Source organism: Molossus molossus, unplaced genomic scaffold (genome assembly GCF_014108415.1).
Source record: "Molossus molossus isolate mMolMol1 unplaced genomic scaffold, mMolMol1.p scaffold_m16_p_3, whole genome shotgun sequence".
NCBI lineage: Eukaryota > Metazoa > Chordata > Mammalia > Chiroptera > Molossidae > Molossus > Molossus molossus.
Genome location: NW_023425366.1, coordinates 90,622,839 through 90,694,927, shown reverse-complemented (window position 1 = coordinate 90,694,927; position 72,089 = coordinate 90,622,839). Strand labels below are relative to the sequence as shown.

The 72,089-nt window shown below is 40.6% G+C and overlaps 1 pseudogene; it reads left to right on the top strand.

Annotated features, from left to right (window-relative positions):
* The first annotated feature begins 18,848 nt into the window (after positions 1 to 18,848).
* LOC118642075 lies at positions 18,849 to 69,203 on the top strand (annotated as a pseudogene).
* Positions 69,204 to 72,089: the final 2,886 nt, after the last annotated feature.

The following is a 72,089-nucleotide window of genomic DNA, read 5'->3' as shown; positions in this document are numbered from 1 at the left end:
ACACAGACTACAATCTAATTATAGAGAATTATAAAGACAAAAATCTCTGTGAGCAAATACTGAAATATTCTAAAGTGCACAAAATACGTAGTTGCTCAAATTTGAGAGTAGCAAGTGAGGAAGGGAATACATATACAATTATAAAATGATGTGACCTTAGGTGATTTCTGTGTTTAATTTTTTATGTTCTTAAAATTTGTTCATTGCAGTCTAACTGACATAAAATAAACTACACAAATTTAGAAGATATGATTTTATGTTTTGACATCTGCATACACCTCTGACAGTACTACCGCTATTAAGGTAATGCACGTATCCATCATTTCCATGTGCCTTTTTGTAATCTTTTCCCCTCTTCCTTATCTTCTACTTCTCCCTTCGTTCATCCTCAAGCAACCACTAATCTGCTTCCTGTCTGTACACAGAGTTTATATTTCCTAAAAATTTATATGCATAGAATCATACAATGTATGCTCTTTTTTTTTTGTCTTCTTTTACTCAGCAACTCTGGTTATATAGTTTGCTTTGACATGCTATAAACCACACTACTTTCTTTTTGTTTGAACAACTATCAGCTAGAAATTTAAATAACAAAATCTATAATTTACCCATTTCCAGATTTTTAAAATTTCTCTTGAGTCTTCCTCTTTGACTCATAGGTTTAGTACTGTGCTGTTCTATTATCTTTCTGTTATTGAGTTCTACTTTTATTCTATTGTGGTTAGAAAATGGAAGCTGCATGATTTCAATTCATTTACATTTATGGGCCAGAATATAGTTTATCTTGGTACATATTCCACGGACACTTGAAAAGCATGTGTAATCTGTTCTATAAATGTTGATTAGATTCTGTTGGTTGATGTTGAATTCTTTTACTTCCTTGCTGATTTTCTGTGTAGCTCCTCTATGAATTGTAGAGAGAGTGGTGTGGAAGTATTCATTGGGGATTTGTCCATTTTTCATTTTTGTTTTATCAGTTTGTTTTATATGTTTTATAGCTCTGTTTTATGGTGCATACACATATAAGATTACTAAAGTCTCTGGCAGAAAAATTTAAGAACTTTGGTAATCTCAGTGTTGGCATTTATTGATTATCTTTTAAAATTCAGATTTAAGTTTGAGTTTTCCCTGATTCTTGATATTATACACAATTTTCAATTGAAATCTAGATTTTTTTTAAAAATTATTTTTACTAATTTATTTTTGTTACAGATATTTCTCCTTTATCTTCATTGACACCCTCCTCCCCATCCCTCCCCGCCCCATCCCCAGCTTTGTTGTCTAGTCCATTGGTTATGCATAAATGCATAGAAGGTCTGTGGTTTATCTCTTCCCTCCCCCACAACCCCCTCTTCTAAGGTTTGTCAGTCTGTACCCTACTTCTATGTTTCTTGGTCTGTTTTGTTAATCAGTTTGTTTTGTTCATTATATTCCACAAATAAGTGAGATCATGTGATATTTGTCTTTCTCTGCTTGGCTTGTTTCACTTATGATAACACTCTGCAGGTCCCTCCATGTCATCTTAAAGGATAAAAGATCTTTCTTTCTTACAGCTGCATAGTATTCCACTGTGTATATGTATCATAGCTTTTTTATCCACTCATCTACTGATGGACACTTGGGCTGTTTCCAGATCTTAGCTATTGTAATGAGTGCTGCTATGCAGAGGGGTACATATGTTCTTTCCGATTGGTGTTTCAGGCTTCTTAGGGTATATTCCTAGAAGTGGGTCAAATGGCAGTTCAATTTTTAATTTTTTGAGGTAACAGTAACTGCACCAGTCTGCATTCCCACCTGTACTAGAGTCCCCTTTTCTCCACACCCTTGTCAGCACTTGTTGTTTGATGATTTGTTGATCGCGGTCATTCTGACAGGTGTGAGGTGATACCTAATTGTTGTTTTATTTGCATCTCTCTGATGATTAGTGACGTTGAGCATTTTTTCATGTCTCTTGGCCATTTGTATGTACTGTTTGGAGAGGTTTCTCATTAGGTCCTCTGCCCATTTTTTTAATTGGGTTCTTTGTCTTCCTTTTATTGAGTTGTATATGAGTACTCTATATATTTTGGAAATTAACCCCTTATCTGATGTATCATTGGCAGTCATGGTCTCCCATATAGTGGATTCCCTTTCCATTTTGATGATTGTTTCTTTTGCTATGCAGAAGCTTTTGAGTTTGATGTAGTCCCATGTGTTCATTTTTTCCTTTGTTTCTCTTGCCTTAGGTGTTGTATCAGTGAAAATTCTGCTGCGTATGATGTCCAAAATTTTGTTGCCTACATTTTCTTCTAGTATTTTTATGGATTCATGGGTCACATTTAAGTCTTTTATCCATTTTGAGTTTATTCTTGTGTTTGGTGTAAGTTGGTGGTCTATCTTCATTTTTTTGCATGTAGCTGTCCAATTTTCCCAGCACCATTTATTGAAGAGGCTGTCTTTACTCCACTGTATGCTCTTGCCACCTTTGTCAAATATTAATTGAGCATATAGTCTTGGGTCAATTTCTGGGTTCTCTGTTCTGTTCCACTGGTCTATCTGCCTGTTCTTGTTCCAGTACCAGACTGTTTTGATTATAGTGGCTTTGTAGTATAACCTGATATCTGGTATTGTGAACCCTCCTACTTCGTTCTTCTTTTTCAAGATTGGTGTGGCTATTCGGGGTCTTTTTTGGTTTCATATAAACTTCTGAAGTATTTGTTTTAGTTCTCTGAAGTATATCATTGGTATTTTGATGGGGGTTGCATTGAATCTATAGATTGCTTTGCGTAGTACGGACATTTTAATTATGTTAATTCTTCTAATCCATGAACGTGGTATATGCTTTCACTTTTTTATATCTTACTCTATTTCTTTTTCAATGACCTGTAGTTTTCTGTGAAGAGGTCCTTTACTTCTTTGGTTAAGTTTATTCCTAGGTATCTTCATTTTTTTGCTGCAATGATAAATGGAATTGTTTTTTAGTTTCTCTTTCTGTGAGTTCACTGTTGGTGTATAAGAATGCTGTCGATTTCTTGATGTTAATTGTGTATCCTGCTACTTTGCCAATTTCATTTATTAAGTCTAGTAGACTTTTGATTGAGTCTTTAGGATTTTCTATGTACAATATCATGTCATCTGCAAATAATGACAGTTTTACTTTCTCCTTTTTAATTTGGATCCCTTTTATTTTTCCTTCCTGTCTGATTGCTGTGGCTAAGACTTCCAATACTATGTTAAATAAGAGTGGTGAAAGTGGGCATTCCTGTCTTGTTCCTGTTTTTAAGGAAAATTAGTTTTTGCCCTTTGCGTATGATGTTGGCTGTAGGTTTTTCATATATGGCCTTTATTATGTTGAGATATGATCCCTCTATTCTCACATTGCTGAGTGTTTTTATCAGAAGTGGTGCTGGATTTTGTCGAATGCTTTTTCAGCATCTATTGATAGATAATATGTTTTTTGTTTTTGTTTTTTTGTGGTACATGCACCTAGCAGGAACCTAACCTGGGACTCTCTGGTCCATAGGCCGATGCTCAACCACTGAGCCAAACTGGTTGGGGTGATAATATGGTTTTTATCTTTCATTTTGTTTATGTGGTGTATCACATTTATTGATTTTTGAATATTGTACCAGCCTTGCATCCCTGGGATGAATCCCACTTGGTCATGATAAATAATTTTTTTGATGTATTGCTGGATTTGATTTGCTAAATATTTTGTTAAGGATTTTGGTATCTGTGTTCATCTGGGATATTGGCCTGTAGTTTTTTTTCTTTGTTATGTCTTTATCTGCTTTTGGAATTAGAATTATGCTGGCCTCATAAAACAAGTTTGGAAGTCTTCCATCTTCTTGGATTTTTTTGGAATAGTTTGAGGAGAATGGGTATTAGATTTTCTTTGAATGTTTGGTAAAACTACTCTGTGAAGCCATCCCGGCCTGGGCTTTTGTTTGCTCGGAGTTTCTTAATTACATTCAATTTCCTTTGCTGTTATTGGTGTGTTCAAGTTTTCTATCTCTTCCTGGTTTTTTTGGGGGGGAGACTGTGTGTTTCTAGAAATTTGTCCATTTAGTCTAGATTGTCCATTTTGTTGGCGTATAATTTTTCATAGTATGTTTTGATGATCCTTTGTATTTCTGTGGTGTCAATTGTTATTCTCCTCTTTCATTTCTGATTTTATTTATTTGGGTTCTCTCTTTTTGATTATTGATGAGTCTGGCTAAAGGTCCATAAATCTTATTTATCTTTTCAACAAACCAGCTTTTTGTTTCATTGATCTTTTGAATTGTTTTTTTAGTCTCTATGTCATTTATTTCTGCTCTGATCTTTATTATTTCTATCCTTCTACTTGCTCTGGGTTTTTCAAATCTAGATATTTTTGTATTAGATTATTGGACTCTAGATCTTATTTAAGCTTTTGGTTTTAGGTATCTTTCTTTGACACCACTCAGATAGGAGAAAGGGCAGTGTTGCTTTATTAGAGTGGAAGTTTTTAGCTTCCCACCTGGTCTCTGGTGACACCATGGAGGAGGGGAGATGTGTTACTAGTTGGTGGCAATGAAAGACCTGGTTTCCTTATCTGATTTTCCACCCCGCAGCATTGGTGTTATGTTGTCCAATTGGATGGAAACCTAGGTTCTCACTGGCTCTTTACTGAATGGATGGAGTGGGACTGCACCTGTGACGTCTGGCTGGAATAGAGAGGTTGTGGTCTTCTGTCTTGCTGTGCTGCTCCTTTCATGGTCCTTCGGCTAGACAGAGAAGACTTTCGCTGAAAATTATTTTTGTCTGTAGGTATTGTTCTTTTTCGCTTGTGCAGTTGTTCAGCGCCAAATCTGGGATATGTGAGGCAAAAAGAAAACCAAGGGAACTCCTCACCTTATTGTTCCTTGGGTCTTGAGGTTTCTAGCTGGCCTGCCTTTTTTCCCCTACCTTCTAGAGCCTTCTTATGTTTGTTTTATACAAAGTATACAGGCTTTTTAGTTGTATTTAGTTGCAGAAATAAGGAAAATGTAGTTCAGTTTTGATTGTTCGCTTTCTTTTAATTATTATGGGGCATTTTTTCTGCTTTTTTGTATACCTGATAATTTTTTCTCGGATGTCAGGTTTTGTGATTTTCATTTTGTTGGCTGCAGATATTTTGTATTTCTATAGATACTCTTTAACTTTGTTCTGGGGCTCATTTAAGTTACTTGGAAACAACTTCAGTCTTTTAGATCTTGCTTTGATGACACTTTAGGCAGAGCCAGAGCAGTGTTCAGTCTATGACTAATCATTCCCTACTATTGAAGAAAGACCCTTTTGTGTCACTCTGCCCAGTGCCCCATAAATCTTATGTTGTTTTTTTCCATTCCGGCTCATGGGAACAGGCATCGTTCCCAGTCCTGTATAAGTACTGGGTACTGTTTCCTCTTATTCTTTGTGGTGTTCCTTTCCCCAGCCTTGGGCAGTTTCCTCACATCCATGTATAGAGAGTACTCAGTGTAATACTCCAGGGGCCCTTTGTTGATCTCCAAAGTTCCATCTCTATGTCCCTCTCTGCTGTCTGGTACTCTGACTTTCAAACTCTAGCTGTGTTGGATTCCCTGCCCTCTCAACCCATTTCCACAACTCAAGGATTCTACTGGGCTCTGCTTGGGATTCTCCTCCCTGCGTCCCAGCAAGGCAATAGCTGTGGCAATCTAGGGCTCATCTTACTTGTTTCCCTTTTCTGTGAGATCACTGTTTTTGCTTGACTAATGTTATAGTGAAAACTATTGTTTTATGTATATTTTTGTTATTTCAGGTGACAGGGTAAATCTGGTCCCTATTACTCCTTTATGGCCAAGAATCCAATATCTGTTTTTGACATCTGCAAAATCTGTGACTGTAATAAATCACCTCTGAGCCTGCTTTGACCTTTATTATTCTACAATGCTGTAGTTTGAAGTTCAAGTCTATGAAATGGCTAGGATCATTGCTTTCTCTTTCTATATGTGGAATACCTAGTCATAAGACAGAATTTTAAAAACAAACACTTAAATAGACTCACTAAGTGCTAGTTAGTGTTCTAAGTTCACAGTCCTTTATCTGCAACCCTTGGAGCTAATTTTGTGTTTTCCTGATTTAGAAAGGTCAGTATACCAAACGTAACTTTATACCCCAAGCCGAGTCTGAGGCCATACTCTGTAATCAAATACATTCATCTTTCTGAAGCAAAAGTATAATATCAACACTCAATGAGATAAATAAGGATTCTATATTAGCCTAATTTCAGTTCAGGTCAAGTTTTGCTGTTAATTAAGTTTGATAGTTCCTTAGGTTTTTAGCTATTCGGTTTGACAATTTTGGATGAAGGATTATATACATGTACTAACTTATTTAATCCTCATAATCAATCTTTGAACTAGGCAGTATACTTAGGACCATTTTACAAATGAAGCATAGGGAGTTAAGTAACCTGCTCAGAGTCACGCAGCCAGCAAGGGATAGATCCGAGATTCAAATCCAGATATCTTAGCCTCAGCATGTGGGGTCTTATCCATTGTTTATTACTGCCCCGTCCTCAGGGAACCTCCAACCAGGGCCATCCAGGAAGTCAGACCTGACCCCCAGTATTTGGCAAGGCAAAAGGCTTCTTGGGGACTAGATTTATCTTCTCTAGGAGGTACTCTCTGTGCTACCACGGTCTAAAGACGTGTGTACTTGGCTCAGATCCTAGGTAGACTCTTGACTACGTTACTGTAGCTCCTGCATTCCTTCAGATATTCATCAGGGTGCTTGTGGGCCTTTTCTGACCTTAACCTTAGTCTAGTGTCATCTGAGTTCTGTGTTTAGCATGTCAGATTGCCTAGTTGTTGTCTAGCATGAAAGTTAGATTTTTTTAGGATGGTTTTCCTTGTATCAGTATTTGAAAGTTGGCTTCTGATTGTCTTTGCTGAAGGCCTTTTTGTTATTCTTGATGTCCCAAGGTGCCCCAGGCTCTTCTAGATTCTTCAAATCCAATTTTTGGTTGTACAAGTTGTGCCCTGTAGAGAACTCATGACTGAGAGGGTAATAGGGGGCTGGAATTGAGTCTGGGTCCCACTCCACAAATTCTGCGTCTGCCCACCCTAATGCATGACATTCGGACCATATCTGCTCTGAGATGAAGGGGTGCCTCATTCTAGTGCATGTACAGGTGACCCATGGGCTACTGTGGTCCTGCCTCAATGGTCTCCTAACCCTGCTATGGACTCAGTTGTGTTCCCCACAAAATTCATCATGTTGAAGACCCAACTAAAATGTGAATGCAGTTAGAGCCTTTATGGAGGTAGTTAAGGTCAAATGGAGTGATGAGAATGGGGCCCTGTTATGACAGAACTGGTGTCCTCACAGCAGAGGAGGAGACATCGGAAATCTCTCTCTCTCTCTCTCTCTCTTCTCTCTCTCTCTCAGAGTGCACAGAGAAAGGGCCATGCGAGGACACAGTGAGAAGGTAGTTATCTGTAAGCCAGGAAGAGAGTTCTCACCAGAATCCTAATTTGTCAGCACCTTGATCATAAATTTCTAGCATCCAATACTCTGCAGAAATAAATGTTTGTTGTTTAAGTCACCTAGTCTGGGCTATTTTTTCATGGCAGCCAGTGGAGACTCATACGCTTTTGCTGCCATATGGAGGCAAGGTTGGATGACCCTGGGAGGGATTCCCCAAAATATCTGTAGCCTGAGCACCTAGCGCATATGAATGCGGCAAGCTGAGGTTGCTCTTAAAATTACCCTGACTTTCCCTTATTAATACATTGTTAATTATTTAAGCTCATTTTTATGTCTCCTTTTATTCTGATTTTCTCAAAAATCTAGATAGACATCAAGCATTCTCTTCTTCTGTGACACATTCCTAAAGATCTGTCTTCTGCACAAAGTTCTAGTATTATGGCTAATCCACATATAATATATACACTATTAGTTACTGAAGAAAGAAGTAGAGAAAATGTGGACACAGTTAAAATCAATTTACCTTTGGAGGACTAACTACACCAGAAGTAGTTAACTGGATTTGCATTTAATATTTTAGGAGAAAAGGGACCCGTATTCATCTTGCAGCATTTAAAATCAGAAAGTAGGACAGATTGTCCTTTTGTCTTCATCTCTGCTAAAAAGAAACAACTTTACTATGGACATTGGTTTTTTGTTGTTGTTGTTGTTTTATATATAGAGAGAAACATCTATATGAGAGAGACACACAGAGAGAGAAACATCAATGTGAGAGAGATACATCGAGTGGTTGCCACCCACATGACCCCAACTGGGGCTGGGGACAAACCGCAACCGAGGTACGTTGCCCTTAGCGGGAACTGAACCCGGGACTCTCTGGTCCGCAGGCGGACGCTCCAACCGCTGAGCCAAACCAGCCAGGGCTGGACATCGGTTTTTAATAGCAACTGTTTAGCCATAATTTTATCTTTATAACCTACTTTTTTTCATTTAATTCTGTTCTTTTTAAAATTTACTCAACAAACATTTATTTCCTTTAGGTTCCTCCTTAGGAGAAAAGCACCCTTTTAAATCCCTTACATTAGGAAAATGTTGCCCCTATATTCTGTCCCTAAGAATATTAGGGTTTCTCTCCACCTAAGGGTTTGCATACAAAGTCACACCTATCAGGAGAGTTGCATGATAATAGCATATGTGATATGTTGTTGGTGTGAAGCTTTCTTATCTCTTCAAGGTAGAACTGTTATTGTCTATGAACTGCTTATTTTAGAATCATCTGCAAGACTCTTGATAAGAAATAAAACAAACAAACAGATGTCTGGATAGGTCAGAGGGAGGCCCGAAGGGTCAGATCAGAGTCCAAGAAGCACTGATGTGAAACTCAAAAGCTGCAAAGGCAGGTGCCGTTTGTTCCCTGTTCCTTACATTCCCTGACTTTTCCTTGATGCAGGAAACGGTTCTGCACAGGACAGTGCTGAACAGTGCTTTTGTGTTTTTCCTTTTATTACATTAATGTTAGATAAGGTGTAGCTATTTTTGTTTTATGAATAAACAACTTTCTTTGCTTTTTGTCAGACTGAGTTTTGGAAGTCTGTTAACTTCCTCCTGCATAATTAGTGCTAAAAAAAATATCCTGTACCAGCTTGCCATTATTGACAATGACAAAGAAATTTGCTTTTCAATAATGCATTATCACAGTATGTGGAAGTGTCTGGAGGGCGGGAGCAAACCGTTTCCTACTCCAGACAACAATGCCTTGCCGTGACCTTGACATGATGCACATTAATTTTACATTATACCCAGGAGTCGGGGAGAAAATTAAAGCTTTTGTTATTACCTCCCCAAGAGGGCTGATAACCTTCTGGCAGGAGGCTCAGGCATGCCAAGACTGTGCCTATCTCATTCATTTCATTATGATCTATTAACCAGAATGCCAGCACTTGGACGGAAAATCCCCAATATAGCCACCACTCTGGCTTCCATTTTAATGAGCATTTATTTAGCCCGTGGTTAGAAAATGTTTCAATAAGATCAAAGCTATGAAATCTACCCTAAACTCTTTGATTTTTAAATACTATTTCTTATCCCTAGATTTAATGTTAACCCAAGGAAGTATACAGTATTGGGAGATGTAGAAGTAGCTATGATTGGATTTCTAAGACCAAATAAGTCAACTTCACAAAATAGAAAAATTGAGTATCCTATGCTTCATTGATTCACCAGCCAAAATGTCTGTAGTTAAAGAGGAAGTAGACAATTTAGACTCTCACATCTAAGCCTAGATGTTTGCTGAAAAATAGTCACACATATGTGGTAAAGGGAAAATGGTTAATATTTTATGAGAAATGAACCAAAATAATTAGCAGTTAAGAAGATTGTAGCATTATGCAGTTTTCCACTAATTATTCAGCTAACAAAGCTTTTTATGAATGTCTGTTAGTAAAAGTACCATGTGAGGTATCAAGGGTTTCTGAGTGGACACATGACACTTAGAGACAAATAATTTCTCAGAATAAAAAGGAATACAAAAATATAGATATAAAAAAACATTTTTATCCATTCCTTCCATTTTCCAGAGTTAACATATTATAATAGCATTCCTTTTGTCTAGTTTTTTTTTTTTTTTTTTTGGTTGGATGTTTCTGTTATAAACATGTCCTGAATTATTTTGTGATCCATCCAGAGACAACACATTACCAACAAGGCAAAAGTTTGGGCCAAGTTCGTACGTATTTAGCCTGGGAACAGACAGAATGACTCCACCAGGAAAAAACATAGATGGTCAACCCTCCAAGTGCATTTTAGCTTTTGTAAGTTCTAAGAGACTCTTCTTAAAATAGAATTCTTCTTCATGAAATAGAGTTCTTCTTCTTTACTTTTTTTTAAATTAATGAGGTTGTTTGTGTCTATATTGGATGTGCCAGATGGAAAGGTTTACTCATTAGAGGCAGCTGTTTTAGCAAATTACCTCACTACAGCATAATGACAGAGTTACCCCAGACTATTGAAGAAAATCCTTTCTCTTCCCAATGAGATCATGAAAGCGAGAAATGATTTCAGTCAGATTTTTGATTTACTTTGGAAATGGCTCAGTTGGACACATGGGTGATAAGATGAGGTATTTTTTTGTTCATATTTCATTCAATATTTATATATAAGAGTGTAAATATAGGATATAGATTTACAGTTTGATTTCTTTTTCAACTAATGGGTTCATTATCTTTGGCGGATGATCTCATTAGTTCCTTAAGTATGAATGATTCTACTGGGGAAGATTTCTCCCTTTACAATATCCCATTTAAAATAGATGTGTGCCTTGCACATGGTCGTAGATCTCCCTTTCACGTCGGAGCCTCACAATTACAGTGTTACCCTTGAGATTCTTACAAGGTAGAGAGCTCCCACTCAGGGTTTCCTTGCCCAACAAAATCCCTTTAGTTCTTCAGATAAAATTTTCTCAGTTGGATACAATTATACCGAATTCCCACTATTGCACACAGAATTTTAACAAGGATGTAGTAGTATGTATATGTCTCTATAGGATGTTATGATGTATAAGGTGTTCGTGTGTGTGTGCGTATCCTCTTTCTCATAATAACCTTGTAAAATAATTATTCCTATCTAACAGGTGGAAATTTCAAGGTCAGTTATTTCTGATGAGTCAGTAGGTCAAAGAAGCTCCTAGGTGGTAAAGCCACTCTATGTAATTTTCAACAATGATCAATATCTAACTTTATCAGGAGGCATTCAATTAGAACTATAGTATCAGGAAGCATCCACCTGAGACGTGAAGACACTCATTAAAAATAAATCAATAACAGACATGTGTATGCATATTACTACTACGGGCACCATGCCGTCATACACTTGGAGAATCAACTAGTACGTGTGTACATCTTTATGATGAAGGTCCGTTTTGTCTCCCAGGACACCTGGTGGGCGTCCATGACAAACATCACAGAGCACGGCGAAAGGGCCGAGACCCGGCTGCCACAGCTGAGCACAGCAGACTGTCGTGCTGCAGCTCGGCTGTGGGAACACAGGTTGTCATTCAAGGTTCATTCTTTTCCCCAAAAGCTCAGTTATTGTAAAAATTATGACTCTAACTCTAGTTACCTTCTATAATGGCATTTAGTAGAATTAAAGTTTGTAAATCTTATTTTATGAGGAATCAAATTTATGTGATCTCTCTGTGTATATAGACGCTTCCTTCTTACCTCTTATAGAAATATGTATATACATATCCATGTATATACATGTATCTATGTGTATGTACTTATGTATATGTATATGTTTATATGTGTATATATTGGTAATAGCCAGAAGATTATTGGCTGAGGGCATTAAAATTCTATTATCCTCTGACTCCCTCTTAATGGACTTTAATCTTTTGGGCTCCCATCCAAAGAAATGATGGGCACTCTCCAGAAAACTGCGGAAGCCCGGCCTGCGCAGGCTCTGTGGGCAGCAGCACCAGTAGGGAGCCCTGGCCACTAAACCTGAAGAGGCAATGGAGGTGGAACAGAATGAAACCATTCTCCACAGGCACAAAAGTTCCCTGCCATCAGGATGAGTTACAGGAGGAAATTCTCACTCACTTCTGCATGACCCTTAATGCTACATCTCTCTTCCTAGGCTTTTACATTCTCTTAGAACACGAGCGCTGTCAGAGCCCACAGTCGTGTGTCAGGAGCCATCCCCGGGGTCATGGTTACCAGAGACAGCAGTGGGACCCAGAGGGAAAGGTGGCTTCCCGACCCAGTGGTCACCAGGATAAAAAGAAGAAGGAATGACTCCACCCCTGCTAGCAAATTCTACTGCTGGGCCTGGGAGCAATTTCAGGAGGCTCTACATTCACTCACAACTTAACGTTTCTAAGTAGAATTTCAAAATGCAAGGCAGCTCCATTCAGCGTGCCAAACACTTGATGATTTTTACCTGTCTTGAGCATTCAGAGCGAAGGGGGCCCAATGTCCTGGTCCCAGATTTCTTCAGTGTCTTGCATGTAAAGGGCATAGCTGGGGGCACCCTTTGGGAGATTGTTAGCTGTGTTTGGTTGTGGGTATCACATGAAGACACAAATTAGCAAAGCCGGGGGGAATGAAACAATGCTCTCAGGGAAGTCTGACACGGTGGACAAGTTAAGGATGAGTTCTCAGAGACCAGAGGCAACGTGGCTGGAGTTGATTTACTTTTATCTTGTACAGAATGAATGTCTACCAGTTCCGTTTGTGCTTACTTATTAACAAAATTATTCATAGCAATTATCTGGGTCTTTAATCAAATTGTCTGCTCTTGAATATTTAGAAAAGATTCTTCCTGAATAATGCATAGTTTCTCTCATCCTTTTTTCCTGAGGAACTCCAGGGCAGCCAAACTTTTTTTTTTGGCTCATTCATTTTAGTTTTAGTACATGATTTCCTTAATTTTTTTTTCCTACAGTAGTTCACTATCTTCTTTCAATTTTGTCATCGACAAATTCAACTGCTTCTCACATCATCCATCTTCTAGGTTGTTCATAAATATACTGGAGAATAGTGGTCCAGTATTGATTGGTCCCAAGAGAGCTTTCCTATTAATCACTTCAATCTTAAGGTTAGCTGTTTTTTTCTTACTCTTTGTGTTCTCCCCATTAGTCTATGTGCAGATTGTAAATAGTCACACCATAGGGATTTAATTTTACTAGATGCTCAGCATTGCTCGGCAGCCGCTGTCCAGCACTTCCATAGTTTCATGGGTCTTGTGAACGTGTGCCTGTGTGTCGTGAGGGGGTTGGACGGGATGACTTCTCACTCTAATATTCTGTGATCTGTCTTTGTCCCAACTAGAGACCAAACAAGTGCCAGGGTCTGTCACAGAGAAGAATAATTAATTAACACATCCATTAACCAGGGTCCTGTGAACACATCTAGTGTTAACTCTAATTACCGATAGATTTCAACTGAGCCACACTGTCTATAAGTGACCATTAGTGAAGGATAATACATTTGACTTGGCATTCACCACACCTGCTGAATTGTAACCCTCTGTCAGTGTTCACACAGCTACTGCGAGAAAGCTGGAGGCTCTAAGTATAAATAATTGGCAGTGATACCGGCAAATGAAGGTAAAGCATTTGTTGTTGCTATTTTTGATGTCAGAATGTGGGACTTACATGTAATACTCCACTTTTTCAAAGTGTTCACTCAAGTGGTTCAGTTTTTTTTTAATCCTCATGGAGGATTTTTTTTTTTCTTGTATCTTCAGATAGAGTTTGAGGGGGAGAGAGAGAGAGAGAGAAACATCGATGGGAAAGGGACACATCGACAGGTTGCCGCCCACACGACCCTGATCAGGGCTGGGGACGAACCACAACCGAGGTACGTGCCCTTGACCAGAATCAAACCTGCGAGTCATCGGTCTGCGGGCCAACGCTCTAACCACTGAGAAAACTGGCCAGAGCTCAACTTGTCATTTTTAAAGAAGCCATACATCTTAGTATTAACAACATAACATTATAGACTGGCTAAATATATATATTAATGAAAAAAGTTGGCCCTGGCCTGTTTGGTTCAGCAGTTAGAGCATCAGCCTGCAGACCAAAGAGTCGCTGGTTGGATTCCAGTCTAGGGCATCAACCTCAGTTGCAGTTTGGTCCCTGGATCTGGTTGGGGTTCTGTGGGCGTGTGGGAAGCAACCAATTGATGTGTCTCTCTCCCATCGATGTTTCTCTCGCACTCCCTCCCACTCTGTCTGAAAATAAATAGAAAAATATCCTTGGTGAGGATTTAAAAAATAAATAAATACATTTAAAACCACTTTTCCGCATCAATTCCAGAGATGATACATCCATTGCTGCTAGGACAAGAAGCTCTTCTGTCACCAGATAGCACAGGTGGTTCCTGCCACAGCCGTGCTGTTTCCCCTGCAGAAAGGCTCCTGCTGGCTGGGTCCTGAGGTGACACAGGTGCAAATCTACAAACCCTGCCTCCCAGCCAAGCAGCAGGGTCTCTTAGGCTCACTTCCTCAGGCAGATGGCAGTGACTGCCAAATTCAGTCGCACTTGCCCTTCTCTCTGCGACACAGCGGGTTTCGGAAGGGAGGCCCTCGCTCCACATGTGTTTGCCGCGGCGACTTGCCTGTGGTCTGCAGATTATTCTAGCTTCTGACAATAGCATCGTTGGCAGGTATTAGGAGTCATCACGCACCGTCTCTGTCCGGGTCTGCTCATGTCGTGGCACTGGCCGGCTGGGCCTTATAGTTACACCACTATCAGGTCCACGGTGTTTGTTGTTACGTTGATGATGATAATAAACATCAGGTATTGATGCCTATGGGCTAAGTGCTTCTGTAGATTATGCAACATTCCCAACAACAACCTTATAAGAAAAATATTGTTATTCTCATTACTTGAAGGTGGGGACAGTGAGGCACAGGAATGCTTAGTAACTTTCCAAAGTCTGAAAGTTAGCCCTCGGTGGGGCCGGGCCTGGACATCTAGACAGTTTGATCCTAAGGTACGTCCTTGGCACTCCACCAGACCCTGTGGGGCATTTAGACAAAAATCCTCTCGAAGCTGACTTTGCACACTTAGGCATCTGGCACGCACAGATATCGGAGGTCTCGCCATGGACCTGACTCTGGAGCCCTGCTCCGTAACCCTCCCCTGATCTCTCCCATCAGTAGCCATTCACCTGGGAATAATCGCTAGACCTGGACCTGTCTTCAACTGCTCCATCTCTTCCATTACCCTCGCTTCCCCATTGTACACACAGTGTGCAAAATTTCAGTTCACCTGCATTTGAGACGCCGCGTATCTCAATCCAGTGCCCTATGCACTTAACTCTCCTGGCCCCACCCCCACGCCCAACACACCCGGCACACCTGCACTCTCTGTTGTGTGTGTGTGTGTTCATTTCACTCAAAAACTTTATTTTCTAGGGCACTTGTAGGTTCACCGCAAAATCAGGCAGAAAGAGCTCTCCCCTCTACCCTTTGTCCCCCACACCGCCTTCTCTTTTTGAAGCTAAGATAATTCAGTTTCCCTCATGGGCTCCTGGTTCATGAAATGCTACTTCTCAGTTGAACTGCAATAGCACAATGCAATAAAGAATCCATAACAATAGCTGTTGAACTGTACATTACTATTCTAATCATATATTTCATTGGCAGCCGTATACCTCTTAAAGCCAGCATTTTATTAGCCTCCTTTGCCTTATAGAAACCCTGCTGCTGTGACAACGGGTAGTAGTCAAGCTAATGGTCTTTCCCCAATTCCTTCTCCGATTCAGAGCAAGAAAGGCAGACGGGGGAAAAATCACACAGTCATTTCCAGCCATTTGTGTTAAAATACAAAGAAAACAAGGCACATTCAAAAATGTTGTGCTGGCCAGCCTCCATTAATATTTATTTTGGCATTAATATTGATAAGAAAGTACTTTGTAGCTGGGCTTTGTTGCCTCCCCCGGTGTCTTCAAGCACCCTGTCTTGAAGCTGGTGGCCATTAGCTTGTGTCTTCCTCTGTACCCAGAGCCTCTGCGAGGCTTGGCGGGCCTCCAGCTCACTTACGCTTAAATGGACACTCAAGCTCCGACGGACACACAGCTAAATAGAGGCCGATAATTCAATACAGTATGACTGTACTGGGGCTGCTAGTAAATCCATCAAGCAGTAAATATCATCTGAAGCCAATGCAAGCTTTTATCTTTCCAATTTTTTTGTATGTCTGAGCGAAGCCCAGGCATTCAGCGAATCATGTAATTTATTCTGCAGTGCTGAGCCTGGGCTGTCTCAGACATCATATCGACTTTTTTTTTTTTTCCATCTGTCAGGGGCAGTCAGCAGCTCTGCTATTGTGAGAGCGCATCACATTACATCTATTTATTTATTTATTTCTGCTGCTGCTTTGTAGAATGATTGGGCAAGAACGCATTATCTCAGATCAGTGGATACTAGGAAAAGCATCTGAACATCATTACGACAGCATGTTAAACATTTGTCCTATCCAGTTTGTTAAATCAGCAAATGTATTTCCAGCAAATGCTTGTAATTGTTCATAAAGGGCTTCCTACTGCAGGGTTTTATTAAGCTGAAAATATGGCCTGTTATTTTCTTCAGCTCTTTAGGTCAGCATTGATGCCAATATATTGTAAATAATGCTGAACAGCTGTTGTATTGACTTGTGTGTATGTGTGTGTGCGCGCATGCGCGGGCGGGCGGGCGGGTGCATGTGTGTGCACATATGCACAGTCACATACCTAGCTGTATCTTTGAATGTTGCACACATGTTGTGTGCATATGTATAGGCAGAGTCAACGGAATGATTAGGCTAATGATCAGGTTATGACTTACAGTGGCTAGAAAATCTTCCTAATCAATCAAAATTTAGACTGAGAGCAATGCTCTTTTAGTTACTGTTACCATTTTACTGATAACACAAAAAATATAGACCCTAAATCTGAACGTTATCTAGGACTCTCTTGGACTTCCCTCTGTGTAACCCACAAACTGAAAAGAAGCAAGAGGAAAATGGATGACACCAAAGTCCTTCCCTCACAGAGAGATCTAAGATCGCTAAGGACAGACCTAGCCAGTTGTACACAGAATGATTGGATGATGACACCCCAAGTATCACCTGCTTCCCCCTGAAGCTATTTCCCAAGGCCACCAGCTCGCTCTCAAAAGCCAATTGTTTTGCTCCTAAGATTCAGCTCGACTCTCAGTCAATTCAGTTTGGATTTGATTAGTGTCCCATGCTGGAAGCACACATTACAGAAAAAAATGTTTTAAAAGTAAGTCTCTTGATCTCCTGTAAGTAAATACACATTATAATTAGACTCCTAGAAGCACCAGTGCGGAATGTACACATGGAGCTGTGCCTTAGAATCAGCTGCGTTGTTTGCCCAACTTCTCCTTCAAAATAGCATGTATAACAAAAAGAACAGACCCTTTTATATATGGCTATAAGTGTGGCCATTCATATTTTTAAAAGCAGCGGAACCAACATTGTTTTGAGAAGCTGGCTCCTCCATATGTATGATCAGATTTTTAAAAAGATAACATTTCATTCCTTTGGAAGGCTCTGCATTCTTTGAAAAGATACTCGTGGGCTGTACTTGAGAGAAAATATCTCCCCGTGGACTGATGGTGAAAAATGACTTTGTATTTCATGCTTCATTATTAGTGTCACTACCTCGGAAAATATCAGATTGGTTTCTACTGCCACATCCAAGCAGAAGAATCTGGGTAAACATGAGTCCCATTCTGAGGCTGGATCAAGTCATTGCTCACATCCTGGGCTGTACAGTTAGAAACATCCTTTTTCTCCACGTGGTGCACAGCAGCAGTGTGTGGGTTCAGTTCCCCTTTATTAACCTCCAGTTAGGAAGTCCTGCACGGTCCAAGCTGCTTTTAGTATTCCAAAGAGCAGCCACACTGTCTTTCCAAAGAAATACATTAAAAGGCAACTCACTGAGCCATTTTCTAACACCTGAGAGCAATTAATGTAGGCAGAGACAGGAAACATCATCAATTATTTAAAATAAAATGAATATGTAATGTTGACCTTTTCCAACTGCCATCAGTTTTATACTTACACCTGAGTAAACTCAGGGGAACACAAAACCCACACGGCACTTCCCACTGCAGCCAGGCGGGTGCGGGTCCCGGGGAGAGCTGCCTGGGGGGCTGGTTCAGGCAGAGAGGGCAGGGCAGGGGCTCCGACACCTGCTGAGGGTGTGTGGGGCCTCCAGCGCCCTGCGCATAGCCCCCTGGGACCAGCGCTTCAAGGACGCCTCTCCCTGCCCACCAGCCTTCCCAGCGAGTTTCACTTGTTTCCAGATTTTTTATATGCCTACCATCTTAAGGGAGAGGGCTAACATTTCTGTTATCAGATATTTCTGAATATATATATATACACATATATATGTATACATATATTCTATGACATCTATTTATTTCTAGAAAGTCATTAGCTTTTTTCTTTTCTTTTTTAGAGTTAGCCTTCTCTGTCCTGAAAAAAATAGGACGTGGTAAATGTGGGCCATGCTTCTTTGGGAAGCCCCAAGGGAGGTGTTTATGTAGCTGCAATAGCCAGTTGCTGGAGCTACATGAATCATCATGTCCTAACAGAGGGTCTCTCTGCAAACAGGAGAGCCTGGCGTTCTCTACAGGCAATGTCACCAGCGAGGGCTGGGGAGGGGTACATCACAGGAACACGGAGTTTATTACCTAACGTCATTGCTGGGCATGACATATGGCATGGGCTAGGATTTGGCAGAGGAATGGTGGAAGATTTTCAGAGCAAAGCCTATTAGAAGACAAAGTACAAAAAGTCCTTTGTGTCTGTTTGAGCTAAACAAGGCTTGAAGTGCTGGTGCCCGGTCGCCCCCTGTTTGAGTGACTTGTATTAATGAATCCAAGGAAACTCAGAGGGTCTCATGCCGAATGACACAAACTTCGACGGGTCCTCTTCTTATGATCCTCCTACAGATATTCTGAGACTTGGACTAATAGTGTCGGTGACAAGACTCAGTCATGACTGCAGATGCAAAGTTCTTTATTAGTTTCCGAGACTAGATTTATCACAGACCTACTCCTTGGGCTATTATTAAGACTCTTCCTTATTTTCTGTTACAAAGCTTTTATTTTTTTAAGAGGTCATCCCTTCACATTGGCTTAGAGCCTAATCACAAACAGGTTTCATTTGAGAGGCTTAGCAATGCAAATTACAGGTAAACAGGGATTCATTTTTAATGTTATCTTCATAATTCTATGGCCAAAAAAGGGTTGTGTTCCCTTTCATGTGACATTATACATCTTGAGCTTGAATGTGAATAAATGGCGTAGGAGGAGAGTTAGCAGGAAGAATGTTTTTTCCATTGCTTTCTTTATCGCCACTATATCAGATTTCCCTCTCATGTATCTAGGTTTTAGAAATCCACCTTAAGAGGAAGAGCTGGAATGGGGTAAACAAAATTCACAGACAACACAAAAATATCTTTCCACCCCGAAATTCCTGGCGGATGAGCCAGCTGCACAGCCTTGGAGACAGGGATATTTACCGCGGCAATGCTATGGCTCCTCTTGCTTTGGATGGAAGCTCAGCTTCAGGGTAAGTGATGGACTCTTCAATATTATAAACCCGGTTCATTCAGTGGCATATCCATGTCAGTGTTCATACCTGAGCACGGATGGTTTAAAACACCCAAAATCAAAACTCTAAGTTATTATCGTTGGGGAATAAAAATTAGAAAAAAAAATATGATTTACATATGTTAGAAACAAAGTATTATATAGTTTATGATTCTGGGACATTAGGGGGTTGTCAGGATAAACAACTGGGGAGTTATGCCCCAATCAAAAAGCCTGAGTTTAGCCCTGGCCAGTTTGGCTCAGCGGTTAGAGCGTCGGCCTGTGGTCCGGAGAGACCCGGGTTCGGTTCCCGCTAAGGGCACGTACTTCGGTTGCAGTTTGTCCCCGGCTCTGGTTGGTCGTGCGGGTGGCAGCCACTCGATGTGTCCCTTTCCTATCGATGTTTCTCTCTCTCTCTCTTCCTCTCTCTCCCTCCCACTCTATCTGTACAAAAGATGGAAAAATGTCCTCGGGTGAGGATTAAAAAATAAATAAATAAATAAATAAAAAGCCTGAGTTTAATATAGAATTTTCTGAAAGATCCTGTGCTCCTCACCTACTGAGCCCAGAAATCATGGAACTAGAGAGACATTTACCTGGTCACGGAATCTCAGCCGGAATTTTAAGGGGCATATTAAATAAAAACTCAGCGTTTTAACTGCAGTCATTGCAGAGATCTCTTCAGAAACCAGTACGTAAAAGCATAGTCCTGAAACTGTGACCTGGAGTCAGTTCCCAACAGCCCCATGTGGAGAGACAATTCTTTGCCATCAGTCTTTCCAGAGTCGAGCACGTAGCTGGGAGGCAGATGGTGTGCGTCCGAATGATGGCGGGTGGATGATGGACATCACTGGCATGAGAGACATTCTCCTTAGTCATCGCAGGGAGGAATCTTTTCCATAATGTGAAGGTGTTACCAAAAATCTCTTGCCAACCAGAGCAGAAGCTTAGCTTCGTCTTAACATCACGGGAAGTATGACCGGGCAGTGGGGGATGGGGTGACAGGCTCTCAGGGACAAGGGCCAGTATCATTCACTTGACATTACGGAGTCACCAGAGCATAAAAAAGCCACCATCCTTTGTACTGCCTTTAGGTTTGAATTTTCAATGGTGTATTTCATTGTGCCTCATGATAGTTTTTTTTTAAAAAAATCATAGTCTTAACATCACATCTATATATTTGTTTCATTTTTGTTTGTTTGATTTTGAAAAAAAAAAAAAATGCTATTACATTTGGAAAGGTGTTCCAGCCTCTCCAACTGCACTTCTGTTGAAGGAGTTCTATCCCTAAAAAGTATTCTGGTTGGCAAAATCATCTTGACAAAATCAAGGTCTCTTGGAGAATTAGTAGGTTGAGGGGAAAATAAAAACACATATTGAGGTCCCAGAAGGCATCCAATTCCCAAATCAAAGGGCTTTAGAGTGTGTGAATCTGCCATGGTCCTTCAGCTGTCCGGGAACTGTGGCGCTGTGGTGCCAGCCCTCTCGCCTTTGTGCTTGGTGCAAGCTGAACCACTTCGCAAAGTGTTTGCAAATAGGATAACAGATTGCACATTTAAAACTTTGATACAAAATGTAAAACTACATTATCTGAAAACCACAAGTAGCAACACTTTACTGGGTGAATGATGACTACATATTATTGGTAGGTGTGGCCTATAACGCTATGTCCCGTATTCATGCTTATATTAACTATTCGTTAAGCCGATATAGTTTACTCTTTTCAAAATGTAACGTCATCACTCTTAATGAATGATGCTGTCTTGATAAAATTCTGAGTTAGAGGCCCCTTCTAGGTATTGCTATAGATCGCAAGATCCATCTCCATGTAGAGGTGTTCAGGAGAGGAACACGTGTGGAAGACTGGAGGGAAGGACGTAGCGTGGACTATTGGAAGGGCTGAAAGGGGCACTATGGAAAGACGTTCTAGACAGAGTGACGAAAGATGAAACTAGAGCAGTAGACATGTCAAGACCCTGTAAAGTTCAAAGTACACTTTTAATAGTAATGAGAAAGTATTGAAAGAATTTCAATCCTGGATCAGGAAGAAGGCACATACTGATAGCACTTGGTGATGGATTGAATATGGGGATGACAGAGAGAGAGAGAGAGATTTCTGCTTCATTAGTTATATGTATGTTGTCTTCATGATACAACAGAAAACCTACAGTGAGCTTTCAAAGAAAGATCATGACTTTGGGTTTGGATGTGATGGATAGCTTTGGAGTATCCACATGGAGATACCAAGGGGGCAGTTGGAAAATAATGAAATCTATCAATCCCCATAACACAGAGAGCTACACATCATCACTCTGCTAGGTAGACAAAGGAAAATTCTTCAAAGGACACAAACCTTAATACTTGACCAGTAGTTTGGATGTTTTTAAATGCATATTAGCTCCCCTTTGAAGTAGCTCTTTAGAAGTTTGCTAATGTGTAGGTTCATCCTTTCTTTCCCTCCCTAATGTAGTATATCAGATTCCTCTCCTCAACTTGAGTTTCACAACCCTCTGTCTTCCTTTACTTACCTCAAGCATTTTTCAGAGAGAGAGAGAGAGTATGGATTTTACCTGATAAAAGAGAACTTGTCATGTTGAAAAAACTGAGGTGTGAGAGTCATAGGACTTTGGGATGGTGAAGAAGTCTCCTTTGATTTAAATTTGGATTTAAATTATAATTCCGGTCTTATTTTCCCATAGCAAGCAAATCCGGTCTGAAGCTCAGAAGAGACATACATTTTTATTTATTTTTATTTATTTATTTATTTTAATCCTCATCTGAGGACATTTTTCCATTTTTTGTACAGACAGAGTGGGAGGGAGAGAGAGGAAGAGAGAGAGAGAGAGAGAGAAACATTGATGTGAAAGGGACACATCGAGTGGCCGCCACCCGCACGACCAACCAGGGCTGGGGACAAACTGCAACCGAGGTACGTGCCCTTAGCGGGAACCAAACCCGGGTCTCTCCGGACCGCAGGCCGACGCTCTAACCGCTGAGCCAAACCGGCCAGGGCAAGAGACACACATTTCTAAATCACCTGTAAATAGGTGGTAATGGAAGCCGTGCCGTGGGTGGAATAGCCTAAGAGACTACTGACAGCTTTCCTCTACTCTTTAAATATACGGATCATTGCATGGGTTCGACCTAGGTTTCCATTTTGAATTTTACCATTTATTCAAGTTATTGGCACCACATGGTGATAGCTGAATAGCCTTCTTGGTATTTTATGAAAAGCATCGAATTTTTTATGTATTTTATCAAAATACTTTTTTTTTTTTTTTTTTTTATATACTTTGGTCTCTGGTTTCAGTGAAGAAGATGAAGCATATAGATGTGACAGCTGCCATAACACCTTTTAAATGAGGGGCTTAGACACTAATATATGCAAGGGTCCTGTTTCATACAATATGAGAACTGCTAACATTGAAGATTTGGCTGGAAAACAATGTATCTCCTTTCCTCTCTGCTGCAACCTTCTTTTTAAAAACAAGAACAGAGTTCTGGCCGGTTTGGATCAGCGGCTGGAGCATTGGCCTGAAGACCAGAGAGTCTTGGGTTTGATTCCGGTCAAGGGCGTGCACCTCCATTGTGGTTTGGTCCCCAGCCCTGGTTGGGGTCGCGCAGGAGGCAGCTAGTCGATGTGTCTCTCTCACTTCAATGCTTCTCTCTCTCTCCCGCCCCTCTCCCTGTCTCCCTCCCTCCCTCCCACTCTGTCTGAAGATAAATGGAAACATATCCTCAGGTGAGGATTTAAAAAAACAACAGAGAACAAGGATAATCTGAAAATTAGATAATCCATTACAGCATAATCAAGAGGTGACTGTATAAGCAAATAGTAAGGATTTTATACATCATTACCCATCAAAATTCTTATTCTTTGAGCTTTTCAATACATAAACTCTCTTCTGTACACACACTCACAGAAGGCGACGGCTCCCAGGAGGATCCTGTGAACTATTTGTTACAGAAGCAAATAGAGAAAAGCCCCACTGGTCACAGGGAGCTGATTCTCTGAGGGGCCAGCGGCGCCGTGGGAACCAACGCTGTGCCAGGACGCCTGTGGTACTTTCACTTAGAGCAAACCCAGTCTGTGACACGGGTATTACTGCACCTGGATTTGAAAGCTGGGTCTGCGGAAAACTGTGTGAATTGGGTGCTTACACCCTTTCTGCATTTGTGTTTTTATCTGTCCGATGATGGGTTTTGTTCAAAAGGCCTGTCCAGTCTGGATGTATCCAATACAGATGCTCAGATATGGGGGACAGTTGGGACATTCTAATGATCTCATGGATATTGTTGGCCAACCTACCTGCTCTTGTTTATGCTCCTGTCTAGTTATCTTTGTCCTCAAAGATTTGTGCAACTGGTAGCTGAATTGGCCCGTTATGTCCCTAACTAACCACGTTCATGGTCTTTTTGGTGGATATTAATTTCCATCCTAGGAGATCAGTTGTAATTTTAGGATTTTTGGATGATCGGCCAAGATAACCATAGTTGTCATTCTTTGCTTTGATGAGGTGATCTAGCCTGGAAACATTTTTATTCTTCTTTCTGGCTCCATTCTTTCCATATTGCCTCAATTTCCTGTCTAACCCAAATATTATTACTCAAAAACATTAACCAGCATTTCAACTTGGGGAAAGAAAGGGGGAAAAAAAAATAATCCTTGGCAGACCATTCTAGGTTCTTCACTCTCAAATTCCAAAGTCCTCTGTAAGTGTCTGACACTCTTGACCTCAGGAACGCTTATGGACCAACTCTGCTGGGCTCCTCAGTTTCCAAATAAAGCCCTCGGCTGTGCGTCCATTCTGTCGGCTCTGCCTGGGCTCTTCTGCTCATTTCCTACCAGCAAAACGCTGCGTATTCCTCCATGTTTGCCTTAAACATTGTCTCTCCTGTGAGCCTTTCCTTACTCACCCTGCAGACGTCTTTCCCCTTCTGCAGTTGGATATCGCTTAGTTCATATGTGCATCCCTGTGGCCCGTCACTTATCACCGTCTGCAGTGTCTTATGTCCATTGTGCCGTGACTGTCTCTTCCAGTGGAGTATGACCTCTTTGCAAACAGGATTGATGTCTTCATCTCTGAACCCTCACCCAACAGGGCTCACCCCAAGCAAATGTATTGAATTAGTTCGGGTTCCTGAAAGAGCCCTTGGAGATGGGGCTGGAGTTTTAGTCTCTTTTGTAGTGGCTGCCGTGGGAAGAAAGGAAGATTTCTGTTTCTCGGGGTACTTACTGATTCTGTTATTTTGAGGATGTTATTTATTGCTAAAGTTCGGTTTAATCATCTGTAAAATGATTTCAAGATAATGATTGTGGCTGCTCACTGATTTTCTAATTCTTCTCTAATTTTGCGGGTGTAATTGCATTTATTAGCCCCTGTGGAGGTCGGCGGAGTCATATGACTAATTCTGGACAATGACTTGTGAAAGGAAGGCCCAGGCTTTGTCTCCACCCACACAAAGCCCCGAGAGCTTTCCCTTCCGTCACAGGACTGGCAGCGGTCATGTCTGGGACTCGAGGACCGGGGGTCACCGCTTTCTATACCTACAATGCACATGCAGCAGGAGCGAGAAATAAACCTTTGGGGAACACAGTTGAGGTTGTTCCCTGTATCTGTGTCTCCTAGGCTGCAGCTCCTTTTGCCCAAATAAATGCTTATTATTCTTTATTTTAGTCTAAAATTAATTTTGGTTTATAGGACGCTGACGCAAAATAAAGATGACTCGGTTAAGGTCATCTAGCTACAAAGTGACACGGTCCGGATGTAAACCCAGGCTCCCCAGACCCAGAGTCTGGGCTCTGGAACATCACACTCTAGTTGAGCTGAAGCATCCTTTGCTTTTTTTCCCTCGAATGCCTCAAGGCCCAGTCCAAGAGCCATGGACTGAATTGTGTCCCTTCAACATTTATATGTTCCTAACATGTATATGTTGAAGGCTGTGATGTTGTGACTTACAATAAGAAACATGTATTTGGTCTTGGTCTCCATTTCCAGCACAGAGCTCTTAAAACCCTTGGAATTTCTGAGCAGAGCAGTGAACGGGTCTTTCGTTATGTTAATAGAGCGACTGTCAGAATGCCCCTAGGGGGACCTGAGGGACTAGGACTCTGCATCACTGGGTCAGGGAGTAATCCAGACTTCTCTGGGGGAGAGACTGGGGATGTTTGTTATTTTTAAACTACTTAAATCTAACCCTTGGAGATCAGCCCAAGGGAGATCTGTTAGTCAAGGAGCGGTCCCCTTCTCGCCTGTAGTTTGAGCTCCTACCAGGAGACTCATGCTGGTTGTAAGGACTCGTTCTTACACACAAGGATGCATGGCCTCGGCTGGCTTTTCTCCATGTTTTCTCCTGGACCATCTGTATATATATCATCTGGGAAGGTTATAAAAAATCTGATCCCAGGGCCCCAACCCAATACTAATGAATCACACTCTTAGGAGCCTGGCCAAAGAGTCTATATTTTCAGTAAGCCTTCTCCCTGATATATAGTTCACGCAGAACCGTGTGCCTCGCTGGTTGCATTGAATTAAATGAGAATGTCAGCTCCTGGAGGAAGGGGACCTTTATCTTGTTCACATTCTGTCCCAGCACCTAAGCACAGGGCTGAACGCAAGGTAGCTAGGTAACCAATACATATTCATTAGATACAGATAGAAAGAGGGGTATAATTCCTACCCCTCTTATCTCAAGGGCATTCTGTGAGGATCAAATGACATAATGTATGTGAAATCACTTTGCAAATGCAGAAAAGGGGTGTGTTATCACAACAAACCACACAAAGTAACTAATCATTTCCCAGCATGGTTACCTTAGATGAGTTTTAGCTCACCCAGAGCTAAGACTCATTGGCCACTGTGCTGTGCCCACACCCTTCTAAGGATGTTCATGAATTTGAATTGCTTTTTAAAAATCTTTTCAAAGACTCTTTGAGAGAGAGAGAGAGAGAGAGAGAGAGAGAGAGAGAGACTGTTATTTTCTCCTTCCCCCCATTTTACAGACGAGAAAATCAAGACTCAAAATTGTTACCATGGTCGAGATGATACACGTGGTAAATGCTATAACAGTAGTTCTTACACTTTCGCAAGCAGCGAGAACACCTGGAGGGTTTGTGGAAGCATAGACTGCTGAGCACCATCGTGAGTTTCTGATTCAGTAGGTTTGAGGTCAGGCTTCAGAACTTGCGTTTTAAGCAAGTTCTCAGATGTTGTTGTTCTTGATTTGGACCACGGTTGAGAACCATTATACTAGAGCTAAGTTTGAATCCAGAAATTTTGACTCCATGATCTCTGTTCTTAATTAATTTTTTTTCGTTCTTTTTCTTTTCTACGATTCTTGTCTTTGTGAACATACTCATTTTTTTCTATGATATACTTTTCTTAATTGATTTTTTTTTATCCTCACCTGAGGATATTTTTGCATTTATCTTCAGATAGAGCGGGAAGGAGAGAGGGAGGAAGAGAAAGAGAGAAACATTGATGTGAGAGAGAGACAGCTACTGGTCACCACCCACATGACCCCAACCGGGGCCGGGGACAAAGTGCAACTGAGGCACATGTCTTAACCGAACCTGAGCCTCTCAGGTCCTCATGCCGACGCTCCGACTGCTGAGCCAAACTGGCCAGAGCATTGATTTTTTAAATCGTAGATAATAAGTATATAGAGAATCCGGAAAGTCAATTCCAATGACAATTGGACATTTCGCATTACTGATTTATAGTTGGTAAATGGATTTTTTTTTTTCCTCATGGAATCCCTACAGGTGAACTATGTTGGAGAATTTTTAAAATTTTGTTTTTGGGAGTTGAAAGCTAGAATCACTGTTGGGAACAAATTTCTAAGCAGGCTTTCCAGCTATATTTGTTGTACCCAGTCTGGCAGGCGCCTGTCCTATTCATAAAATGCCTTAATCCTAGCTGTGTTTCTTTCCTTTTATTTCTTCTGTGTGTCCTAACAATGGAAGGTTTTACGATCTGTGAGATTAAAGAGACATTAATAATGTAGAACTGGTTTTATAGAACTTGGAAATCCTTGTTGGATCCTAAACCCTGAAATAGTTGAAGTAGGATTTATTTCATGTTTTCCTTTTCCTAAATGAAACAATTAAAGCTCTATTAAATGAATAATTTATATGTTGGCAAAAAGAATACACAGTTGGAGATAAAATCCAAGTTGACCCTTCTAAATGTCATACTTACCAGTTGGCCTTTGTTTCTTGCAAACGTCACGGGACATGCACCAATCCAACTTCCAGGCAGAGGCTCTGGGCTTCTTTGCAGCAAGTGTCAAAGAAACTTCAACTCATGAAAATTATACTTGTCTCCTAATGCAGCCATGTTGGATCTGGCTCTTCCTGTTTGTAAGTTATAATAGATGTATGCACACTCCAAACTGTGAATTTCTGTCACTCGACTTAATGAAATCAAATTGACTTAAGATGGCAAACACATCACTCAAATAAAGAAAGAAAAAACACCCAAGGACAGTTATTTCCTTTAACACTTTCCTGGGACATACTAATACTCAGTATGGGATAGCAATCTGCTGATGAAGCTATGCCACCCTTCTGTCCTGAGCCCTTGCTCGGGGACGGACAGCAGCTTCAGATATAGAAGCCATTGGCTCTGATGTCCTCAGACTGACACTCACAACAAGCCCTTTGTGGTACCAAGAGAAGAACACAGAATTTGCTTATTTAAAAGTAGCCACATGTCCGGCCGGTGTGGCTCAGTGGTTGAGCATCGACCCATGCATCAAGAGGTCTCCAGTTCGATTCCCGGTCAGGGCACATGCCCAGGTTGTGGGCCTTGATCTTCACGCAGGAGGCGGCCAATTGATGTTCTCTCTCATTGATGTTTCTCTCTCTCTCTCTCCCTCCCACTTCCTCTCTCTAAAATCAATAAAGGAAAAAAAATTAAAAAAAATAAAAGCAACCACAAACACATTTCATCATAGGTAATGGCATTAAAACTCTCCTTTACATGGTGTTTTAAGGGAAATCATTTTCATCAAATAAAACTAAAAATACAGAAATTGAAAAAGTTGAATGCTTTTTATATGCTCTTGTTTTTCCCTGAAGTGACATAGCTTAACTCACATTTCCTGAACCTGAGATGTTGCAAAAAGAATCCATTTTTAAAGTTAAGGTTTATTTCTACAGTGTTTTGACCATAGCTTCTACCAAGTTAAGGGAGAAAAAGTTTGAAGAGAGTGTAATGTAAAAGGATGATGAATTGCCTATCCTGCTGAGTTAGGCTGGATTACATATGCGCTAAGAGGACTTTTTGGCTTATCTCATTCAAGTTTTGTAGGGATATTTATCAACTTCTGGACTGCCCCACCTGTTCCTATTTGAGAGAATGTCAAAATGTGCGAGTTTTAATGGAATTCAGAACTCTGTCTCCAGCAAAAGGGAGTTCGAATGTGGGGGGACATTCAACGTGCTAACCAACTCCTACCGCACAGGCAGCACAATAAGCCCTGTCTGTGTGCTGCACCAGTGTTCACAGGCAGGAGGCCAGTCGGGGGCGGGGCTCCCCACTTCTCCGCCAGAACGTGAATGCATGACTTTGTTCAGCCAGCTGGGTCTTCCTGCTTAGCACTTTCTGTTTTGAGTGAATGATAAAAAGGCAGAGGGCTGGTTTGAATTTATCCAAGCATAGGTTCAGTGTCCGGTGGGGACAGGGTCCCGTGTTGGACAGTGATGCTGCAGCCACCTTATCATGCCCAGTGTCTGTCTGTCCTGAGCAAACTATTCTTACTGAAAAAAACACCTTTCAGTGCTTTCTGCCTCTTGGTTCTCCACAGCTGCCTTAGTTCCTGCCATTTTCTAATCTTGTTTCTCCCTTCCCATCCACTCGGTAAACTCCTGACACTTTCTTAACAAATCACTTTGCTTGTAAGATAACCAGATCTTGTAAGTTTGTGATCTTGCGACCCAGCATTCTGGCTGATAATTAACCGAAGACAGGCCTAAACTGCCTGCATTTTGCCTCTTTCTTCCCTGGGCCTAGCCCTGTTCTGTCAAGTCTTTGGGGAGTAGGAGGATGACCCCACAGAAGGAGACAGAAGGCTGTCTTTCTGTGCCATTCACAGAGATTCCGAGATAGTTATTTACAGTGCCTCCTTCCCCTTCTGTCTTTTTTTTGTTGTTGTTGTTAATCCTCACTCAAGAATATTTTTTTTATTGATTTTTAGAGAAGTGGAATGGCGGGAGGGATTCGGGGAGAGGGGGAGAGGGGGAGAGTGAGAGAGAGAAACCGGTATGAGAGAGATACATACATTGGTTGCCTCCTGCACGAGCCCCAACCAGGGCCAGAGATCGTACCTGCAACCCAGGTAGGTACCCTTGACTGGGAATCGAACCTGTGACGCTTTGATACACCACCCAACACTATCCACTGAGCTACACCAGCCAGGGGCCCTCCTGTCTATTAAGAGCCATAGCAAGGAACTTCTGTGTTTTTCCCTCTGAAAGCCACACATTGTTTTTGGGCGATATAATAGGGAGAGTTTATTTGATGTCTCCATAGACATTAGAGTATATCATTAATAGCTAATAATTTTGTTTTTGAGGATTGATTAGTTAGAAAATAGTTATCCAGAATTTGGCTATAGTATCTTATTTACTATGGCACCCAAGCAGATATTCTGCATAAAATTATTTTATGTCTATATACTCCCACTGTGACAGAAAAGATGCATATACTCCATAAAATAAAATTAACTTGAAATAAGGAAAATGAAGTTAAGGAAAAATGTGCACAGGCCTGAAATTGGGACACAAATTCTATGCCAAAAAATCTTATATTTACTAGAGGTGAGCCGTGAGTTCTGCACGTCACTCTTACAGAGCAAAGCTTGCGTGATATATATATATTAACTTATCAAAATCAATGTGAAGATTTAGGTAATAGATGTTTCCTTAAATAGTCTGGGCGATTTGTTTCCCTTTCCCCTACAATTAGATATCTAATAACTACCAGCCCTCAACATTGTCTGAGCATTTTTCAGCCCCATAATCTTTAGCTGTCTAAATAATTTTATGATTTAATGGTAGTACCTAGAAATACCTTTAAAAATCATGAATTCCAATGTGTTGTACCACTGTTTTTTTCTGGGGACTCAGACACACAGTTCTGCCTGGTTAGATCTTTCTGAAGTTTGGAGAGTCTCATAGATTCACGTAGCCTGTCCTCCCCCGTCACCCCCCGAATCCTGTACCTTAAAGGTGACAGTTGCCAAGTTCTCTTTGTTGCCTGTGTTTAAGCAGCTGTCAGCTAAAATTTATATTAAACCTATAGAAAAGTTACTCAAGTCTAAAGAAACAAAGTTGTTTTTTGAGAAGGTTGTCATTTAGTCTAATTCCGCCCGACGCGTCGCGGGAGTCAGACAACACTCCTTAGCAGAAGTGCCTGCCACTGGCCGGCCCAGTAGAACCCGGACCTGCAGCCCTGCAGGCAAGTGCCTGTGTGACAGGTCAGTCACTCCACCCCCTGAGCCTTGGCTTCTCTCCTCTAAGTGGGGACAATGATGCGTACCTCAGAGAGCTGTGAGGACTGAATTAAATAACATATTTTCAGAATTACACTCTATGTTTCTGGCGCATAGTAGGTGCTTGAACCAACTCTCAGTAACTCGACTTACACCTGACACCATGGTTCTGTGTGAAGAGGCTTTAATTAAGAATGAAATATGTCGCAAAACAAAAGCCAAAAACTCTCCTTTGAGAGTAAAATGTGTATACAAAGTGTTCAGGCGTGACAGTGTAATTAATCTCTTCCATTAGAAATGTGAACTGGTTAGCACAATAAAGTAAAAAAAAAAAATTCTATGAGCAGTGAAGAAAAGATACACTGTAGCAATAAAACAATGACATTTTATGCTACTTTTTGTGAACTTTGTATAGGTTGCTCAACATGAGGTACAGTCCTTGGATTGTGTGTTCTCTCTCTCTGCTGTTGTGTATTTTAAATGTCTGAAGAATTTAGAAATTTTAGAGAATTCTAGCAACTCTCTGAAGAGGAAAATCAACACCAAGCGGGACTGAGTGACAAGACTTCATTTAGAACTTCTAATTTGCCTCAATGCTGATCTGTGGATGCTGATCCCCTGTAGGTCTCAACCTCGACTGCACATTGGAACCACCGAGGGACCTTCTGAAGAAGGCTGAGGCCTTAGCACTGTCCCCGGGGACCCTGATGTGAATGGTGTGACGCTGGGGACGGGATGGGGAGGTAGGAGGAGCACCCACAGCGGCAGCCATGGGGGCAGAGGGTGGGGCAGTTCATGCTGAAGTGTCTAGCTTAGACGAACACGAATTATTTATTAATCTGTTGTGCTGGAAACCATGTTTTATACGCTGCAGAATGAAAAGACTTTCTGAGTTGGTAGGTCTGTGGTGAATCAAGACAGAATGAAGTTGGTGAATTTTTCATTATCTACCTGGGTGCCTCTCAATATGTTGATTTATAAGCTTAATTAAATCTGTTCCACTTTGCAAAGGAGTCACCAGGGACACCCTCAGTTTGGTTTATTGGGAACCTTGGTGATCTATTTGCAAGTCAACTATTGACTCTACCTCATCAAGGGATTGAATTTTCAATGTCTCGGTTTCCCCTTTTATAAAATAGTAATATCTGCAGTTACACTGTGCAAATCCAATTCACTGTTGGCAGAATACCCATAGAACTTCTGACAGATTCATCTCAAAAATGAATAACATTTTACTGATTTGATTGCAATTTAGCAGATACACATTTAACACTTCAATTATATTAATCAAAATGAAAGTTTTCACATGACAGTTTCAAGCCAACAGTCTCAGTATTTGAACCTATTTCACCCTCTTCATTAGAGTGTAGAGTTTGATAACTGCATAATTATAAAATAAAACTAGAGAACTCTATCTCAGAGATTTGTTTTTTCTTTTTTGGCTTTTATTTGGGCTGTCTGAGCAAATGAAAGAGAATTTTTGTTCTGTCCATGGAGGGAAATGATTGTCTCCTCACTTTCGTCACCCTTGCCCTGTGGTGCCCTGCGTTGTGTTCATTCTACGTACACTCATCTTACTGACGTGACTCAGAAGTGTCTTTAGGGCAGGAACTGTGGCAGTGTTTCATGTTCTACCAATTCGCTTGAGTCAAACCTGGAAGTACTTTTGGGCTCCTCTTTGCTCCTCAGTTCCTATATCCAGTCCCAAAGTCCTGCTCTTTTTTTTTTTAAACTTGTCCACCTTCTCTCTCCCTCTTCCTTCTTACAACACTCATTTGAGTGGAGTACTTCATTTTTCTCCAAGAACATTTCAACAGAATCCTAATTGGTTTCCCTGCTTCTGTTGAAGTTCATCTTCTAGAGACACCCCAGAAACGGATCTGTGATGCAAATGGTAAAATACACCTATGGATTGTAATCCTGGAAAGTCCCGTGTTTGTTTTACTTAATGGGGTTCTGCTTTAGGTCTTGAGTGAACAAAGGTTGTTGAGATCAAGGCACTTTTATAGTCCCAGCTTCTTGGGCTGGCACACCAAATGGTCCAACGGACTGTCCCTTCGGGTTCTTAGCCACACAAGTGAGCCTCCCAGTTATACAAACTGCCTATTATTCCACACATTGTCTCCCACACAGGGAGTTTGCACATGCCCATTCCACAGCCCGGAAGACCCTTACCCTTGTTTCTGTGCCTAATTTCTACTCGCCTTCATCACCCAGCGTGGGTATAATGTCTTCCAGAAAACTTTGGCTGTTTACCTCTCCCAGAACTCCAGGCCAGGTCAGATGAGGTCAGGCCAGGTCAGGTGAGGTCAGGTGAGGTCAGGTCAGGTGAGGTCAGGCCAGGTCAGGGGAGGTCAGGGGAGGTCAGGCCAGGTCAGGTCATACAGGGGCGGGCCATTGACTGCACTTGACACATCAAATCAAAGGTACCTGGTGATAGGTCTGTCTCCACCATTAGACGATAACATCCTTTAAGGACCCAGAACCCAGTTTTATTCCTTTCTGTATCCCCAGTGCCCAGTTCATATCGTTAGTAAATAAATGTTGAATTGAATCAGGTGTGTTATTCATCGTCTAGTGTAGTATGTGAGTTGGTGTTCAGTGACTACTGAAATGTTTAGGTTCGTAGACTTTTGCATAAAATAAGAAAGAGCTGTCTTGTAAGGAAGCAACCAACTTCTCATCAGTTATGTTAAATTAGAATCTGAATTTACTTCTTAGTGACCATATAGGGTGGATTGGAGAAGTTTAAGGCAGATTAATTTCTGATCTTTCCTACTCTAAGATTCTCTCATTTGGAGTATTCCAAATTGGGCGATATTATAGTCAACCAGTTGGTCTGTATCTTTCACTGGAAGAGCAATATTAAGAAAGCATATATCAGCCCTGGCTGGTTGGGCTCAGTGGTTAGAGCATTGTCCTGTGGACCGAAGAGTCTCGGGTTCAATTCTGGTCAAGGGCATGTACCTCAGCTGCGGTTCCTCCCTGGCCCTGGTCAGGTTGTGCCGGAGACAACCAATTGATATGTCCCTCTCACATTGATGTTTCTCTCTCTCTCTCTCTCTCTCTCTCTCTCTCTCTCTCTCACCCTCCCACTTATCTGAAGTTAAATGGAAGAAAATATCCACAGGTGAGGATAAAAAAGAAAAAAAAAAAAGCATATATCAAAGCAAGTAGTTACAGAGGAGGAGAAAAGTGGACCCTCCCTCCCTTTTCCTTCCCGGCTGATCTTCCATCACAGCCTCCGTTGCTTTCATCCCATGACCTTTCCATTCCAGCCTTCGGCGGGCTTCCTCCAGCCTCTGAAATGCTGGCATTCTCTCTGCTCGGTATACTACTGCTTCAACAGATTCTCAGCCATTCTTCTGGCTTCAACGGTCACTTACACAGTGACAACTTAACCTCACCCCAACCCCAGATACCCAACAAAGCACGGAGAGATATCGAACTATTTCAGGTCTTTCCTTGCACGTCCCACGAGCTCCCCAAACAACTTACCGTACAGGAAACTTTCCCATCTCCCTCCTTTCACACTTTTCTCTCATTGTTTTTGGTCCCTATTTTTGTGAACGGGAGCAGTATTCATTTAACTTACTTCTTTTCTCTCATATGCTGCACTGAATTTCAAAAACCATTGATTCTGGCTCCTTAATGTTTTAATTTCATTGCCGCTTTATTATCCAGGGGGTGGAAACTGGGGATCCTCTGGCGAGATGTGGCTCATGGACAAGTTCATTTCAAATCTGGATGTAACGCATTCAGGCGAGCCCATGCTCTCCAGACTGCCACTGGCCCCTTCGCTCCTTGGTGAATGACCCCCGTCCACTACCTGCAGTGATGTGGTCTAGCTGGTCCCTTGAGGTTCCCCCTGGCCTACACCCAGCATGTTGTCTCTCCTGTGTGAACGAACAGTCTCTCAGATTGCCTTCTGGATGCCAACAGAGTGATCAGATCACCCTCTTCTACTGAAAACCTGCCAAAGGCTCAACAGTGGTCTCAGCCCACTCTGCCCATCTGAATATCTGGGGAACTTAAAAAAGAAACTCGTCCCAGACCAATCAAATTAGAATCTCTGAGGATGCAGCCTTGGTATCTGTTTTTTTTTTTTTTTTTTTTAAGTTCTCAAAGTGATTCTAATTTGCAGCCAGGACTAAACCACTGCCCCATAGAAAAGACTCCCAATTTCTTAACTGAGCTACCGATGAGCCAGACTCATCCACATGTAAGTTCCAGTATTGCCTTGGGATTGCCCTCACCCACACTGACTTCCCTGTGGTTCCCAGGAGCAGAGTTATTTCAGGCCCCTAGCGAGGTCTCAGCTCATGCTCCCCTTCTCCCTGTATTACCTTTACTTCTTGTCTCCCTTGCTGACATCAGTACGTATCAGAAGACCCAGCTTCTCAGACATCACCTCCTATGAAGCACTTCCAAGCAACCTGCTCTCGCTCCCGAGCGGTGACCTCTGCTCCCCTTTGCCCCCATGACGATACTGGCTGGCTCCGCATCTGTGACAGTGCTGCACTGCAGGGCTTCGCAAGCTTGAAAGTGCACACAGATGCACATTTGATACATTCACATTGTGGCGCAGTAGGCCTGGGGTGGTGCCTGCCACCTGCATTTTTAACAAGCTCCCAGGTGAGCCACACACTGAGGACCAAGGCTTTAGAGTATTTACTTGTTCTTGTACCTGCCTCTCTGTGCTTTCCTGAATACTTCCTGCAAACAGTGACCACACTATAGTCCCCTTTTTATCCAAGCTCAATGCCTGGCACATAGTAGTCACCCACTAAGTACTGCATAAATGAAAATAAATGTGTGATGAATGATTAAGTGAGCTAGGGATGGATGGATGGATGGATGGATGGATGGATGGATGGATGATGAAAGGAAAGGAGGGAGAGAGGGAGAGAGAAAGCAGGTAGTTATTATATATAAATTTTTGCATATCCCTTTCCAGCGGTATTTTGACAATCGTGCCAGAAATGATAACCTCTCAGAAAGCAGCTTCTTTCTGCCCTTCAAAGGAAATAGTAGCAATATTTCTGAGAAACAACTCCCCTGGATTATGGGAATCAAGGACATTAGAGCACAAAATGTCTTCTGGTTCTGGAGGAAAAGTATACTTTGCAGAAAAACATGAAGGCTGATGAGGTGTACAATAGCAACTCGTGGCCGGACAGTTACATGGCTGGTGTTTTAAGGCAATGTCCACATTTTCCCCAGAGGCCTTCCTCACCCACTGTATGTGTATGTGGTCAGCTGGGAGGCAGGGAGGGGTGGTGCTCAAGGGCACCGGCTCCGATGCTCCCGCGTGGTTTTTCATTCAGTGAACTAATAGTTATGTGACTTTGACCTCTACAAGCTATAGTTTCTTTACGTGTATAACAGGATAGGATGAGAACAATATTAAAAAATTAGTATTAAATTTTTTAGTAAGGATCACAAAAGATTCTGCAGGCAAAGGGCTTGGCACAGTGTTGGGTATATTTAAAAGCTTTCAATAAATGTTAGCAGTGGTAACTGGAGACACAGAAGTAAAGACCACCCCGGTTTCCCATTCCGTGGGTCACACTGGGGCACACTGCAGCTGAAGAAGTCCACGCATTGGGACCAGGCAAATCTAAGTTAGAATACTAATTTTTGCTATTTATTCGCTGCGAGCAAGTCACTTGAATTCTCTTAACTTCAGTTCTTCACCTCTGACTTGGACAAAATAGTATATCTTTTACTGAGTTCTTGGAAAAAACAAAACAAAAAATAGCTAGCATTATACAGGTTTGATTTATTTGCTGGACTTGAAGTTATCATTAGAAAAATTTAGATGTAGTTTTGTTGCTACTTACAAAGAAACTAGCTAAAAATGAATGCCTTTTATAATATGATATGTTACAGGATGATGGTGGGAGGCATTTGTTTGACACATTATGATGATTTTTAAGAGCCTGGCCACTCTGCTAGTAGCTAGACTTGTAACATATTTGTGATCCACAGGTGGTGGAGATCTCTGGCGATTAAACCAGGAGTCAGCGAACTATGGCCCGTAGGCCAAATCTGGCCACCACCTATTTTTATAAATAAAGTGTTTTTGGAACATCCCCACACGCATTCATTTAGGCAAAAAGGAAGAGCTGAGTAGTTGTAACTGAGGCTGTCTCATCTGGCACACAAAGCCTAAAATAGTTATCATTTACGGAAAATTCCACTTGCCCTTGACCTAACTTAATAAAGCATATAGAAATACCTCTATAAAACAGAAAAATTGTGGGTTATAATTATATGAAGATTAAGATTTCTAGGCCACTGGGATTGCTTCAGGTCTAGCGGTATAGAGCCTTGGAACTCTATGTGGGGACATGAAACAGCTGTAGAGACCCTGATTTGTAACCTGTCTCAGAATTCTTTACCTACCTACATGTAAAACCAAGATGAAGAAGAAGAAGAAGAAGAAGAAGAAGAAGAAGAAGAAGAAGAAGAAGAAGAAGAAGAAGAAGAAGAAGAAGAAGAAGAAGGACGACGACGACGACTCAAAAATCACTAACCTTTATGCTGCATGTTAGAAAGAAGGGAAAAAGTTTTATCTAGCAGAGACATTTCTGTGATCAATCTGTAAATAAGGTAGGAATCCTCCTCCCTTCTCCCTGCTTCTCTTCAGGGTACCAGATGTCCTTTTATGGTTAATTCATAGTAAACTGAAATCTGTCTGTATGTAAAAAACAGAAACAAAACAGTGGCTTCTTCCTTTGTAAACAGATGTTCATCATCATTAATGATCAGAGGGAAAAGTTTAAAATCAAGACAATTTTTAATCCGTTCAATAGGCAAAATTAAAATATCTGACCATACCAAGTGTCGAGAGTGTAGATCAGCTGAATCTTTTATGTGTTATAAGTGGATATAAACATTGATGCAACTCCTTTGGAAATTATATTTCTCCTGAAGTTGAATGCTCATTCCTTAGGAGCTGGCAATTCTACATCTAGGAATGTATTCTAGAGTAACAGTTGATATGTAGAACAAGGTAGTACTTGTGCTGTTGATGTTCAAAATAGGGAATAAAAACAAGCTGGAAACAATCTGCCATCTATCAGGAGAAGAGCAGATGAACTCATTTGGATACAGAGCAGCTCAAAACAAATGCAATGCGGTGTTGTGCAAAAAATATAAACGTATCTTAGTAATTTATTAAGTAGAGAAAGTTCCAAAAGATTACACACACCATGTTACTTTTTATAATGCGAAAACTAATAATATAAAAATACTGTGTTTTTTTTTTTCACAACTAAAGATGGAATAAAAGCCATATAATGGGAAAGTGAGGGGCCGATGATCAAGGAATTCAGGGTGGTGTTTCCTTTAGTTTTTTAGGGTGATGTGCTGGAAGATCACATAGCTATTTTGTTGTTGTTATTGTCAAGACATTAGCTTTTGTTTTGAATAGTGGAGTTATTGGTGTTTATTTTGTTATCAAAAGTAAATAATCCATCAAGGAGGTACAGCCATCCATGGCCATGCTTGTACAGTAAGAATACATTGTGAATCAAAGAATGATGATTGTTTATTCTGTGCTCTTGAATGAGAAGAAACAACAACAATTAAAATGGTTAGAATGTAATCTAGTGAGAATTTTGACTTTGGACTCCACAAATAGCAGCTTGCCACTTTCTAAGCTAAACATTTATCCAAAATATAAAGTATTTTAGACCTGCATTTGAAATGGTATCCTGCCCCCCAAACCCACTATCCTTCCCATCTTCCGGCAAAGGACCTCCCTCCCTCCCCACCCAAAAAAAGGCAATATAATCTAAAGTTGAGGAAATTCATGCAAAACCATGGTAATTCTTTTGAACATGTCTGCAGGCATCTCTCTCTGAACCTAAGTTAATGATGACCTAAGGTAAAATTGTCTGGACTCCTGACCTTTTTCAGATGCATACCCCAGAGCAATCAGAATAATGTCATTTTAACATGTCATTTCAATCAAGTTCAAAGCTAAGGCTACACCGCATGGTTTTGTAATCATCACTGAATGATGTCACTCCTCTAGCCAATAAAGACTTGTATTGGCATTCTGTCAATCAGGGTACCATCAGTTTAGGTATGAGACATTGATAAATACTTCCCATAATAATCACTTAATTAAAGAATGCAGCCCACCTTTTTAAGTAATGAGATATTCCAGATGTTCTCAGGAGGAGTCCAGCAGAAAGCTGTATGCATTTGGTTGAAAATGCAGCTTGGAAAGTTTTGATCTTTAAGTTTCTGTCTTCCCTTCCTTTCACACAGCACTACAGTATCTTACATGTGATAATGCTATGGCTTTTAGTCAATAGCTAATACCATCATCGAGAGCGATTTGAAAACGGTGCAGAGTGGCTAAAAGTATGGACTTGACAGCCAACCTGCCTGAGTTTAGATCCAGAATCTACAGCTCACCAGCTCTTGATGTGGAGTCTGTTATTTAACTCTCTCTACCTGGGTTTCTCATCTGTAAAATCAGACAATAATATCTACTTCATCAAATTAGTGTGAGGACTGTATGACTGTGTCTATGTTACTATATATGTTTACATGTATGTATATATTACCTGTGTACATCTTACCTCATAAAATACGCACATTTAATTGGATATATGTTACATGTTTACATAGGTCTAAATTTATATATCTTTATCTTAGAATAGTGCCTCGTGTTCTGTAAATATTATATAAATATTCACCATTATTATTGTTAAAGATATGGTTTCTGTTAGCTTCTGAAGTATAACTAAAAACAGAAATATAAGGATAGGGAAGTGCCATTGTTTCTAGACATATCAATAGAGCAAGGATAACATGAAGCTGCAGGGATGAAAATAATGTTCATTGAGCAGCTACCATATACCAGGTATTGTGTTAGGTCATTTTCAATGTCTTGTTTAATTTTCATCACCATCCCACAAAATAAACAGGGAATATATCTATTTTACAGATTAATACTACAGTATTGTGACTTCTCTAGGGTCACAAAGTGATTTAATAGTGGCATTGAAATTTTATGACCCTGAATAACCAGAGTATTAAATCAGACATAAGTTTTTGGTTTTCAAAATGAAGTTTCAGTGACATTGCTATTATCATGAACAGATATTATAATTCAGTGGCATTTTAGCACGTGACCTCTGAAGTCAGGAAAACAGACCTGATTTTGAACCGCAGAACTTACAGGCGGTGTGAATTTGGGCAAGTGACCTATTTTCCTGAGTCTGCTTCTTCACGTTTAAATAAGGCTACTAAGCCTAACTTATAGGGCTGCTGTGAACATGAAATGAAATAATATAGCTAATAGTGTTTAAAATTTTTTTCCAGCTTTATTAAGATATAATTGACACATATCATTGTGTAAATTTACGAGATACAGAGTGATGACTTGATACATGTATATTTGGGGAAATGTTTACCACAATAAGGTTAGTTAACACGTTCTTCACTTCCCATTTTGTTGATGTTGTTATTTTGGTGACAACATTAAAGCTCTAGTCTGACAGTAACTCTCAAGTATACAATACAATGTAGCTAATAGTCTTATTTTTATTATGATCGGTGTTATTTATGCCACTTTCTCTCTTAACAGGTATCTGCTAAAACACCCACACATGCATATGTGAATGCACACACACACACACACACACACACTAATAACCTCTTTCATTAAGATGGAAAACTCAAATAGTAAGAGGAAGCCAATCTCATGTCAAATTTGCCATCCTGTATCTTACAATGTCTTCATTGTCTCTAATTTTCTATTTCCCTATCTGCAGTGCTTTTAATTTTTGTGGAGAATACAAATGAAATTTTTTACTAATACGTTACCATCCAGATTTCCACCAGTTAACATCCAAATCCTTGACTTTCCCACTAAACTGAGCATTCAGCATTCTTCTTCTCTAGTCCCTGGCAGATGATGGCCCCGGGCCTCCAGGTCACAGTGGAAGGCGATAGAAGGAATGGCTTGAACAGAAGAGTAGAGACTGCACTCCTACAAATTAATAACCGTGTGTGTCATCCTCCCACAAGTTGACACAATGATGATTTTCTTGTTGGGGTGAGGAAATATTTATGTTGACCAGGAAAGGTCTAGCTAATTCTTTTATTAATTAAGATGGAATTCTTTTCAACAGTATCAAAAGCAGAGAGATAGTGTTTAAAAGAATCCACATAAAATTAAGCACAGGGCGATGGTATCTTTTGTTGCTGGCCATATAAACGTGCATGCTGCCCAGGAATGTGAACTATGTGTGATGCTCAGTACTGTCCTTTTATAGATTGACCACGTAAAAATTGAACTGGTCCAAAGACATCAAATTGCTTAGGTCATTGTTCATCTATTCCTATAGATTCTGAAAGGATAACCTGAGTGAAAATTTATAGGTTAAGAGAAGCTGGTGAACGTATTTTCATTTTTGCTTTGTTTCCTAGTCCCTGATAAATAAGCAGTTTTGTTTTATGAATGGGTCTAGGTTTCAGATTTGATTAAAGACTAAAATGCGTATGCTTTAAACTGTTTGGGCTAAACTTTCCTCCAAGGCTAAAAAGGAGTCAATGGTCACAGGTTTCCATAAGGCCTACAGAAGATATCACAAGCAAAACCCTGTGCACCAAGGGCCAGCTGTCTTCGTATTAGAAAACTAAGCAATGGTATAGGATAGAATGTGAAACCAGCTAAGTGTCCCTCACCAAGAAACTATAAAGAAAATTACCGTAAAACCATTGCAGCCTTGGGAATGAAATTTTGGAAAAATTTTTAATAAAATTTGGAGATTTTATATTACTCAAAAAATTTTTTTATAAAGGATGGAAAATCATATCACAAGTACAAAACAAACAATACAACCTTGGGCTCTTGGTGGGGCGGGGAGGATGTGATAAGGGGATAGCAGAGGAGCTGACAAAGTATTAAGGACTGCTTTGCACTAGCAACTTTTTCAGTTCTGTTCATCTTGAATGTTGCTCTGACTGACGTGTGTGGCTAAAATTATTTTAAAAGTTTATTTCTAAACAATCTTAGATTTGTGGAAAAGCAACAAAGACAGTGCAAAGAGTTTCCTTATTCCCTTCAACAGGTTCCCCAAGTGTTAGCATCTATGTGACCATGCTACATTTGTTAACACTAAGAAGTTAACATCGGTGTTATGCTATTTAACTACAGACTTCATTTGGATTGCACCAGTGTTTTTCTGTTCTTGGATCCAATGCACATTCCACATTGCATTTAGCATGGTTGGTTTTGAACCAGTGTCTTCCTCTGTCCTCACTCTTCCTCCTCCAAACCACTTCCCGACTTTTAGAACAGAGAGCACCCAGCACGGACAGACAGAGCAAAGCCCTCCAGTTGAAGAGGCTCCTCCAAAGAAACAAAGAGCCAGAACAAGTTGTTTGGAGTGTCTTTATGCCGCAGCTTTGTACAGATGTTTTGCATTGGTATCTTAGGAAGAAGGCCAGCTTGGACTAAAGAAATGCGGTAGAAATATGAGAAGTGGGAGGAAAATAATGTGAGTACTGAGTTATGTCAACTGTTATTTTAAAAATTTGCTTAAATGCATGTTTAAGAATGAGGTCTGTAGTTTAGGTAGTAGTATCATACCAATGTTAATTTCTTAGTTTTAACAAACATACCATGGTTATCTAGATGTTAACACTAGGAAAGACATAAAACTCAAATGGTTATTATAAACAAGTTATATTTCACGATCAAGTCACTGAAGATTTATTACATAAAATCTTCCATGGCATGGAAACCAGAGGAAACTTCTCAACTTTCTCTGGGAAGCTAATGTTAAAACACACACATACTAATTAGGCCTATCTCACTTATGAACAAAGATGCAAATATCTAAATAATTTATTAGCAATTGAAACAAGAATCACACAGTAACCAAATAAGGTGTATCTCAGGAATGTAAGGATGGTTTAACATCAGGAAATTGTTAGATGCAATTCATAGATTAATAGATTAAATAGAGTGGAAAAATCCATGTAACAGCTAACTAGATGCCTAAAATACTCCACCTGGTAAAATTTAGTTCATGTTTCTTAGTTAAAAAATATCTACTAAGGAGAAAAAGTAACATATTTTCTAAAACTTACAACTATCTACTAGAAACCTATAGTAAACAAAATATTTGATGATAAATTATTAAAAGCTTTTCCATGAAATTAAAGATGTACACAAAACTAGTCTTCAACACTGTGCTCAAGGTTCTAGCTAATGTAGTAAGGAAAATGTACAGAGATACTGGTTTTGGAAAGGAGAAGAATAAATTTCAATATTTGCAGACATTAATTCTGGACCTAGAAAATCCAAAAGGTTGAAAAAGTACATTGGAACTAGGAAGAGAAATCAGTAGTTAGATATAAGATACATATACAAAAACAACAGTTTTCTACATATCAAAAATAATCAATTAAAAATATAATGAAAAAGAGCCCATTTTTAATAGCAACAAAAATAGCCCACAAAATATGTAAAAATAAATTTAAAAAGAAAGTTGTACTATATAGTGAAAAATATAATACTTTACCAAAGGACCTAAAAGAAAACCTGAACAAACTGAAACATCTATTCTTCCAAATATTCATTCTCATAAAATTCTACATATTTAATGCAATCCTAATCCAAGTTCCAATAATTTTTATAATGGGTATTGACAAATTGAAAAGTTTATGTGTTAGGGAAAATATACATAGTCAATTATATATATTTATTTATTCATTCATTCATTCATTCATTTTTATTCTCACCAGAGGACATTTTTGCATTTATCTTCAGATAAAGCCAGAGGGAGAGAGGGAGGAAGAGAGAGAGAGAGAGAGAGAGAGAAACATCAGTGTGAGAGAGATACATCAACTGGTTGCCTCCCACACGAACCCAACCGAGGGTGGAGACAAACTGCAACCGAGGTACGTGCCCTTAGCGGAAACCAAACCCGGGTCTCTCTGGTCCACAGGCCGACGCTCTAACCGCTGAGCCAAACCAGCCAGGGCTGATATATATTTTTAATTGAGGTATAATTGACATAACATATTTGTTTAAGATATACAATATAATGATTCAATATTTGTATATACTGCAAAATGACCACAATAAGTCTAGTTAAAAATCATTACCATATATAGTACAAAATTCTTTTTCTTTTGATGAGAATTTTCCAGATTTACTCTCTTGGCGACGTTCACTCGTACGCTATGGTATTGTTAAATAGCGTCACCAAGCTGGACATTGCATCCCCAGCACTTACTTATTTTATACCTGAAAGTTTGTACCTTTGGACCACCTTCGCTCATGTCACCCACCCCCATCAGTTATAATAGTTTGAAAAATAAATTTAAAAGAGCAAGAATTGCTCTTCCAATCATCAAAACATATTTTAAAGTTAGAGTAACTACAACATTGTGATCTTGGTATATGAACAAACACATAGATCATAAACAGAATAAGCAGCATGAAAGCAGATTGTATATGTGAGAACAGTTTTATGGTAAATGTGGCATTTCAAATCAGTGGAGATAATGATAAAGTACTTGGTAAGTAATTGGTCACAAATGGATAATAAAATTAAGACCTTTAGTTAACACCAAACATATATCTGATGAATGGAAGAGCAAAGCATGAGAAAACATAAAAATGTTAAGACTGTCTAGGATATTTTTAAAAGTCAAATGATAAAAGACTTTCTAAATAAGACAGAAACACAGAAAATGTGATACATTTACCTGATAAAAATTAAAAAAATTTTTACTACAAGAAATATCATAAACCTAAGAGGTAAATGAGAGCTTAAGAGAGAAATAATTTTAATATATTTAATACGCAATGTATTAACTTATGCAATATGTAAAGAACTCTAAAAATATCAATTAGGAAAAGTCAAGATTTTAAAAATAGTCAAAGGAGCCCTGGCCATTTTGGCTCAGCGGTTAGAGCATTGGCCTGTCGTCCTGAGAGACCCGGGTTCAGTTCCCGCTAAGGGCACGTACCTCCGTTGCAGTTCGTCCCTGGCCCTTGTTGGTCGTGTGTGTGGCATCCACTCGATGTGTCTCTTTACGTCGATGTTTCTCTCTCTCTCCCTCCCACTCTATCTGAACAACAACAACAAAAAAGGGAAAATGTCCTCGGGTGAGGATTAAAAAAATAAATACATAAAATAAAAATAGTAAAAGGATTCAAAGTGCAATTTGGAGAAGAAGAAATACAAAGGAATGGAAAACCTGTAAAACATGTTCTCAACTATGTAAGTGATCACTGAAATGCAAATTAAAACAATAATGAATTAATGACCACCATCATATTGATCAATGGAATCATGAGCTGGTGGTGTGTGCTACAACAGGCAGCTCCTCATCGCCATGGCTACAGTAAGAGAGCCACTGCAGGGAAAGTCAGTGTATCTATCAACAGTTGGAGATCCTCACTCAGAAATTGTTCTAACAACCTCTTCAACTATACATTATGAGCATATTCACAAAGCTGTTCAGGTGACGTTACTTCTATATTCAGAAACCACTCACACTGGCAGAGAATTGGAAAAATTATAAAAATATATCAGTGGGAGTTAAACACGTTCTAATATTTCTGAATTTGTAATAACATTTCACCATTAAAATAATGAGATTGATTTATATGTGTGATAGGAAAAGACAGCAAAGACATTAAAATGTAATTGACAAAATGTCTACGCCATGATTCCATTTACGTTTTGTTGTTAATGATGTTGTCTTTTTTTAATGCTGAAGCTTTTGTATAAAAGTGACTTCAGAAGAGAAGTGCCCATTGAAAGCATTAGGTTGATGGAGAGAGGTGTGAAGGGTGCTGTTATGTTCAAAACTCTTACGGTGAGAGGATATTTCTGTAATTGATGCCTAATAAAACTTACTAAATGTTCCTCACAAAGCCCTTTCCTCCAAAGCCCGCGTACGGGGAAAGTTCCCGTAGCCTGTGGGCAAGCTAAGAGTCTCCAGCAAGGAGGTACAGGGAGGGCCGGAGAGGATGGCCTGTCTCTCTCTGACTGCTCCCTTGCTGCAGAAATTATGGGTCTGTGTTAACATCCATTGATAACTTTCTTTTGACTTATTAATTGCAAAGTCATAATTTTCTGTCCAATCTAGTTGCAGAGACGTGGATACCAAACGTTCAAGCAAGAATGTCTAAACAAAGGGGCTTTATGGGGATTTTCAGGTGTTTCACAGGTTTTCCTCAGTGCAAAGATACAGGTTATTTCTTAGCAAGGGCAAGTTATTTAGGTATATTTTAGTTAAAATTAGTTATTACGTTGTACTGTTTCATTTTTACATGGGGGTGCTGACTGTTTCAGGAATTTTCCATAATAGTAGACTTTTAATAAATGTAAATCAGATGTCTTATTTATCATTATATCTCTGTTGCCTGGTAGGTACATAACACATATTTATTGAATGCATACTAAATTAATGAAAAACTGATGAATGGGGAGATAATAATAAAAACTTAAACAAATTGATTAGTGGAATATAGTTCAATAAACATATACATATTAGTTCATATGTAATTATGGACATATTAGTTCACTATGCTAGGTGAACAGTATGCAGTTTATTTCATATTTTTTTGTCTTTAAAAAAACACCTGTAGCCCTGGCCGGTTTGGCTCAGTGGTTAGAGTGTTGGTCTGCGGTCCAGAGAGACCCGGGTTTGGTTCCCTCTAAGGGCACGTACCTCAGTTGCAGTTGGTCCCCGGCCCTGGTTGGTTGTGTGAGTGGCAGCCACTTGATGTGTCTCTTTCATGTTGATGTTTCTCTCTTTCTCTCTCTCCCTCCCACTCTATCTGAACAAAAAAATGGAAAAACGTCCTCGGGTGAGGATAAAAAAATAAAGAAAGAACACCTGTTGCCCAGCTGGTGTGGCTCAGTGGTTGAACGTTGACCCATGCACCAAGAGGTCTCTGGTTTGATTCCCAGTCAGGGCACATGCCTGGGTTGTGGGCCTGATCCCCAAATGGGGGCATGCAGGAGGCGGCCAGTCGATGTTCTCTCTCATTGATGTTTCTATCTCTCTCTCTCTTCCCCTTCTTATCTTCCTAAAACAATAAAGATTTTTGTTTTAAAATACCACCTGTTAAAGAATTCTTTCAGGTACTGTTAAAGATAGCTCTCTCCAGTCCATCAAAGGAAGTATAAAGTGAAATCTGGTACCCAGAGTGAGCAGGACTCTTAATTGCCAGAAATGATTGTACTTTACGAATCATCTCAGATTGATTAATTTACACTTGATAGATTTCACATTTTAACAATACGAATGTCTCCCAGATTAATGTAAAATGCCACACATTTTTCTGTTTTCTCTTACTCATTTGAAAAATTTTAATGAGACAGTATTTTCCTTTTCTAAATCAGCACTAGCTAAAAGAAATATGGAAAAAGCAAACAAACACAATTTCTCACTGTTTTATTTTAAGATTACTGTGGGAACCACTTACAAGAAGGAGTTGGTTTCATTATATTCCCAATCCCATCTAGTTTTACCAATTACTGCTTATAAGATTAAAGTCTACCTAAAATGTTTCCTTTACATGATATATTTTGCCCCCAACAAACCATTCCAGAGTGTTCAAGCTAATAGAGGACCACTATAGGAACAGTCTCTAATTAGAATCCAACCTGAAAAGTCTGGATTATTTTCTCAATGATGATGCAACTCTCGGCTAGACCAAAGCCCTGTCATTTAGAGGGCTCTGGATTCTAATTCAAGGTTCACTGCTTATTCGATATGTAGTATCTGAGCTTCAATTTCTTGTCCTATAAAATGGAGAAGGTAACATATCTCATAGGGTTACTGTGAGCATTTACATAACCCCAAGAGGCTTGAAGATCCTTGGACAATGAGTGTGAATTTTAAGATTTGTGCTCTTGGTCTCAGCACTGCCCAGGCTGCAAGAACATACAATGGCCAAAGGACCCTACAGTAGACCCACACCAAGCCCGCCCCACCAACAGAATCTTGGAATGGTCAGCCTCAGCTACTTGTGCCTTGGTTTACCTTGATACTCACTAGTCCATAAATAAACCCATATGTCTCTGCAATATAAAGATTCACCTCAAAACATTAACCATATGAGCGTAGACCCATGCACCAAGAGGCCGCCAGTTCGATTCCCACTCAGGGCACTTGCCCAGTTTGTGGGCCCAATCCCCAGTGGGGGGCATGCAGGAGGCGGCTAATCAGTGTTCTCTTAACCATATATCAGCAATATTTTAGTTTTGAGAAACTCAATAAACACCTATTTCTGTAGCTCAATGAAAAATTCTAGGAGGCTTAGAGATATTTTATCAAGAACCAGAATCTAGGCATTTGCCTGGTATACCAGTTCTAGCATTTATTCTTTTTGAAATCATCCCTAAAAACTATTCATCAATTTGGTCCAAGAAACATCTATAACAAAAATAAATTAATGAAAAAAAGGATTAAAACAACAACAACAAAATTGTTATGGTCCATTTGGGTAGATTTTAAAAATATGTCCCCCAGGTAAAGTTTAATACAAAGATATATTTGAATTATGATTATTCTATAAATCATATAGATGAGTAGCACAGAAAACTGAATATTTAAACTAAATATTTGAGACTTAATAATTGAAATTGTCAATGGTTCTATTATTGCCTAATTAACATTGATTATTAAGAATATTTATTAAACATTAATACATATTGTATATAGGGCCACTCCTTAAGTAAAACTATTCAAGCAATAAATGTGTAATTACATCTATTAATTTATAACAATTATATGATTTTTAAGCATGTTTAATTTAGCAAGATAGAGGCAAATTAATGTCATGAGGTGATACTGCTGATATTGACAATACATAGATTTTCACTGATATAATATTATAATGTTAATAAGATTTAGATTACATATGTAATGACTGCATAACTTGGATATGCTACCAAGTAATGAGACTCGCCTTTTTAACAATAAATAACAACAGAGCGTTTGAACTTACTAGATGATGTCTTCAATGGGTATAGCTTTAACATAATGCTTTAGGAGTCTGTCTCAATTGAGCCCTTAAAAATACACAGCATGGTACCTTTCTTCTCTTGGCCAATAAGCTCATGTGATGCTAATAACTGATCATCTTTGCATAGCAACATAGAATATATAAAGTACTTTTAAAAATTCTTAATTAAAATCTTGTCATTTAAATGTTAATCAACACATAGCATTATGCATAATGGATATAGTACAACAAAAATAAATGCCTCCGATAAAACGTATCATGCTCTACTAATTCAAAAGTACTTTTATGCTGCTCTTATGAAATTTGGTTTTGTTTTATTTATATGTATGCATGCATATGTACATAGCAATGTATTTATCGTAATACTGTACTCTCAACCTTTTGAAAGGGTCATTTAGAGATTCAGACTAACTATACTTGGTAACTGCATGGTTTCGAGAGCAGTGTCTCCCAAATGATTCGAGTTCAAATATCTGTTAAGTTGAATAAATGATTGAAAACGAGATGAAGCTACACATGTGACTGTCAAAGCAGAGCTAAGCATGGGCTACCATTTAAGCAGTGCCTACATACATGTGTCTTTCATGGGTAGGTTTTATTTTTATTCCTTTTTCATCATAATGACTCCTGAGGCAGATCTGAAGGCATGCCTTCTAATGGCAGCCCCGATTCATTTCCAACAGTGTGTGTGCATGTGTGCATGTGTGTGTGTGTGTGGTGTGTGTGTTTGGCGTGTCTGTGCACATCTATAAAATCCAGCAGCTCTGTAGGTTCCTGCTAATGAAGACTGTGAACACAGAAAAAATGTTCCTGTAAATCAAACTGGAGAGTGATTTATTTGGAATTCATGCCTTGTTTTGATTCTTTTCCTCTGGTATCTAAGGCATTGCCTTTTGTAAGATGCTGCTTCTTCCCATTGGATGTCAGACAGTCTCCTGAGACTGAACTCTGTGATAACTGTTGAGAGAAAGTTTCTCAAAAGTAGAGGAATGTGTGCATTAAAGAGAGTGGGGAGAAGGTGGGGAGGAAGAGAGAACTTATCTAGCAGACTCTTTCAAATTAAATGGAAGACTCTCTTCGTTACTATAAAAATACACAATTAAGCCAAACCTCTGAGCTACATACACACATTGCTAATATTATGGGTGCATTTCTGACAAGGAGAAACACAGTCTAACACAAGGTTGACTTAGGTCAAGATGCTCAGTAATCACGTTGAAGAAGCCTTTCTGTTCTCTTATTGCGTAAAACTTACTAGCATTTCATAATTGACCATTCATTTCAGTCAGAGTCTGAACATGCTCATGTTTCCATGTTATGTGCCCAGCAGGAAGATGATTACTATAAAACTACAGAAAAAGCAAATAGAGTGATTATAAAATGTATCATATTCTTTACGAGATGAATAATAATGCACACATTGAAAGTTACCCCAATGGAGCGAGTAGTGTTGGCAGTAGTCTTGGTGGACAGATTACATTATCTGCAGCAGAGTGAAAACAGCAATTGGGGCTCTTAATGCAATGTATTCACACCCTCTTCACAAAGAACATATATGTGTTGTTATTAAATATCTGCTCACCTCTATTTTGTTAGCTTTTTTTTCTGGTTATATAAAATCCTAGTTGTTTTTACCACTGAAAACTACAAAGCATTTGGGGAAAAGTCCCTTTGAAAAAGAAGCTATAGCCTAACTGGTGTGGCTCAGTGGTTGAGCATTGGCCCATGCACCAAGAGGTCTCTGGTTCGATTCCCTGGTCAGGGCACATGCCCAGGTTGTGGGCCTGATCCCCAGTGGTGGGCATGCAGGAGGTGGCCAGTTGTTCTCTCTCATCGATGTTTCTATCTCTCTCTCCCTCTCCCTTCCTCTCTCTCTAAAATCAATAAAGAAAAAAATATTTTTTTAAAAAGGAAGCTATAAGCAATCCTAGATTAGGTCCAACATTGTTCCATGTTTCAATTCCTATGGAATAATATCAAGGCCCCATAAACAGGCCGCGCTCCTGTAATGCACAAAATAAACAGATGAGAACCTTTTCCTAATAAAATCCACGGTTCAACTACACTTGCTGAAACCAAATAAACAATCTCAAATTGACACTCAGACAGAAATGTGTATAAATTATTCAGAATGAAATGTTCAAGCAATATTAACCTAAAGGTATAGTCATCAATTCTGTCCTGACGGATGGCATTGGGTAGTTAGTATTCAAGTGTTACTACATAAATAAAATTGATTTATGCTAACTGAGAAGACTGAGAAAAAATTTTATCAGGGTGCCCAAATTCTGTTCCTTCTGGCTTGATCAATCACCTCTCTACTGAACTGTGTATCGTTTTCTTGCAAAATTCTTAGCCGAGAAATTGGGCTAAGGCAAAATGAATAATACATTTGCTGCAGTGTTAGACTAATGACCCTTAAGTGCCTTAAAAACCATGAGCAGCAACGACTGCTTCCCTTAGGAACGGATTCGGGCTCCTTTCCCTCGCTCTCGCTCTCTCACTCCTATTCTTAGAAAGAAAATAATTAAGTCTTGAGTTGGCTGCCTGTTTTGGAGGTAGAAGTGATGAGATGGTGAGGAATCGATAAAGCCAATGAAGCATATATGGAGTAACATTCACTTGGTTTCCTCCCCCTGCCCATCCTCTCGCGTCCCCCCACTTTTCAGCCCCATTTCGGGTTGTAGAGTCCTCGTTTGTGTTAATCATCTTCCTATTTCCTTTTACTGTTTCCATAACGCTGTTGTGTTATCATAAAGACATTGATCAAAGGGTGACAGGCAGGACAGAAAGCTATTTGCTTTGCAAAAGGAGGAGGGCTCTCTGTCAGGGCTGCCTGGGTAAAATCTGCTTCTGCTGGCATTTGTAATGCACGAACAGTTTTTATCTCTCCCCGAGTGGGTCCCTAAAGAGACACAATAGTGGCTCAAGTTTCTGTACCCAAATGTCTTTTAAAAATTTGCATAGAGCAGCAAAGGAAAGACAAATGCCTACATTAGACATGCTTTGATAGGAGCTTGCACAGGATAACTCGAGAGAAAGGCAAAACCTCTGGCTGAATAATGTAGGATTATTTTGAATTAACTTCTTCTAAACCCATTGAAACAGCACTTGAGAGGAAAGCAAGTCTTTCTGGATTTAGAAAGGAAGAGAGGTACAGCCTCCATCGTGTGTGTGTGCATGTGTTATATGTGTGTTTTCAAGAATGTAATTCAGAGACAAGTGCTGAAAATAGAATTGTTCTCTAAGAAAGTAGTCATTTACAAACTTGAGTGGGGTCAGGTAACCTCATTAATCCCTTTGCAGTTCCCATTAGGTCAAAATAGCAACCCTGCTAGCATCACTTTTGCCTTAAGAAGCATGGGCTGGTTTTGCCCTTTTAACTTGAGCTTTTTATTCTCAGGAAGGATTAGACTCTACATCACCACTGTTTCTTTTTTCATTTCATTGCCATTCTATCTCACGGGGAAATCAGCCTCACATTGTGTTAGTCTTATGTCCCTAAGTAATGTTTCTTGGAAAAAAAAAAAGTTGAATTTCTTTCAATAAAGCAGCCCCGGTTTGATGGAACTACCAAAGTAAAAGGGAAAGGAAAAGAGAAAAAACCCCACTTCATTATTCGAAAAAAGGCACATAGCATTATAGCAGTCACATCCCTACAGCCTAATGGTGAAGTCATTGATGCATTATTCTTCTTAGGTCCTCTTCTTTCAGATAAAAATGGAAAAGAAATGATTTCAGTCCTAAATGACATCACTGGACAGGAGCTGGGAGACATAGTCCCTAATGCTGAAACCAAGAACACCCCAATGTTTATTGAGTTAACAGGTCTCACTGTCTGGTTTGCCCAAACTAGAGACACATTCACAAGCAGAGACACACACACACACACACACACACACACAAATACATACATACAGCCTTTCAGAGGAGCCTACTCCGGATCTCCCCAGGTTCCATTGCCCCACTCTTTTGCTTTTTTTTTTTTTTTGCCTATGCATGACTGAGAGAAACTTATCACTAGCTATTAAATTGGAGGCATAATAAGACCCTCTAGCTAATTGTAACATAGCAACTGCCACCAGCCTTTCCACAAAGCTACATAAATGTCTTTCAAACACCTGTTTCCTTCTGCAATTTTCTCATTTTATCTGTCATTGTGGTTTAATGATTTTATTATAAGGATGTGTTTTTCTACAGAGGTTAAGTGAATCCAGTTTACATATAATGATATCATGGGAGAGGGATGGGATGGTGGGAAGTGGTTACCACTAGTAATCGATGTGCTAAAACCCCCTCCAAAATTTCAAACAATAAAAAGCTCCTTTGCTAAAGTTGTTACTGAAAAAGACTATTATTTATTTCCTTACATAAAGAAGTAAAGTATCCTCCCACTTGGATAATAATTTTCCATCATTATATAGTATATAAGGTTGGTATTTTGATTTCCAAGTACAGTTCTTTTTGGAAAAGATATATTTTAACCAGAGAGCCAAGTTTCCTGGTGCCAGTCCAGCTAGCTACGGGAAGCTGGCCTTCTGAAGTGGAGGCAAAAACCTAAAAATCTGATATACCTCAGCATTTCCAAGTTTTATTTGGGAATTGCAGTTACCCATGGAGGAGGAAAAACAGCATATCTTTTATGAGCATAAGAGAGATTAATTGTTTATGCCAAGATTTTACTGTTTAATTAAAAGAACATATGAAGAAATATAAATCAATAAAATCCTAATAGAAGAGTAAGTACTTTTTATTATTGTGATTGTTCTTGTTACATGATAATGGTAGTGTCTCTAAAGGGGGACTTTTGTGTAGTAGTGATAGGAATGGTGTTCTGTGTCTTTAGGGGATAAGATTTTTAGCTCCTAACTTGTAAGGTGTGCTTGCCTCTCCCACACGGGATTTTGCAGGTAGGAGGGCTGATGCTTAGAGTCTGACTGCTGGTAAAAGGATTTATGTTCATTTCAGAGAAAAGATGACTCAGTTACACACCTTTACGTCACCCTCTCCTCCCACCATGCCATGCCCTGCAGGGACTTCCTAGCTTGAACAATTCCCCTTGGTAGATATTACTTGGTTGTGGTTACATCTTGTCTTATTGTAGCTTAAGATTTCCCAGAAGGAAATTGTAAACTTAGGAGATACCTAGTGTTGACAAAATTTAGGGGATACCTTACTCATAGCAGGAAAACCTTTACAAATCATTTCCAGGAGCCCCTCCTGCTTCTGCACAGGGCTCATCTTGCTACTGGGTGTGGCCGCACATTGGCAGTTTTTGAGATGTTTTAATGTTTTGTCCCGGTTCCAAGGGCACCTACTAGTTTGCTTTATGTTTTCAAATTTACAGACATACACAAACCTGTTAGAATACATGAAATAATAAATGGAGTGCTTTGTGAAGTTAGAGACAAAAAGAATAACATCAAAAAACATGGTTGCTTGGCTGGTGTGGCTCAGTGGATTGAGCGCCGTCCCATGGACTGAGCGGTCCAAGTTCGATTCCCAGTCAGGCACATGCCCCGGTTGCGGGCTTGATCTCCAGTACGGGGTGTGCAGGAGGCAGCCGATCCCTGTTCCTCTTTCACGTTGATGTTTCTAAAGCATGGTTGGTATTCTTTGTGGATGAGGATTCAGTTCCAGTTTTAAAATTTCCATGTGGTTCCTCCAGGGGAGATACTCCAGCCCCTCACTGCTGTTTTCTGTGTACCCAGTTTTGCTCTTAATGGTCTCCAGCTGTAGTGGGCTTACTTTAACAGTTTAGTTTTATGTTCTCATCTCTCATCTCTGAAGTAATTGCAAAGACAGTGGAACTTGAGACCCTGCTTAGGTGAGTAATAATATGTCAGTCCTTTGGCTAAGTAGCAGGCTACCCTAAAGCTTCACCTGTTTTTATAAATTGTGCAAGAAAGCAGAGAAATCCAAGCAGCAATTCTGTAGCTCCATCCTTATTTTGTGAAATGCATATTAAAATAGAATGCCTGCCCTTTATCAATATTATTTAGATCAGACTTGATTGTGTGAGTTTCTTTGACAGCCATAAGTTGAACCTAGTCAATGAGTAAGTGTGGACATGCACCCCTGTTGATACGCAGATGGTCTTAGACGTGTCTTTCCATGTCTCAAGACCTTACACCATTGGACATCAAGTTTACTAAACTCCTTTTTCTCTTCTAACTCCCGGGAAGTCATTGGCTCTATGAGTACCGCTTTTGTTTACTTGACAGCCATTTATTGAGGCTCTGTCAGGAGCCAGGGACTGTTATCAGTACAGGTGACACAGAAGAGGACAAGTGGCTCTGGAAGCCCCCTCCGAGGTGGTTTACAAACTCATGAGGGCGTGCAATGAACTAATAAACTGATCAATAAATAACAGTGATTTTAGGTAGTGTTAAGTGCTAGGGAGACAATGAAACAAATCAAGATGAAAAAAAATGATCTCAGGGATTGGGGGTGGGGCTACTTTAGATCGGAGGGTCAGAGAAGGTTGTGCTGAGCAAGTGATACCTCTCTTTGAAAAAGTGACACCTAAATGACTAGCAGGAAGAAGCCATGTGAAGATAAGAAGAAAGCATCACGGGACAGGGAACCGCTATGTTCAAAGAGCCAAAAGCAAGAAAAATTGGTGTTAAAAAATATACATATATATGGCTTTTCAGGCAGGATTTTAAGTGGAGAGGGACAGAAAATGAGGTGGAAGAAATAGGAACCAGGTCACATAGTTCTTTGAAATCTTGTTAAGGAGATTGAGTTCTACTTTAGTGGAAATTGGAAGCCACTGGAGCATTTTAAGTAGAGATGGGCTATGATCCGAGTTAAGTTGGAAAATGTAATGATGGCTGTGGCGAGACTACAGGCTGGTGGAAGGTCACTGAAGCAGTCTGGACAAGCAAGGTGGTGGCCTGAGTAACACATGCTGGTAGCACAGAGGGAGAGAAAGTGGGTGGATCCGGTCATGATTTGGAGTCAGATTCCAGAGGATTTAGGTTAGGTGGATAGCTGTGCCATTTCCTGGGGAAGGCATGCGGTGGGGACGGGGGGTTGGCATCAATACTGTTATCTCGAACATATACATCTGAGAGTCCTCTTAGGCATTAAAGTGGAGATGCCCAGTAAAGAAGCATATACACAAATTGGGAGTTTGAGAGAGAGGTCGAGGTCGAGGTATACATTCATGTCATTGGCATAAATCTGGACAAGGTGTGATCCTTTTTAAGTTTTCTCATTATTAATTCCATATCTTTCGAGTTTTTTTTTTTTTTTTTTCACTCTATGCCTAGCTTCATTCATTTGTACTAGGATTCTCTTGAAAACCCCTTTTACCCATAAAGTTTTTCCAGGTTAAATGTGAAGAAAGTACAAGTGGTAACTCCCCATTAAAGTCTTGATGACAATGTGGTCACTATTCATCCCTCAAATACCAAGGCAGCAAAGTCTAAATTCAGGATGATCAGTGATTACCCACATATCATGTCTTAAGATACTTGAATTGGTTGCTTACATCCCCCTCTGGGCACATGTTTAGTGATGTCTGCTGTAGTTCGTATGTGGTCCTACTAGACCTGTTTAATTTGCTTTGGAGAGACTAGTAGAGTCTTGCGTGTGAGGACATGTAACACATAATATTCAATAGAAACAGTGATAAATGAATCTAAGTAAGTAGCTTACATTTGCAAAAGGACCTTCAAAATATTTCCTCTGTGAAATGTGAACTCCAATTTATTTTTATTATGCTTTTACTTTGAGTTGTTGATAGTTTCCATTAAAATGTTATAAAAGAAAGTCTTTTGAATTCCCATGTTTAGAGGAATAGAATTGTTTTTAGGTTTAGGTTACAGAGTTCCCCCTTATCCACGGCTTTGCTTTCCATTGCTTCAGTGACCCATGGTCCACTGCGGTCTGAAAATATTAAATGGAAAATTCCAGAAATGAACAAGTCCTAAGACTTAAATTGCTACCATTCTGAATAGCATGATGAAATCTTGCGCTTTTCCAATCAGTCCTGCCCGGGGACACGAGTCACCCCTTCGTGCAGTGTCTCCCCACTGTGTACACCTACCACCGTTAGTGACTGAGCAGCTGGCTAGGGATCAGATCGCCTGTCGTGGTGTCGCACTGCTTATGGTGAAGTAACCCATATTTTACTTAGTAAGGGCCCCAAAGAGCAAGAGTAGCAATGCTGAAAATTCAGAGAAGTCGTGAAAGTACTTCTTTGAAGTGAAAAGGTGAAAGTTCTTGATTTAATAAGGAAAGCAAAAATATCGGAAACTGAGGTTGCTCATAATTTGTTACAGTAAGGACAGATCTTCTATCCATGAAATTGTGAAGAAGGAAAGAGAAATTCATCCTAATTTTGCTGTTACACCTTATACTGCAAAAGTTAAGGCCACAGTGTGTGATAACTGCTTCGTCAAGACGGAAAGGCATTAAATTTGTGAGAGAGACAGGAGCGGAAACTGTTTTGATTGACAGCAACTAATGTGCCAGACAACACTGAACCTGTACAAAGACTTCAGCTGGAGACCCCCTGAAATGAAGGACCTTATTCACATAACTTTTTTATAGTCTATTGTAATACTTGTTCTATTTTATTATTAGTTATGTGCCTCATTTATAAATAAACTTTATCATAGGTGTGTATATATAGGAAAAGCATGGTATATATGTAGTGTGTAGTACTATCCACGGTTTCAGACATCCTGGCAGACTTGAAACATATCTCCTGAGGATAAAGGGCAACTACTTTAGCCTTGGCCAGTTTGGTTCAGTGATTAGAGCGTTGGCCCGCGAACTAGAGAGTCACAGGTTCGGTTCCCGCTAAGGGCACCTACCTCAGTTGCTGTTTGTGGCCCGGTTTGGGTCATGTGGGTGGCAACCACTCAATGTGTCTCTCTAGCCTCGATGTTTCTCTCTCTCTCTTTCTATCTCCCTCCCGCTCTATCTGAAGATAAATGCAAAAAGAAAGGGGGAGGGGGCTACTATACCTAAAATAGTCACCTACTTTATCAAGTGACAACTTATTCCAAATCAGCATGAAAAAAAAAAGTACTGTTACACCTGTGTATTTTTGTGCAGTTGAGCAAACTGATAGATTTTTCTCACATTTTAAATGTATTAGATATCATTCAGTTTTCCCTGTTTTATTGCCCTGGTCTGTCTTTGCCGCATATATATATTTTTTCCCTTACCCGAGGACATTTTTCCATTTTTGTTCAGACAGAGCAGGAGGGGGAGTAAGGGGGAGAGAGAGAGAGAGAAACACCGACGTGAAAGGGACACATCGAGTGGCTGCCACCCGCACCACCCAACCAGGGCCAGGGACAAACTGCAACCAAGGTACATGCCCTCAACAGGAACCGAACCCAGGTCTCTCTGGACCACAGGCCAACGCTCTAACTGCTGAGCCAAACCGGCCAGGGCTTTGCTGCATATTTTTAATAAACATCGCATGGACTGTAATTTTATAATTAAAAAATTAGCAAATGCATTTCAACATAAAACAAAGCACGCACCATTTTTAAGCTGTCTCCCTGCCCACCAATTTACTTGCAGGCTAATCTGATGTGGTATCCATGAAGAATGATCAGGCAGCAAAGGATCTGTATGCATTTCCGCTGAGGTGGTTGACGTAGTGGGAATCAGCTGAAGCAAAGACCAGCACAAGACTTCACCTTGAGGAGCACGCGGACACGGCCGCACAAGAGCTGGTGGGGGGGGGGGGGGGGGGGAGAAAAATCCACGAAGCCAAATCACGTGGAGAAATACACCATTTGACCTGCAAATAAACAGTCTGGCGTAGAGACTTCCAAAGAGTTCCTGGGTCTTAGGAACTTTGTGAGACATGCAATATGTAAAACCGTCGTGTTTATTAGGTCGCGTTTTACTCGCAGCCATCACCACGCTGGCGATGCGCGGTCTCGCAGCGGAAGGAACTACACGCCAGGGTGGACACGCGGCAGAGGTCTGCAGGGAGTGGCCGGAGGCAGCGAGCACTGTGGGAAGAGCCTGCGGTGGGAGATCTGCTTCTAAACCCCGTGTCCACGCACTTAGAAGGAGCCCCTCTGTGCTCTCAGGAACCTCATTGAGTCTGTCACATGCAAGCTGGCAGGAATATCAGTCCCTACTTCCCAGCACTCTGAAGGTTAAACTAGATTTCACAGTGAGTGCTTCTCACAGTGCTGCACACACAGTGAACACTTACAGAGGTTGTTTGTTATTATCGTCCTTAATTATATTGACTGGGCAGTATAAGAGGGAAGACTTTGAAAGTAACCCTTAAATCTGTTGAACTGTAAGAAAATATTAAAAACTCAAGGAAAGAGGCACTTTTTTCCTTATATGTTGTTGAAATGTTTGTTTATTGCAGACTGCCTACTTCAAGGTGGTTTTTTGTTTGTTTGTTTGTTTTTTGTTTTCTGTCACAACTTTACATACTTGTTCAATGAACATTTATCCACTCTCCTTATTGGGAAAGATCAAGTGTTTACTGCGTGCCTAACCTGTAATAGACAGGTTAATCCGAAAAAGGTAAAGAGCAGAAGTTCTATCATTTAGAAACTCTGAGACACGAAGATGAATTACTTGAATACTAGGATAAATGCTCTAATTCAGTACAGACAGAGCGTTCAGGGAACAGAGACATAAGTCTAAGTTCTGCAAAGGGAAATGATCGTTAAGCTGAATGTTGAGGTTTGCCAGGTAGACAAGAAGAAAAGGCCACTTCTGGTAGAGAAAATACCACATGCAAAGGTGAAAAAACCGGCCACCAGTTTGACGTAGCTCGAGCCGGTGGGAGAGGAGGAAGGCACGCCCGCAAAGTGAAGCAAGAACAGATCTGTGTTGTGCTCAGGAGTTTCAACTCTTGTAGGCAGCATCAAACCGCTGAAGGACCCGAGCAAAGGACAGGCAGTCAGCACTGAGCTTTTTAAAGAGCACCAGGCCACTGGATAAAGCTCTCATTGGAGAGAAGAGCTAATAGAAAACAAGGGGACTAGTAAGAGATTCCGGGTAAGAGTTCATGAGATTCTAACCTAAGGCTGTGGTGGGGATGGAGAAGAAGTGGTAATGGAGATAAATACAGAGATAAAATGGGGGGACATAGTCATTCTTTAGGTATGATATTTGAAGGAAAACAGTTGCCTTCATTATTGGGTACATGTGCAACAGGTTGTGGAAAGAAATAATTTCATTTAAAATTATTTAAATTGCGTTCCTTTTTAACTTTATAATGAATATAATATAGTAAAAGCAATACATATGAACAATCCATATAAATATGTTTATGGGGGCTGTTTGTTCAAAACTTTTTACTATCAATGATGTACATTTAACAGGGGTTAGAGATTTCTGCCTTGGTAAAACATCTGTGTGGATAATTGGTGCTATTTAGGGAGACACTTTCTCAATTAACATTTTAAATGTTATGCAGTGTATTTTAAAGAGTTACTTACTCTCCATCTCCTGAAAAGCTTGCAGTCTCAAATAGGCATCTCAAACTTCTTACTTATCTTACTGTCTAATGTAGAAGTAAGAAGGGCAGACAGACACGTTTCTGCTTTGCCTATAGCCTGGCTCGACCCTTTATTACAAACAGCAATTTAAACTAACTTATCTATGTGTGTTTTTTATTACTTTATGTCCCCTTTGCTCAGTGCTTTTAATAAACAGATGAGCTGTACATTTGGACACCAGCACAAGGAACTGAACCAGCAGACAAATTAAATGAAGAAACTATCAGTTTGTGTGCACATTAGTTGGTGTGGGAGAGAGAGACGTGCTCTGACATCATAGCGTGACTCAGGAAGGTGGGTTGGATAGTCCTGCTGGGATTCGAGTTGGTAAGTTTGAGGGAAAGGAGGCTATCACTGGGAAAGATTCCGAGGGAAATGGGTTTTTGATGGTCTGCTAAATGGAATTCTGAGGAAAGAGGAAAGGGATTGGCTGAGGTTTGCAGAAAATAAAACCTGTAATTTAGATCTAATACCCTCACCCCCAAACCCATATTTTTCTTTGCCTTCCCTGTTGACTTTTTGCCTCGAAACAACAATCAGCTTTTGATTTATCCCATTTCAAAAGGAGCTGTACTTGAGGTGGTCTGAATCACTGGGAATTCCTGGGCTCAGCTTGCTGATAAAAGTCATAATAAAAAATGAAAAGAGCCCTGGCCAGTGTGGCTCAATTGGTTGGAGCATTGTCCTATGCACAAAAGGTGGTGGGTTCGATTTCCGGTCAGGGCACATACCCAGGTTGCGGGTTCGATTCCTGGTCAGGTCACATACCCAGGTTGTGGGTTTGATTTGTGGTCAGGGCACATACCCAGGTTGCAATCAATTGATGTCTCTTTCACACTGGTCTTTCTCTCTCCCTTCCTCTCTCTAAAATTAATAATAATAATGAGAAGAAGAAGAAGAAGAAGAAGAAGAAGAAAACATATGCAATAGAGAAAAGTTCTAAATATACAAAAAAACTAGATGGCTTTTCCGAAAAATAAACAAATAAGTACTAGGAATTGAGAAGGAAAGCGTTAGGCCAAATTTGTCAAGAAATTTGAAATCTAGCTCAGGACCATAATGGAGGATCAGTGAAATAGTCAGTAGTTGACCAAGTATAATGGTGCAGGAAAAAAGCACATCACTACACTTGTGAAAACCTGAGTCAAAGAATTCTCCAAGGAAATAGACCAGAAACCTACTTGGTGAATACCCACTCTACAAACCTTTCAAAAAAAGTATGAGCCCAGGTATAAAGGTTAGTCATCCAGCCTTCTTTCACAAGCCCTGGGTAGGACTGTCTGAGTTACTATGACATAGAATGAGATTTGGTGAATGGATTCAATGTGTAGAAAGTTTAAGTACCTCTTGACCAAATCAACTAGCATGAGCATGTCAGAAGTAGATGACCCCATTTGTGAATGAATAGACATTTACGTTCTTACTGCACAAATGAGAGTATTATGAAAGAGTTAAGAGAGAAGATATGCTAAAATATTAGGAGCTCATTACTTTTTAGGGTACTATATTGCTTCTGGAAATAAAAGTTTGAAGAAGTCAGCAGCAGAATCTTAATACACTGCTTGGTGAATTTTATCTTTCACTCAGATCTGTACCTGGGGAGATGAGAGAAAAAGGAAAAATCTTGTTTTAAAAGATCATTAGGTATAAACAATATTGAGGAGGAGGCATTCAACATAGCTCTATATCCCCTGGCAAAGGAGGAAACAGAGGCTAATCTGAGGATTTGGAAATCACCCATAGGAGACAATATAAATGTTTCCATGGGCAGAGGGCAAGACAAATGCCCACGAAGTACTTCTTTGGTTTATCAAGCCTCACTGTAAACACTGAAGTTGTTGAAATTGTCAAAATCTGAGGAGCAATAGAAACCATGAGCTCAAAATACGGGAACTAATTCTTACATCAGTCACCAATACGGAATTATTTAAATCTAAAGAAATAAATAAACCCAACGTATCTTCTGATGCTAGTTAGGAAAGCCATTAAGATAGCATGTCTCAAGGTGAAGAGGTAGTTGGCTGCCCGTTTCAAAGGCTGCAAGAGGAATCATATGAACGAGAAAGATATATCCTACAAAGGGAGGGTAGGCATTTTGTGACAATGAAATAATTCACAATTAAATGAACAAACTACCTGATTTTGAAATAGAAGTTGATCTCACCCCTTCCATAATAGTGACATCAGCCAAGAATTAAATGTCCTATTTCCATGAACCCAGAGATTGATTTTTAAATTTCTGTCTGTATGAGATACAATTAGCACTATTTTGCAAGCCAAGAGGCACAAACTCAGGTGCAAATTCAAGTGGAAAATGCTGCGCTGTTATAATAAGTGTTGATTCATTTAAGATCAGTGATCACAGTGCCACCCACCCCATCTAATATTACAGACTATAAATGTGGGCTGGGTGAATTGTCACAGGCTCCTGGGCAAGACTTCCATGTGAAACACAGGTGGTTCCTGGCTTTTATTTCAACATAAGCAGGAGCTGCTAGGGTCGCTAGATGTCAGACTGGTAATAAATCAAACTCTCTCAGTGATTCGACGACTCCCTTCCTACCAGTGGGCAACATAGAAAGACTACTTAGTCTTCCAGTTTACCCTCTAGCATTTACACAGGTTTTCATTTGAGTACAGTGCCTTTATGGTGTACTAAAGGGTATCCAGGAGACTGGAAATAGTGAACACAGCTTCCCTAAGTGTCTAGTTGATAATCAGGCAGTAACCAAGACATTGAAAGAGGTTGATGCTGCCGAAGAGCAACAGAACCAGGTTGTCACAAAGATTCGGTCCAGTTGCCTTGTTTTCCCCACTGCCGGGGAACAAGAAAGGACCATCTCTTTGTTCATTTCTTCACTGATTCCAAGTGTTGTGTGTAAGCACATAGCTTTATAGTTGAACTAGCATTAGGAGATGGGGCAAGTTATCTATCCTATGTGTGTCTCAGTTTTCTCAACTGTAAAATAGAAATAAAAAGTACCTTACCGGAAGAGTTCTAGTCAAATTAGTTAACACATAAAAGGCTTCCAGAGCACAGTGTTAGGTAAGTTTTAGCTGTTACTATTCTCAAGAAAGTTTTATTGTATACCAATTACATTTATTCCCTGACAATTAAAATTTAGTCTCTGTGAATCTCCATGGCTCTTTCAGTCATGATATCCATACCTTCTTGCATTTAAGCTTCCTAATATTTTAAGTAAAATTTAAAAAATATGTATAAATGGATGAGTTAGCGTATCTTGTTAACACTGTATCTGATAACAATTTGGGAGGGAGAGAGAAGTATAGATGGAATTTTATAGCCAAATGCAAACTTGTCTTAATTTTTAATGTTCTTCACCAGTTTTCCATAAAAGTCATATGACGGCGACAAACAGGAACCTTGAAGATTTTCCTCCTTAAGTTCCCCTTCATTATCTCTATTCTTACATCTCTGGCCTTCTGTCTATCTCTGTCACTGCAGAACCAATCAGGATTCCTTCCATTGCAAGGGGCGAAAAATGCAGCCCAAGGAAAGGGAGTGTGCTGACCGAGGTACATGGGAAGGCTCAGGGCTGGGTAGTTTCAGTGCAGCTCAGATAACATCATCAGGACTCAGGCTCTCTGCTTCTGTCGACTCTGTTCTCCACGTGAACTTCATTCTCAGGCTCCACGTGGTGGCAGAAAGAACCGCCAGCGAATCTAGGCCTACAGCCTCCCAGATGTGGGTCTAACCGGGAAGACCCATTGTCTCTCATTGGCTATTTGGACCACATGAACCTGTCTTTGGGTGCCAAGTCTGAGTCAGAGGGCTTCCCTTGGAGCTGGGAGTGAAATGAATTCTGCCTGAAGCACAAAGCCTAGGAAAAGGGTAAGGAACATTTATATAGAGGAAAATTCGCGTTTTGATATAGCAGACATGTGAATGAGCAGCGAAAACTACAGTCTCACTATACCCGTCCTGAGTTCTGATCCTGCCCAGTTATCCTCAGAGCCCCCAAACGACCTTTTGGCCCCTTGCATAAACTCCAAAGTCTGCATGTAGCATTCAAGGCTTTCAACCACCCTAATTTATTTCTTACCATGTTGACGCTTGCATTCTTGCTCCATTTTATTTATAGAATGTCTACATCCTCTCATGATGTTGGATTTTCTGTCTCCCCCACTCATCTCATTGATATCTTTAGTATTATTGAGAGTCCAGCTCAAATGCTACCTCACAACAAACCAATGAGATTATGACATTCATTTTGTAGAGGAGGACATTGGAACGCAAAGAGTAAGGAACCTGGTCAAGATTAGACTGTCAGTAGTGCAGAGTTCAGGTTCCCCCCCGGCATGCGGGGTCCAGACACCTTCCTAACTGTACTCTCTCAACTGTGGGACGCAAGAGGGACACCTGGCTGATCCTGTGCCCTACATCACATCAGACACATGAGGACACGGATGGCACCGGGAACTGGGTTATACTGGGGACTTTGCTTACCCTGATTTTCCTTACAAGGACACGGGCATTTCCCATTGATACAGTGTTTGTTCCTGTTAATGTCTCCAATTTGTAAAACGTGACAATCAAGCAGACAAGGGAGTGCTCCACATAGGTTTTGAAAAAATTAAGACGTGGTTAATATTTTTACATTTCATCATCTCCATAATTTGAGTTGCAAGGTAAAAACCATCGTATAAACATGCATTGAATGCTTCTCCTCTGCCAGATGTTGGATATCTAAAGCAAAATAAAACAACAACAAAAGACACACACAGAAAAAAAAAAAACCAACAGAGTCTGCAGTCTCAAGTTGCTTATTGTCTAGTTAAGGAGAAATAACTGTCAACAAATTCAGTACCATCTAGTGCCATTCTTACAGTCTGAAGAAGGTAGTTGATTTTGTTTGTTTGTTTGTTTATTTATTTATATGTTTTTTGCATTGGGGGAGGGGTTCCAGCAACAATAATCAAGATTTAAGATGCTTTTACTATTGTAGATAAATTGATAATTATACTTTTTATTTGATAACTATTTTTAACTCTTTTTTTTTTTATCCTTTTCAAGGACATTTTTCCATTTTTTGTTCAGATGGAGCGGGAGGGAGAGAGAGGAAGAGAGAGAGAGCGAGAAACATCGACATGAAAGGGACACATTGAGTGGCTGCCACCCACACTACCCATCCAGGGCCGGGGGCAAACTGCAACCAAGGTACCTGCCCTTAGCGGGACCGAACCTGGGTCTCTCTGGACCGCAGGCTGACATTCCAACTGCTGAGCCAAACTGGCCTGGGCCATTTTTTTCATTTGATAACTATTTCAGGCACTGTGCTATGTGTTGGGTGTAAAATGGTGAACAAAGTAGACAAGGTCGTTGCCTGCATGGCACTTGCTGGTGGAAGAAGGATGTAAATGAAAACTCAGCTGAATGAACATGTTATGAGAACTGTGATGAAGTAGAGCCGAGGGCAGCCATGGAGAGTATCAGAGGGGCCATCGATACATGGAGTCATCAGTTCTTAGGAATTGCTTTTTAGCCTGCGACCTAAAGAACAGTAGCAGGAAGCCAGTGGAAATTGGAAGGAAACAGCATCCCACATAAGGGACGGAGCCATATGGAGGAGGTGCTGATGTAGTAAAGAACTTGGGACATTCAAGGAAGGCCGGGATCTGTGGAGCAGGGTCCATGACAGGTGAGTGGCTGGAGATGAGGCTAAAGCGGGAGGAAGAGTTGGAGATATAGGACTTGTGGCCATGGGAAAAAGCCTGGATTTTAAGTACAGTGGGAAACTATGGGCAGTTTGAGCACAGATACATATCCAGGTTTTAGCAAGATGATTCTGATGCCATGAGAGAGGTGGCAAGCTGTCCAGTAGAGGGCGATGCTGAGGGATTAGACGTGGAAATCAAGAGAGGTGGATACATTTAAGAACTATGTGAGAGGCAGTATCTAGAATGACGTCCAAGTTCTTATCTTTAGTTAACTGGAAATTCAAGATAACATGTACTAAAAATCAATATATAGTAGAGGTAATAGGGTGGATAGTCTGATCCAAGTTAAAGAAATTTCAGAACAGATGTTTTCTACTGGATTCCTGATCTAGTTTTGAGCAAAAATCTCTCTCTCTCTCTCTCTCTCTCTTTTAATCTTCACCCAAGGACATTTTTCTGTTTTTTTTTTGTTCAGAGAGAGTGGGAGGGAGAGAGAGGAAGAGAGAGAAACATCGATGTGAAAGGGACACATCAAGTGGCTGCTACCCACACAACCCACCCAAGGCCGGGACAAACTGCAACCAAGGTACATGCCCTTAGTGGGAACCGAACCCAGGTCTCTCAGAACCGCAGGCCAATGCTCTGACCCCTGAGCCAAACCTGCCAGGGCAAGCAAAGATCTCATGTAAGAACTTCCTGTTGATTCTATGGCTTCTGGAGTAGAATCTAATCTTTCCCAAACGAATCCTCTCCTGCCTCCATGTTATTTTCTCTATAATTTCAGGCTGAGAACCAGCTTGAGAAACAGGCTGCAGGTCTCAAATTCATGACCATAGCCCATGTTTTTATTTTTTGCTTTATTACAGCAACTTATTTCCTGTGAGAGGTGAGGAGGTTATATTTCAAGATATTCTACTACCTTCTGTTTGTATATAAAGTTGTTTTCTATCAAGGCAGCTGTTCTAATGGTTCCGGAGCCGGTCATTCAGAGCATTGGTGCCTGGACGGGTGTTCCAGGAACAGCAGTCTTGCTGCTTCCGCCAACTTATAAATGTGTTTCTTTTGTTACTACAAGAAATAGAAAAGGAGTATAGTCTGTGAACTCATATGAGCAAAACCTAGAGTCTGAGCTCTGCAGTTAATAGGTCAAACAGTTTCATTTTCATTTAGGAGAGGCAACACTTCTATACCAAGTGTCATAGACACCTGGCTCAGCTCAAGGGACACAGAGCCTATTTAGAATGCAGAGCCCTGATCCAGGGAAAGCCCTCCCCAGAAGAAATAGAACCCTTCTCCCAGAGAAAACAAGGAGACTCCTTGGAAATAAAGCAACATTTTGTAGCAGCTCCACACCTTTCTGTTATTTCTTCAGTATTTGTTCTAAAAGTATTTTAATGTTACAGTTTGAGCAGCACAGACATGCACAGATGAGAGTCGGAGTCTGAGAGGTTGCAGTGAGATTCCTAGAGATGAAGTGATCTGCGAGGAAGGCGGCTGAGCTAGAAGTTGAGTCCGGGCATTCTGAGCTCCGCTGCAGTGGCCAGGCAGGGTGTGAGTACTCACCAATGATGGGTATATATAATGTATGCAAAACATGTGCTAGCTTCTCACCTACCAGGTGAATGGACAAACCTAGGCCATCTCTTAACCCCATTTCTTACTTTTTAAGATCTTATCTATAATCCAGTTGGGATTCCCTCCTGAAGTATCCAGATTAGACTGAGATATCATGTTTTTCGATCAATAAAGACTGTTTTAGAGTCCAGCATAATATTCTGAGGGGTACTGGTGGTCACCTGTTGTGAGTGTTACTTTTATGTCTCAGTTTAGCTAGGCTATAGTAGCCATTATGTAATCAAATGCTAATCTCTGTATTTCCAGGAAGGTATTTTGTAGAATTGGTCTATCTATCTATCTATCTATCTATCTATCTATCTATCTATCTATCTATCTATCTATATCTATCTATCTATCTATTTATCTATCATCTATCTATCTGTTGTCTATCTTTTTTCTTTCTTATTAGTTCTATTTGTCTAGAAACATTGACTGATAAAGGTTTTGGTACTAAGAATGGTTCCAGAGGAACAGACTGTTAAGGATGCATTTTCTTAAATGGCTCTGCAGTTTCAGGAATTGGTTCTCTAATTTGATTAGATTTAAAGACAGTAAAGACTATTTTCAGTGGTGTTAAGATACTCAGACATCACCAATAGATACTCTTGGTTAAAACCTCATAAAAGGCAAGGTTCTGGGTAACTGCTGATTCTCCTGATCCATGCCCACCACCTTGTCTTTTAGACCCGTAATTTGATTCCAGCCCCAGCAGGCTCCAAGAGGTGAGGGCTATTATGGTGGGAAAGGCCAGTGTACGCCGTTAGAATGGCTTCTTCCTGGGAAAACAGTAAACCAAAGCAATGTTGCACTCCCACGGGAACTGCAGAGACTGGTGCCATCATCAAGGGCTTGAAGGATGCAGGAGTGGTGATCCCACCACATCCTCATTCAACTTGCCTATCTGGCCTATCCAGAGGACAGATGGGTCTTGGAGAACGACAGTGGATTATCATAAGCTTAAGCAGATGCTAACTCCAGCTGTAGCTGCTGTAGAGATATGTTTATATTGCTTGAGCAATTGAACACATTCCCTGGCACCTGGCATGTAGCTGTTCGGCTGGCAGTGCTTTATCTCCCGTACCTATTAGTGAAGACCACCAGAAGCAGTTTTCTTTCAGCTGGCAGGTCAGCAGTACACCTCCACTGTCCTGTCTCAGGGGTGGATCCGCTCTCTAGCCCTGGGTCACAGTTCAGTTTGCAGGGATTTTGATCACCTTTCCCCTCCACAAAAGATTACATTGGTCTCTTGCTTTATGCTGATTGGACCTAGTGAACAAGTAGTAACAACTATTTTAGTTTTATGGATAGGATATTTGTGTGTCAGAGAGTGAGAAATAAATTTGATAAAAATTCAGGGACCTCTACCTCAGTGAAATTTCCAGCGGTCCCATGGTGTGGGGCAGGTTGGGACACCCACTCTGGGGTGAAGGCTGGTTGTTTCGTCTGATCCCTCCTACAACCCCAAAAGTGGCACAATGCCTGGCAGGCCTGTTTGGATTTGGGAGGCAACATGTTCCTCACTTGGGAGTGCTACTCTGGCTTATTTATCGAGTGACCCCAAAAGCTGCTAGTTTTGAGTTGGGCCCGGAACAAGAGAGGCTCTGTCCAGCCCAGGCTGCTGTCCAGGCCGCTCGGCACCTGGACCCGCACATCAGCCAATGGTGCGTGAAGAGGCTGCGCCAGACAGGGGCGCTGTTGGGAGCCTCTGAGACCCCTGTAGGTGAGTCACACTGCAGGTCCCTGGGATTTGGGAGCAAAGCCCTGCCATCCTCCGTGGATAGCTACTCTCCTTTAGAGAAGGAGCTCTTGGCCAGCGACTGGACCTTGGTAGACTAGACTTAACGCTTACCCATGGGCCACCAAGTTACCATAGGACCTGAGCTGCCCATCATGAACTAGGTGTTCTCTGACTCACTAAGCCGGAAAGTTAGGCGTGCACAGCAGCACTCCGTCATCCAATGGGAGTGGTTCCCATGAGATTGGACTCAAGAAGGCCCTGAAGGCACATGCACATTACACGAGGAAGTGGCCCAAATGTCAATGGTCCTCATTCCTGGACAATATCTGCTCTTTTGCAACCTACACCTATGGCCTTATGGAGAGCTTCCTATGATCAGTGACAGAGAAGGAGAAAACTTGGTTTACAGAGGTATCTGCACAGTTTGCAAGCAACACCCCGAAGTGGACAGCTACGGCACTGCAACCCACCTTGGGGACATCCCTGAAAAACAATCGTGAAAGGAGACCCTCCCAGTGGACAGAACTTCAGGTACACCTGGTTGTTCAATTTGTTTGGAAGAAGAAATGGTAAAGGTATGAGTGTATCTTGATTCATGGACTGTGGCTAATTGTTTGGCTGGATGTTTAGGGACTTGGAAGGAACATAATTGGAAAATTGATGACCTGGAGGCCTGGAGAAACTATATGTGTGTGAACCTCTCTGACTGGGTGAAAAATGTGAAAATATTTTATCCCATGTAAATGCTCACCAAAGGGTGACCTCAGCATAGGAGGATTTTTATAACCAAGGGGATAGAATGCCCTGTTCAGCCTCTTTCCCCAGCCCTCCTTGTCACCAACCAACGGGATCATGAACAAAGTTGCCAAAATGGTAGGGATGGAGGTTTTACACGGGCTCAGCAAGATAGACTACTTAAGGCTGACCTGCTGTTGCCACCATTGAGTGCCCAGTCTGCCCGCAGCAAAGATCAACACTGAGCCCTGAAGATGGCGCCTTTCTCCAGGGAGATGGGCCAGCTACCTGGTGGCACGTTGATGACAATGGACTGCTTCCATCATGGAAGGGCAGCACTTTATTCTTACTGGAAAAAACAACTATTCTGCCCTGGTTGATGTGGCTCAGTTGATTAGAGCATTGTTCTGTACACCAAAAGGTCATGGGTTCAATTCCAGGTTGAGACTCACACCCAGGTTACGATATGATCCCTGTAGGGGTGTGTATAGGAGGTAACCAATTGATGGTTCTCTCTCACATTGATGTTTTTCTTTCTCTCTCTTTCACTTCCTCTTTTTTTTTTAATCCTTACCTGAGGACATTTTTCCATTTTTTGTTCAGATAGAGTGGGAGGGAGAGAGATGAAGAGAGAGAGAAACATCGACGTGAAAGGGACACATCGAGTGGCTGCCACCCGCACAACCCAACCAGGGCCGGGGACAAACAGCAAGTGAGGCACACGCCCTTAGCGGAACTGAACCCGGGTCTCTCTGGACCACAGGCCGACGCTCTAACTGCTGAGCCAAACTGGCCAGGGCTCCCTTCCTCTCTTTCTAAAAATCCATGAAAACATATCCTCGGGTGAGGATTAAAAAACACACACAAATATTCTGATATAGATTTTCCTTCCCTGCACAGAGTGCTTCTGCCAAAACGACCATCTGTGGACTTACAGAGTGCCTTGTCCACCATCACGGCATTCCACGCAGCATTGCTTCTGATCAAGAATGTCACTTCACAGCCAATGAAATGCAGCGCTGGGTCCATGCTTGTGACATTCACTCAGTGATCGTACCATGTTCCCTGTCATCCTGAGGCACTGACTTGATCAAATGGTTGGCCTTTTGAAGACTCAATTACAATGCTAGTTACTCGTTAATACCTTGCAAGGCTGGGCCAGTGTTCTCTGGGAGGCTGTATATGTTCAAAATCACCAATCCAATATATGGTGCTATTTCTTCCACAGTCCGGATTCCCAAGTCCCAGGAATCAAGGGGTGGAAATGGGAGTGGAACCACTCACTATTATTCCTAGAGACCCACTAGCCAAATGTTTGCTTCCCGTCCCCATGACCTTGTGCTCTGTTGGTCTAGAGAGCATAGTTTAAAAGGGAGGAATCTTCCACAAGGTCACAGAACAGTGATTCCATTGGGCTGGGATGTGGGACGGCCACTGGCCTCCTTGGGCTCCTCAAGCCTCTGAGTCAACAGGCAAAGTAGCTCTGCTAATGGCCTGGCTAAGGGATCGATCCTGGTTACCAAGGGGAAATTGGACTCTGTTCCACGATGGAGGTAAAGAAGAATATGTCTGGGATGCAGGAAGTTTCTTAGGGCATATCTTAGTAGTAACATGCTCTGCGATTAAAGTCGAAGGAAAACTACAACAACTCAGCTCAAGCAGCCTCCCCTACAGTTGTTGATTTTCCAGACCCCAAAACCATGTGTGTTAATCCCTTAAGATAAGTCTGTGTATCTGTGTATCT